The sequence below is a fragment of the Protomyctophum bolini genome (genome assembly GCF_963924005.1).
Source record: "Protomyctophum bolini genome assembly, chromosome: 4".
Taxonomy (NCBI): Eukaryota; Metazoa; Chordata; class Actinopteri; order Myctophiformes; family Myctophidae; genus Protomyctophum; species Protomyctophum bolini.
Window position 1 is genome coordinate 14839975 of NC_137865.1, and position 71609 is coordinate 14911583.

At 43.6% G+C, this 71609-nt stretch overlaps 5 protein-coding genes across 7 annotated transcripts in view; 1 reads left to right on the top strand and 4 right to left on the bottom strand.

The window, feature by feature from the left end:
• Nucleotides 1-230, top strand: part of LOC308314124 (protein FAM3C-like) — a 10314-nt gene extending 10084 nt beyond the window's left edge. The window contains exon 10 of the mRNA XM_080761538.1: nt 1-230. This exon is cut by the window's left edge and continues 318 nt beyond it. The gene's annotated coding sequence lies outside the window, so the exon portion shown is untranslated.
• A 5451-nt stretch (nt 231-5681) lies between these two features.
• LOC308314881 (uncharacterized protein) lies at nt 5682-25874 on the bottom strand. 2 transcript variants are annotated; one of them, XR_013963996.1, is made up of 13 exons: nt 25775-25874; nt 24480-24660; nt 23484-23541; nt 22443-22953; nt 22033-22154; nt 21635-21715; nt 12184-12279; nt 10723-10813; nt 9657-9757; nt 8418-8539; nt 7307-7406; nt 6677-6832; nt 5682-6619 (listed from the first exon to the last, which is right to left on the bottom strand). XR_013963996.1 is itself a non-coding variant. In XM_080762651.1 (12 exons), exons 2-12 carry the CDS (start codon nt 24620-24622, stop codon nt 6764-6766), a joined length of 1494 nt encoding a protein of 497 aa, XP_080618777.1. In that variant the 5' UTR covers nt 24623-24660; nt 25775-25874; the 3' UTR covers nt 5683-6763. The 2 variants fall into 2 exon arrangements, 1 of the variants encoding a protein (XP_080618777.1); XM_080762651.1 differs by having other exon boundaries at nt 5683-6832.
• A 1921-nt stretch (nt 25875-27795) lies between these two features.
• Nucleotides 27796-34090, bottom strand: actr6 (actin related protein 6). The gene is made up of 11 exons (XM_080762635.1): nt 33946-34090; nt 32811-32928; nt 32593-32661; nt 31074-31197; nt 30431-30566; nt 30187-30243; nt 29868-29966; nt 29676-29754; nt 29412-29583; nt 28885-29023; nt 27796-28586 (listed from the first exon to the last, which is right to left on the bottom strand). The coding sequence occupies exons 1-11, from the start codon at nt 34011-34013 to the stop codon at nt 28457-28459; spliced, it is 1191 nt and encodes a 396-aa protein (XP_080618761.1). The 5' UTR covers nt 34014-34090; the 3' UTR covers nt 27796-28456.
• Nucleotides 34091-39901: 5811 nt separating this feature from the next.
• Nucleotides 39902-41137, bottom strand: LOC308314455 (forkhead box protein J1-A-like; the record flags this gene model as incomplete). The annotated part of the gene is made up of 1 exon (XM_080762086.1): nt 39902-41137. The coding sequence occupies one exon, from the start codon at nt 41135-41137 to the stop codon at nt 39902-39904; it is 1236 nt and encodes a 411-aa protein (XP_080618212.1).
• A 3665-nt stretch (nt 41138-44802) lies between these two features.
• The window catches only part of LOC308314394 (integrin alpha-11-like), a 46710-nt gene continuing 19903 nt past the window's right edge, over nt 44803-71609 (bottom strand). The window contains exons 9-31 of one of the 2 annotated variants that reach the window (XM_080762015.1): nt 70019-70184; nt 69395-69465; nt 66348-66492; nt 65085-65233; nt 63096-63239; nt 59752-59955; nt 59362-59492; nt 58202-58365; nt 55097-55130; nt 54838-54946; nt 53981-54091; nt 53677-53762; nt 53161-53368; nt 52871-52969; nt 51303-51379; nt 50961-51044; nt 50734-50821; nt 50209-50322; nt 49847-49927; nt 49306-49416; nt 48931-49026; nt 46218-46331; nt 44803-46134 (exon numbers count right to left, since the gene is read on the bottom strand). In XM_080762015.1, the coding sequence (XP_080618141.1) occupies nt 46033-46134; nt 46218-46331; nt 48931-49026; nt 49306-49416; nt 49847-49927; nt 50209-50322; nt 50734-50821; nt 50961-51044; nt 51303-51379; nt 52871-52969; nt 53161-53368; nt 53677-53762; nt 53981-54091; nt 54838-54946; nt 55097-55130; nt 58202-58365; nt 59362-59492; nt 59752-59955; nt 63096-63239; nt 65085-65233; nt 66348-66492; nt 69395-69465; nt 70019-70184 (2688 nt within the window). In that variant the 3' untranslated portion in view covers nt 44803-46032. Of the gene's footprint in view, nt 46135-46217; nt 46332-48930; nt 49027-49305; nt 49417-49846; nt 49928-50208; nt 50323-50733; nt 50822-50960; nt 51045-51302; nt 51380-52870; nt 52970-53160; nt 53369-53676; nt 53763-53980; nt 54092-54837; nt 54981-55096; nt 55131-58201; nt 58366-59361; nt 59493-59751; nt 59956-63095; nt 63240-65084; nt 65234-66347; nt 66493-69394; nt 69466-70018; nt 70185-71609 lie in introns of both variants that reach the window. The other variant, XM_080762014.1, reaches the window with a different exon arrangement.

The window sequence follows — 71609 nt, forward strand, 5'->3', positions numbered from 1 at the left end:
ATTGTCTACATATAAGTTACTGTAAATTTCCCCTTCATTGTCAATAAAGTTTTTACTGTTTGTGTTGCCACAAATTTACATCATATTTGGTGGACATTTGACCTCATTTCTCCTTTCATCGTCAATGGCAAGTATTGAGACGTGTGGGGACAAAATGTACTTTATAATTGGCGGACATTTGACCTAATTTCTCCTTTCATTATCAATGGCAAATATTGAGACGTGTGGGGACAAAATGTACATTATAATTGGCGGACATTTGACATTTTCACGTGTGGGGACAAAAGCTGTATATAGGAGGGGCTATTTGTGCAATTTCAGACCCTCAATAAAAATACATTGAAAAGAAAAACAATATGTTCAGCAATATGCAGTTTAGAGGTGACTACAGCAGTACAATTTTTTAGCTCGAGACCCAAAAGATAAAGTTGATCCTGGACCCAAACTAGTGAAAATAGCAGATCTACAAGCTCACAGCACATCACAATGTGACACGTTGCAGCGTGTTGTGAGCTTGTAGATTGGCTATTACGGCTTACGGCTTACTCCGAGCAATAGAGGCCATGTACTGTATGCAGGAACAAGGGCTGTTGAATATAGTTTTGTAATATAGCTTAATTGAATTGCACTGTTTATAGCACTTTAAAGAAGACAATAGATAGGATAATGACGTGTCATCCCTAATCAGTGTGATTGGGCCCAAGTGCTTATAGGCAGGAAGTGACACTCTTCGATTTGATTAAGATTTGTATGAACTTGACGCCAACTTGTTCCACCTCCCTTTTCCCCTGTTTTTAGTATTGTTAAACCGTATAGGAAATAACATTAATTTAAATTGCAAGCAAGAAGTTGTCCCTGTCTGATGGTATTCGCACCGCTACAAGGGCCAAGGTGGTGACCCCAGATGGCAACAATGAGGAGTTTGACATCTTGGCTGGGGTACTGCAAGGGGACACCCTAGCCCCCTTCCTCTTCGTCATAAAGCCCTAGACTACGTGTTAAGGAAGGCCATAAATGGATGAGAGCAGGATCTTGGCCTTACACTATAACACCAAAGAGGTGGAGACGACACCTGCTCTCCGACCACGTAGAACAAGCTCAGGAGCTCCTAAACAGAGTGAAGTCTGAGTGTGCCAAGGTTGGCCTCCGGCTGAATGCCAAGAAAAGTTATCACCTACAGTATAACATCCCATCAGAGCATCCACCTCTGACAACAACAGGAAGCACTGCTCTGAAGGAAGTCAAGGAGTTCAACTACCTGGGCTCATAAGTCAACTCAACGGAACAAGATCTTAAAGTGAGGAAGGCACTTGCATGATTGGTGGACCCTGAAGCCAACCCTGCAGAAGTCTATGGGTGCTACACTGCTACACCAGAATGCTGCATGCAGTACTTAACATCAGCAAGAGTACACATGTTACCAATTAGAACCTGTATGATGGAATGCCACAGGTGAGCCAGAAAATAGTAGCCAGGACAAGCAGGACACTGCCAAACACACCAAGAGCTGCCTACCAGCAAAGTATTTTGGGAACAAACACACAGGCGCCAGTCACGAGGACGTCCCACATGTGGATGTGCTCAAGAAAGACGCAGGAGCACCTAGTACCTCCTAGAGGCGACCTAGACCTAGAGAGACGATGTGTTACACCGAAAATATCAACTTCGCTCAAACTTGATGTGTATCACAGAAGAATTAAGGGTGGATTGGCTGGTTGTCCGAAAAATATAATTACATCTGTAAATCCCCATGAATGGTAAATGGTGCATTTATTTAGCGGCGCTTTACATAGATTGTGCATTATTCACCCATTCACACAGACATTCATACACCGATTACAGCAGAAGCCATGCAAGGTACCAACCAGCACATTGGGAGCAATTTGGGGTTCAGTGTCTTGCCCAAGGACACTTCGACATGTAAACAGGAGGAGCCGGGATTCGAACCGCGACCCATGGATCATTGGACGACCTGCTCTACCTCCTGAGCCACAGCCGCCCCATATATGGAGTACCCTGATGTCATCACAATATGACATCAATACTGACGACATACAGTATAATGACCTGGATTTCATATGGACAACATGGCTGAAACGGAACTCTATATATGGGCATAAAAGGGACACTGATAGATGGGTACAACGCGTAATCTGACAATGGGTACAATGACTGAATGAGTATTGCATAACCAGACAGGCATGCCTTCCCAATGGGCATCATTCCCATTTAGGCCTGAGGCCGATTCTAAAAACGTCTCTAAATCCCGACCTAAGGTTTCTGAAAAACTTCAAATATTTATATAGCAGCATCAAAAAAAATATTATTTTGAATACTGTACATACTGTACAGAACCAAAAAATGGGTTCCCGGCCTGAGGGGGTAAAACACCAAAAGGGCATTGGCCCAGTCGAACTAGTATGAATTATATACAATCTCTGTGTGCCTGTTGCGACATTCCAAAGCCTGCTATTCCGACGCACTGCATTACTAACCCTGTCCCAAGTATACTATGGCCATATACAGTATGGGGATCCCGGCTATGTCATCAATATTACATCATGATACTGATGATGAAGACTGGCTTCCAAGTATTCTATGCCCATATACGGAGATCCTTGATGTCATCAATATGACATTACGGTCATCAAACTGGCCTCAAAGCACTCTGAATATGTGCACAGAGGTACGCTGAAAATGGGTAGGCCACAAAGGGTACAATAGTTATTGAAACATGCATCATTGGGCATTGACCTACTGTATATAGGTTGGACAATTCACCGTTTTAATTAACAGTTTAGGTGAGGGATTGATTGTATATGTTTGTTTATGGTGAATCAATTTATGTTTTTTGAGGGGTGCTAGCCCCTCCTATATCCAGCTTTTAATGTGGGGTGCATACTTAGTTTAGACTAGTCATTGCTTTTCGTGTATGGATAAGAAATGTAAAAAAACAATGCACAAAGTATCATCCTTTCTATTCATTTATACACAAGGTAGTGTTGGGTAGGGGCATTCTCTTCTATATGCACAACAACTATAGCAGCAGGTCCCCAAAACAAACGAAAAAAAGTTCAGTAGGAGATAATAGTTGTATAGGCGGGGTAGGGGAAGGAAGAATACACTGGCTCCGCTGAGAAACAAAAAGATTGAAGAATGCAGAGACTGCATTTCCTTCTATACTGTAATCATAGACAGAATGGGGCTATTCGTTGGACAGGATAAATAATAACCCAAGATTCAAAAAAAGAAGAAAAAAATTAACCCCAAAGCAGCAATGGCTCCATAAAATGATGGAGGGGCTGGTTATTTAGAGGGGTAATGAATTTGTTTACATATAGAAGTCAGTCAATTGGGTTCGTGGGGAGGGGGCTTAGGGGGAGGCTATGCCTACACCAGAGTCCCCCCCGTCCCAGCCCAAAGATGTGGTCTCTGACCGCTGGGCCTGGGCACATCATCAGTGAAACGAATATTAAATTCCTTGCAAAAATTCTCCAAGTGATACATCTTCTGCTTCAGTTGTTTATTCTCGGCCTCCAGCGTGTCAATGTTATTCTTGAGCTGGTCCACGTACTCCTTCTTCTTTTGCCGGGATTTCCTGGCAGACTCCCTGTTGCTGTCCAGACGGAGCTTCCTCTTGGAGGACTGACGGAGCTTCCTCTTGGAGGACTCCGTCTTGTCTTCGTCGTCCTCTTGGCATGCCGTGGTGGCGGTGGGGGCCATCACCATGATCCCCTGAGGGTTGGAGCCGGGGTTACACTGCCGTAGAGGGGCAGCCATGCCTGCTCCTAGCGCTCCTTGCTGGCCCATCGTCGTTACTATGTGGTGGTATATGTGGTGCTGCACCCCCCTCCCTCCAGGGGGTACGGTGATGGAAGGATGAAGCCCAGAGTATTGTAGTCCAGGCCCGGGCAGGCGGAGCGGCCTTGAGACAATAGATGACTGATGAAGAGTAGGCTGCGGCTGCGCAGATGACTCAGCTTGACTCAGTTGACTTGTCACTGGCTGCTGCTCGGTATGCAATGTGGCCATTGTTTAGTCAGTCTCGTCTGGATGGCTAAGGAATGATGCTTCGATGATGCTGCTCGAGACGCCAAAGATTAACTACAGATTTACAACCAATCATCTGGATTTATAAACTCTTGCGTGACGTCACGTCACACAGTGACGCAACACAACGTGTTCCGTGACCAAAAATGGCCATGATGACCACACCACAGTCACCACATTGACCAGAGCGCTGGGCTGACGTCACACACGTTAACACAAACATTTGCTTGGCTTCTACCCACACCTGTACCCACACCGGCCGGAGGCGCAGATTTGCACAGTCAACTGAGACGTCCCTTAGTTTGTAGCCAATTAGTTCGCCGTTCTCCATTTCTCCACAGGCGATGCCGTTTTCCAGCTGAAACCGATTAATATGCTATTAAACGGAAAGCCAACAACTGGGCCAGATAAATTATGATCCCTCGTAGCCTACAACGGTGTAGCAGCTTGGATTAAGCTTCGTTTTTTGGTATTTAATCCTTGTGTTCAATTTTTGCCATTTATCATTAATCTCGGTTTTCAACACAAATATAGGCCTAATACGGGCCTATCCATTAATTGACTCCATTCTTTGTCAAAGGAAGCCAGCGACATGACCTTGCAAAGGCGCAACGATGTATGTAGCTGCTCCAAATCAACTCACAACTACAACACGTTTTTGGTTTCCACCCAAAAGAGATACAACTTATTAAAGCATGCCGATGACGACCACACACACACACACACACACACACACCACTGTATAGAAGAGCACAGAGAATCCTTAATACAATAATACCATCCTGCTCAGTGCTCACCTTCTGTTCGGGATTTAAGGCCTATTCATAGTCTGGATTTTCGGTGGTGAGGTGACCACCGCTCCGGTGGTGAGCTGACTACCGGAGCTGAAATAACGTTGAGCGGTGGTGAGTACAAACCAAACAGAGTGAAAGGCTGGAGCGGTGGTCACCTAACCACCGGAAATCCAGACTATGTATGAGCCTTTAGGAGTAAGGAGTCAAGGACACAACCTGAGACACCACATTTTTTTCCTGCCACTGTGTGATTAGTAGCCGAGAACATTTAAGGACAGTATAGTCAATAATTCAATGACAGATTCACGAAAGATGAAGTGAATTCTGAATTGTGATCGATGAATGGCACTATTTTTTGCACAGATTAAATGAATCACAAAAGATGAACTGAATTATGCACCATCTTTTGCAGTTTTTAGGTAGACTATGAAGTACTTATTTATTCTAGGATTGTATGTTTTTCCCGTCTCATCTGCATTTTCTCTTTTTTAATGCTGACCCTGAGAGCTGCACTCCAACATTTCCCATGCACTTAAATGTCAAATAGCCTACTCTATTCTATTGGCACAGGCCTGGAATCGTACCTAGTAGTCGGATAAGCAGAGGCTCTGGCTACCCTTGCAGTCATACTCACTAACCACTCAGCTACGGCTGTCCCCTGTACTGTACTTATTTTTTCTGACAACCAAAAATATTACAGTATGGCTTTGGGTCATACTGTATGTCAAAACATAGTATCAACACAGAACAGAGAATGTACAGATTGGGATACAATATGGGAAATTAACATAGACATGTACACCCACAGACAAAATATTACATTTGCTTTTTATTATGTAAAAACAATATCAATAAAATATAAAACTGTTTTTTTGCCAGCCACTTCTGTGTGTGTGTTGTGGTGCAGCATTGTCCTTTGTCCATTGTCCTGTGACAGAGAATGAGAGTGGAATGTAGCTATAAGGGCACAAAGCAAACCATTAATTAACAATCAATGGCAGCCATTTTGTTAAGCAGAGATAAGGCAAGACAAGCAAACAGGTAAAAAGTTTAAAAAAACAAAAACATAAAAAAGCTTGAGCGTCTCTGAACTCCTGTTAGGACTGGCAGAGAGACTTGGGTAGAGGCTAGGAACAGATGGAAGGAAAAGACATGACTGGTACGTACGATGCTTCGTCTAGTCTCAATTATTAAAATACTGGTCTGTAGTTGCATATATTCCTACATGTTGCACAAGAGCACCTAGGGGGCAGTTCTTGTTACAAAGAGGACTTTAGTTGGAGAACAAACGTGTAAAAACAACTTTGCAGAGTTGTATAAAATAAATTAACAATGCATGCCACTGCCATGACGGTGGCAAATCTCACACCAGATGTTCGATGAAATACATGGCAGTGGATGGAGCCGGCTGGTCATATAATCGATTCAGGAATATAAAATAATACATATAACACATTGTCTGCTGTGTTGCTTTTCAATATGTAATTTTATAGAGGTATCTAAAGAGCACAAAGTACGTTTCTGAACATGCCAAGCATCGCGAGAAACCCAGTTTCCTGTCTGGCAACCAAATCTTGTGAAACAGAAACCTGCCACTGTTTAGATGCCTCAATAAAATGATGTACTGTGCACATTGAAAAGCAAGTGATTAGAAAACAACCTGTGATATAACTTTTTATATTCCTGAACTTTATGACAAAGGTCTCAATCGTTCATAAATGTTTGTTCATGAGCTGGTCCAGCTGGCTCCATTCACTGCCATGTATTTCATCGAACTTCCGGTGCAAGATTTGCCACCGACATGGGGCAGCCCCGGCGTCTAGACACACGACTTTAGTGTCTTCCTTCTTATCTGTTCCTATGGTAGAGGCTGGATGACCAGAATGAAGACAGACAGGTCAGTCAGTCTGAGGTAGGATTTATGCTTGACCACCCAGAGACTCGCCTTCAGCCATGTTGCAGCGGCACACAGGGCAGGTAGCGTTTACCTGTTAAAAAAGAAAGAAACATCACAAACCAATCAGTCCAGCCACTGAAAATCAAGTGAAATGATCTCAAATAGTAGTAATATATTATACTATTTAGCTTTTTTTCCCTCCAAAATGTTGGCTAAAACATACAGTAAGTAATCATTGGTCTAGATTTAGAACAAACTTTTTTTTTCAATGTCTGCCTCTCTCTTGGGTAATATTTGACAAGTTGGTATTAAAAAAAGTCTTAAGTCATAAATTGTAACTTTAGAAATAGGCAGATACGCTGTATAATACTGTATGTTGTTTACTGTTTTTACTTTACAATGTTGCACATTGAGCTAATCATCTGGGGACCCCCACCCCAAAAAAATAAAATAATTTGGGGACCTCCAGTTTGGGAACCACTGGTCTAGGAATACAATTTTGGTCCAAGGTCATCTGAACCAGTGACACAAGTTCTCGACGTAGATTGAATAATTATCACTCTACCTTAAGCCATCGGTCAATACATTCCATGTGGTAGTCATGGAAACAAGATAGCATCCTGAGCTCTTCTCCACAGGTGTAATCACAGAAACAGATCTGACACCTGTCAATCAATCAGTCAATTAGTCAGTTAAATGGTAAAACCACAGTTTTACCATTTACATTCAGGCATACAGTGATACAAATTGACAAACGGTTTAAAAAGCAGGTGGCTTGCGCACATTCAGTTCCTTGCTGGTGCTGGACCAAATGTGGATACATACAGAGAAGAAGTAGTCTGCACACAGTCCTTGCTCAAACAGTGTTCTCATGACACGACGTTTCGGCCGTGAACGGCCTTCATCAGGTGATAGTAATCAGTATATGATAACCTCCCTTATATAGTAGTCGACTCGTTATACAGGGCAGGTAACTTTCAAACCCCACAGAGTGATATAAAATAAATTGAACAACCACCACAACAAGAAGCAAGTTCACAACATTACAACAAAGTTTAAAAGTTAGATAAATAGAGAAGGAACCAGGCACACAAGGTTAAAATTTGTTTTAACCTTGTGTGCCCGGATCCTTCTCTTTTTATCTATGTATTGATCCCGTTTTTTGATCCCCGTGTGGCGTGTGAGCACCTTTCTATCATTATCACATCCTGCTACCGCCATTGAGCACCTGGTTAGTTCCTCTCTTTTTTCAAAGTTTAAAACTTGCTGGTATTTAGCTTGTTACAGAATGTTTAAATATTTTTTTAATGTTTTTAAATATTAAAAAATATATATACATTTAAGATTAGCAATTTTTCATTTTTAAAGATTTTTAGGAATTTAAAAAAAAAAACTTTTGGTACCAGAAGTGCTTTTACAGTTTGGGTAATCTGATCCAAAATAGTGATAATAAGTCAGAACAATACCAAAGGTACATATAAGGACTACCATCAAGGGCAAATGAAGGCCAACAATCAAAATCACTCAGAATGACTCTCTGGACATTGGCCAGTGAAGCGAACCCAGGTAACTGATAAAAGTACAGAGAAATTATAATGAATCTCAAAAATGGACAAACAGATATACAAATAGACAGATGTCAGCAAGACAGGCATACAGACAGACAGGAGACTGACCGTGTGTTTGCAGCAGTCTGAGCAGAGTCATATTTCTTGGTGGGAAACCTGTTGATCTCACTCTTACTTAAAGTCTTCTTTGCTACAACCGTTCCCTGTCTCTCCTCAAATTCCAATAGAGCCTGTAACACAAACACAATATTGCATCAACATAACAATGAACTGTAGACCGTAGAGAAAATGTCTTGTGGTTCTGGTCTTAAAGTGTTTCTAGTCTAGAGAATCAGTTCTATTGATCAGAATGGGACAGAAGACCTTTTAGGCAACCATGTATTTGTAATCCAGAGCAGGCATCGCAGGACTACCGTATTTGGAAAACCTCAGACAATAGCCCATAAACACATTCATACTTTGTTGTTGCGCAATGTAGAGACAGAGCATAAATTCAACACAAGCGTATACATTTAATTTATTCAGTTATAGCGTTCATTAGCAACAGTAACCAAAGATCTTGATGCAACAGGTCTTTAATTAAGGGGTAACATAACATAACAATTATAGAGCCATTACACTGTCCACAAAATTATTCTTGTTTTTAGTTTTATAAATAAAGTTTTATATACTGGCAGATGGTCTGTTTTTAATATTTAATAATAATATTTAAAAATGTTACTTTATCATGTACAATTTTTGGATGCAGGTCTTTTCCACCTACACAAGAAGCATGTTTGACTTCCAACAAATGTGTTCAATCACGCACTTTATGTAAGCCTATGTTGAACTTTATAAATTTGATTGACCTGTGCTTACCTGTTATTAAGTGTTCTTTCCTCTCTATTCCCTATTCAATCTATTTTGTAAACTGCAATGTTGAGAGAATTTTACCCACTCTTTTGCACGTGACAATAAAGTTGATTATGATTAAAGATTATGTGCTAAAACTGAGAGGGTGAACACGATTCCAGGTTCGCCTTTCATGGGGCATAGGAGAACTGATGAAGACAGTTAGATTCACAGTACCGGTATATCATGGCCACGTACAGTAGCTATGCAATGCAATGTTCTCCCAAAGTTCAACATCCCAAGTTCCCAACTAAGCTGGCCTATAACAAGACTTCAAAGTGGCGGTATATTCATTGTCTGCTTGGGTGGTGTATAGTAGATCTCTCCAGCCTTTAGAAAAAGTGTCTCATATGATATCTAAAACGAATGACCAGACGTTTTGCCCACCCAGAGTTAGATCATGCATGGCGAAACGTAAACAACAGATGAATTATCTGATTGGATCAGCATCCTGACCTCGTAGTCGTTTCCAGGTGAACCGTCAAAGCGGTGTGGGAGCCGACGCTGACGGGAGCCTCTACGGGAACCCCTTCCTCTATGCTGTCTAGCAGTCACATCTGTAACACACGCACGCACACACAAAACGTTAGGACATTATCTAATCCTTTGCTGCTGAAAATAACCAATATACAAGCTCACAACCTGTTAACACCATGAACGCCCAGGGGTATTTAGGACCATTAAATCAGAGCGCCCAGCGATTTGCAGCAACGGAGCACATTTAGCGATGCACCCAAGGGGCCAGTGAGGCGCTCCAACGTTGAAGCACTGGGCCCTAGTGGTAAGAGGAAGGACTGCAGGCGGACCCGTGGATTCATGACGAGGAAACCCCGTGCAGCTGGGCTTTAACATTGAGCGCTCGGTTGCACTTCCGCATTTGGGCAACAAAGTTTGGTGCCCAAATCGAAAAAAAGGCGGAAGTAGACGGTCGCCACTGAGCAACTTCCACTGACATGAATAGCGGGGGGGGGGATTAATTCTAAAATGACTAGTGACGGGACCGCGATGGTCCCGTCACTAGTCGTCTAAAACATAATCTTAGAATCGGACGGAATGATTTAGATGAAGAGTTATTCACGTTTTAAGATTTTAAATCTTTAAATTTATCTGATCCGCTAAAATGGAGGGGAATATTTTGGATGATGTCCCAACCGGACACACTCCCAGCCTGTGGAGCAATGCAATCAATTTTGATATCAATACATCGCCGTCCTTTTATTAATCTCCGCCCTGAGTGCTGGGCGTTACCATTTGATAGGACGGAGAACTCCGTTTATTGCTGCTCAGGGTGTTAACTTGTAAATCTGCCATTTTGTGCAAGCGAGTGCAACCAAACATAAAATTACTTATTTTAGTTCTATTGGATCTCTTCTCCACTCGTCCCTAATATTTTAGTCTTAGTTTTCCTGTCGAAATTGCATCATAGTTTAGTTTTTATTTAGTTTCAGTCAGTGAAAAATGGTAGTCGAGCATTTTTCGTCATAGTCCACAAAATGAACACTGATTGACATCAGGGTCTTACCATTTTCTTCATAGAGATAAGGAGCGAGAGCAGCCATCTGGACAGCATCCAACCAAGGTGGAGTCCAAACTGAGCTTGACAGCATACCAAACTACACAGACAAAAAAAAAACACATTTAACACAATCGATGGGATCTCTCAAGGTCATCCTCAGACGAGCCTTCCATCGTCGCTTCCAGTCATCCCGGTTCTCCATACATGCGGACAGCTCGTTGGTGCTTTGCACTCCTGCATCTTTCTGAGTACATCCACATATGCTAGCATGGGACGACCTCGTAACCGGTGCCCATGTGGTAGTTCCAATCCTAAAGACTGCTCAATAGAAGGTAAGAAGCCTTGCCGAGCCATGAGGCCCATAGGGCAGGAGCCTATCTCCTGTTTCTGTAGCGTGAGGCAGCTTGATGTACAAGTACACCCCCTGGACATGACACTAGTATGTCGCAGGGACTTACCCCCAAGCCAACCCTTGATGCTGAGTGTCAAACTGGGTCCCATTTTTAGAGTCTTTGGTATGACCCGGCCGGGGAATGAACCCCGACCTCCCAGTCTCAGCTCAGGGCGGACACTCCATCCACAAGACCATGGCCACTGAGCTGGTTCAATAGAAGGTACATTTCACAAAAACATTATCAGTGTGACATTAGCACATTATGTCATTCTGCATTATTTTTCCTGTAAGCACATCTCAGAAATGTTTTGACAGATGCTGAACAAAGAATATACATGTACACTGTACAGAAAGAAGGTAGGATGTCCCACAGTTCTTCAGCTCCTAATAATTTTATTTAGAGAAGAATCAACGTTTCGACCCTTCTTAGTGCCAGAACACATTTTATAATGAGTTTGTTCATATCATACTGTATAAATGTACTCTTTTTTTTTTAAAGATGGATTTAACATTACATTGAACAAAGTGTCCTTTTAGCAACAATCTGCTAACTCTCATGAAAATGAGATGATAATAATAAATACATTTTGTTTATTAGCTGTTTTATAACCTGTCCTGACCCCTTATCCATGATTGCGAACGCAGTGATTGCGAACGCAGTGAGCACTTACTATGAGACCTAGCAGATCATGTCTGTCTGTCTGTCTGTCTGTCTGTGTGTCTGTCTGTCTGTCCCGCTATCCAAATATGGAGTGTGTTGCATCAGAAATCACTCAGCTCCATATATGGGCACAAAAGGGGCCAGGTCCACATATACAGTAACAGCGGGACAGTAACAGCGGGACAGACAGACAGAAAAACATGATCTGCAGGGTCTCAGCTGCGTTCGCTTCCCGCGTTTGCGCGTCTTACTGGTTTATACATTATGGATAATTAGTACTGTTATTCGTCTCAACTGCTCAATTGTAAACCTCAAAGTGGTAAATGTAATACTGATCACTCAGTAATAAAGATAATATAAGAGTCTTAGTAGTTTTATCTTCATGTGTGATTGGTGAAATGAACAGTCTTACCATGTGACCATGGTGGTTGCCATGGTAGTCATGGTGGTGGAGATGCTGATGGCTCCTAGACGACTCAGCTTCCCGTTGATCCCTTTCAAACTGTTCCTATGGCAAAAGATTGGACATAAATAACATTAACGTCAAAATGATGTATGTATGCATGACCAGCAGCTCTGACTGGTAGAACTGGCTGTTTAGGAACCTGTTCATAATATAGTGTAGGTTATATGGTATGTTTTACCTGTGGATTATACATTTGTTTTTCCTCATGGACCAACCTGTGGATTGTACCAGTAAAGCAACCTTTGAGGACTATGGTTGAATTTGACACTGCGCCTTAATCTTTATGTACATGCATTGATAATCTTCTTGCATTAATGTCTAGGAACAGATACCAGCAGTAGAATTGGCCTCGGGTCTTACTGGGTAGTGGGTTATGTAAGCAAGTACATTTTATTTATATAGCACCGTTCACAGTCTCACAAAGTGCTTTACATGCAATACAAATAAAATTGTTGTACAATTCAGCTGAAACAAAACAACAATACAAGCACCAGAAATCAATCCGAAATCTAGTTCAAGATGAACCATCCACAAATGCTTGTTCAAATGCTTTAGGCAGTTCTTAAAAATGTCCACAGGGGGTGTAAATCTCAGAGATTCCATTTGGCCGCTACAGCCTGAAATGATTTACAAACTTTAGTTAGTTTAGATTGAATGCGTGTCTAAAATTGAGGCATGTGAAATCCTGAGGTCTGGACACACATTGGGTTTGAGCCGGGGCTCAATACAGTCCTCCACCTTAGGCACAATGTTTTCAGGGGCAACAATAAGTACCTCAGTTTTGTCATTGTTTAGCTGGAGGAAGTTATCTGCCATCTAGGCCTTGATGGCTGATATACATTCAAGTAAAACATAAAAATTAAAATCAGCAGGGCAGTTGGTGTTAAAAGAAAAATAAAGCTGGATGTCATCTGCATTAAAATGCTATCAACTATCAATACTAGATTGAGACTAATTCAGTATAATTGGATAATGAGAACTTACATAACGCCGGAGAAAGTAAATAAATTTGATCCAAACATTCCTGATTTATGTTATAAATGTGGGGAAAGGTACACTGTTCCACTGCTTATGGGAATGTGAAGAGATTAAAACATTCTGGAGGTCTGTGGTCCATTATGTCTCTCCAGTTCCTCTTTGTCCTAAATTATGTATACTCAGTACTCAGTAAATAGTAATGAAAAAATGATGACCGACCTTTGCCTGTTACAGGCCAGACGCTCAATTGCGCTATGTTGGAAGAATGTCAATGCCCCTACGATCGGCTTTTGGCTGAAGAACTTAACAACCAGTTTGGCACATGAGAAACTAACATATGTAATTAGGAAGAAACCTGCGGTATTCTATAAGATATGGGAGAAGTTCTTGGACTTCATTAAGCGAGGTGATATTGAAGAGGCTTTGTACAGTATGTGTTGAGAATTTCCAAAGGCAACCTAAATGGCAGCCCCTGGTGGACACTCCCCTTCCACACACACCATCACTGCACCCCCCATCACTCACAGGTGTCTGCCATCTGCCATCTGGGCTGATTGCCACCGTCAGCCCAGGTGTGCTCCACTACAAACACACACTCACTCCACACACAGTCACTCCACTCACACAGCTCTCCACGCCAGACCCATGCGTCCCTGACCAAATGTAAGCTGCTCTTGTCTATATTATTATGTGTTATACTTATTATACTATATACTTTAATGTTTTGAGCTAAATTGATTGCATTTGGTTTTTGAGCTAAAGTGATTGCAAATTGTCTGATCTACACTTTTCTCTGTCTTTCCATGTTGTCAGAACCATGGCTTCTGGACAAGTGGAACAATAAAATGCAACAAAGATTTCAAGTCAATGTCAATGTCTCTTATTTGAACAATTTCGGGTGGTCAGCAAATGTCATGAACAACAAACTCTAAAATATGGTCCTTCTAACCGGATGCTGACTGCCCAAATAAGACATTGACTTGATTGATACTACACTGAAAACATTGAAATTGCATTGAAAATATGCTGCAAGAGGAAAGTGAAGGAACAGTGCCCAAGACCTACCCTGGAAGGGATAGACAGAAACCCCAGAGGTATGGGACGGCACAGCCCCCCCCCGCACAAAAGGCCACACCGACCATTGGGTCCCTGGCCAGCATGGCCGAAGCTCTAAAAAGAGCAGAGATGGAGGGGAAGGAAGAAATGGAGGCCATGAGGAAGAAAATGGAGGAGCTTGGCAGGCAAGGGAGAGAGAGGTCCAACCTGCTAGCTCACATTAGCACCTTGCTAATGAGTGGCAACCAACAAATGGAGGAGACAGATGACCACCATCTTGGAGCGGTGGGGGGAGCACTCCCCACTGGCCCCCTCCTTGGGGCACAGGGAGGTGCACTGGAGCTAGGGGAAGGTGCCCCCCCCCTCAACTCCGAAGCAGAGGACTACCCCGACGAGGTGGTTGTGCATTCAAATGAATACCTTGAATCCCCCACTCAGCACGGCCCAACACGGCCTGAAGGGGGGGCTGAGCCACCAGGAGGAGCCCTGCTACCCCTAGGAGACCAATACAGGCTCACTGGCCGGCAGGGGCCAGAAGCTCCACAGAGCAACAGGCCTCAGCATGTGGGAACATCCACACCGGAGGATAGACGGTTGGTCGTCAGGAAGGAGAAGGCTGTCAGGATTCAACACACCTCAAATACTAATGAGGACAATTCTGCAGAGGAGCACTTCACCAACTACCAACTCTACAACCTCCCTCCAAGTACAGTTAAGAAGAACCGGTCAGCTTCACCTCCCCCCACTCAACCTCCTCCAGCCATACGCCCAGTTCAGCAGATCATCCGCTCCCCAGTCCAAGTGGTCCATTCCCACTCTACCCCCTCTCGACCGCATCCTGCCTATTCCCAGCCACTTCTGTCACCAAACCTTCAAACCTTTCATCACGATCTGGCTCCCTCTGCTGGCCATCTTCAGTCACTGCCTCCTTCTCAGCCAGCCAGACCTGGGAATTCATGTCCCACACCTCCGCCTCTTCACTATGCTGTGGCCCAACTTCGACCACCTCTTCCCGGTCAGGTGCCTTGTGTACAGGTACCATGCCAACCACCAGCTCATCATCCCTATGGGCCAGCCGTATATGGCATCCCAAAGCCTTCAATCCCTGACTTCACTCAAGACAATGAAAGAGACTTTGCCAACCTGAAGCTGGCACTCGACAACCTGCTCGATCCTCATGTTCAATTGAGTGAAAAATATAAATACCATGTCCTTCTTGAGCACCTCAAATTCCCTGAGGCTCAGATGATTGCCCAGTCTTGCCGCCATCATGTGGAGCCCTACACCGCGGCGATGCAGGCCCTGCAGCTGCAGTACGGTCAACCCCACCAGCTGGCTCAGAGTGAGATTGCAGCGATCCTTACAGCCCCGGACGTCAAATCCAATGACCCCCAAGCTGTCCAGCACTTCTCACTCCAGGTTCACTTGCTCGTCAGCATGCTCGAGTCTCTTGAGGGTCCTACCGGCTACGAGCTCAACTGCTGCTCACATGTCGACCGCCTGCTGAGCAAACTGCCAAGATATCTGAGGGAGAGCTTCATCGAGTTCCTACATCTACAAGGCAAACTCACTGTCGCCACACTTAACCCCTACAACCTGAGGGACTTGGCCGGATGGCTGCAATCCAAGGCTCAACAGCAGAGGCTCTCTAACCGTCTCGTTCAGCGGTACCACAGTGGCCATCAGCAGGAGCAACCCAATACCAGGCCACCTAAGACAACCAAGAACAAGAGCCAAGCAGCTGTCTATCATGGCTCGGAACCAGATGTCCCTCAGACCCAGTCTTTTCAGAAATCCAAATCCCCAGGAAAATCCAATAACAAGCCTAACATTCACTGCCTGTTCTGCCGGGCCAACGACCACTACATTACCAGATGTTCCAAGATCGAGTCTCAGACTAAGGAGGAACTGCGATCATGGATACTAAAGGACAAGAGATGCTGGAAGTGTGGCCGTACCTCTCACTTGGCCAGTGATTGTACCTTGAAGAAGCCTTGCCCTGACTGCGGTCAACTTCATCTTCGGGTCTTGCATCCCGTGGCCGACTCAGAGCCAAGGTCGGATCCTTCCCGCCCACAAAGCAAGATCTACTTCTCTCATACCAATCCTTCAGACCGTGTACTTCTTAAAGTTGTCCCAGTACTTCTATGGCACAACAATGTGTCACTCAGTACACATGCCGTTCTGGATGATGGCTCAGTCCGGTCCATGATTCTCCCGGCTGCAGTCAAACATCTCCAGTTGAAGGGGAAGAGGGAGGTATTGGCTCTTCGCACCATCCGATCAGAGCTTACCCACCTTGAAGGGAAAAGTGTGCAGTTTGAGATATCTCCCATACTCACACCATCAGTCAGATACCCTCTCAAGCAAGCATTCACTGCCGAAGGTATTGATCTCATCGACCAAACCTACCCAATCCAGTCCCTCAAGCGGCGCTATCCATATCTGAGGGATATCCCCCTCCGATCCTTCCGAAAGGTCCAGCCCCTGGTCTTGATTGGATCCGACAACTCTCACTTGATCTCACCTATAGAGCCGGTGAGAAGAGGCCCTCAGGGAGGCCCCCTGGCGGTGCACACACAGCTGGGATGGACCCTCCAAGGTCACGAGGGTCTCCCTGAAAGCGGTCCCTCAGCTCATCAATGCCTGTTCACTGCTTCTCTTAACCCAGCTGACTCCTTACTCGGCCATGTCGAAAGGCTATGGAAGCTGGACGTCCTACCCTTCCGCAGTGAGAAACACATCACAAGGTCGCAACAGGACAAGCAGGCAATCGAAATACTGGAGGCCCGAACAGAGAGGGTGAATGTCGACGGCATTGAGCGCTATGCGACCCCACTCCTTCGCATGGCCGATGCTCCTAGACTGAAAGTCCCGATGGAAGCGGTCATGTCCAACTTACGGAGTACAGAACGGAGGCTCCTAAAGGACCAGGATAAGGCCACTGTCTACAGTAAGGAAATATCCAAGCTGGAGGAAGCTGGCTATGTCAAGAAAGTACCTCCCAAGGCTATTAACAGTTCAACAGAATCCTGGTACTTACCTCATCATCTTGTCCATCATAACAACAAGAATCGCCTGGTCTTCAACTGCTCATTCCGATTCCAGGGCATGTGCTTGAATGACCAACTACTCCCTGGTCCAACTCTGAGCCCTTCCCTCATAGGGGTCCTTCTCCGCTTCCGCCAATATCCAGTGGCAGTTAGCGGCGATATCAAGGGCATGTTCCACCAGGTCCGACTGCTACCGGATGACCGGCCCTTGCTCAGATTCCTCTGGCGGAACATGGACCGGGAAGCGACACCTGACGTCTATGAATGGCAAGTCCTGCCTTTTGGCACCACAAGCAGCCCCTGTTGTGCAACCTTTGCCCTTCAGAAACATGTCAAGGATCACTGTGAAGGACACGAGGATATCAAGTCGACTGTGGAAAACAACTTCTACGTCGACAACTGCCTGACCAGCTGTCCTGGCATTCCAGAAGCGAAATGCCTGGTGGATCGTACCTGCGGACTCCTAGCTTCAGGTGGCTTCCAGGTGCGACAGTGGGCCAGCAACCACCAAGGGGTGGTCGAACACTTACCTCCCGAAGCCCGGTCACAGAGCCTAGAGCTCTGGCTCTCGCAGGACCGGGTCGAACCCATTGAATCCACTCTGGGCCTGAAGTGGAAATGCATCCCGGACATCTTGAGCTATCGGCACAAGCCCCTGCAATCATCCCCCTTAACAATGAGGAGGATCTATCAAGTGCTTGCTCAACAGTATGACCCCCTAGGGTTCCTTACACCCTACCTCACCAGAGCCAAAGTCCTTGTCCAGCAGCTATGGTCAAAGCAGAGAGACTGGGATGACCCCGACCTGCCTGAGGACATTCGGGCTGCCTGGGGAGCCTGGGAGGCAGAGCTACCCGATATTGAGTCCATCTCCATTCCTCGATGCTACACCCAAGCCGATAGACCCACTGTCCTTACTCAAGACCTCCACGTCTTCTGTGACGCCTCGGAACGGGCCTACGGAGCAGTTGCATATCTGCTTGATGAGTACAACGGAGAACTTCATACCAGCTTTGTCATGGCCAGATCCAGAGTTGCTCCTAAGAGGCAACAGTCTATGCCACGACTGGAGCTCTGCGGTGCTTTGGCTGGGGCCCAACTAGCTCATCTCCTACAAAGGGAGCTCAGTATCCCTCTTCGCCATACAACTTTGTGGACAGACTCCACCACGGTTCTCGAATGGCTACAATCTGAATCCTGCCGTTTCAAGGTGTTCGTTGGCGTGAGGGTAACTGAAATTCAAGAGCTCACAGATCCCCACTCCTGGCGTTATGTGGATTCCCACAACAATCCTGCTGACGACATTACCAGAGGAAAAACCCTTGCTGACCTATCCCAGCCAAGTCGTTGGAAAACTGGACCGGCTTTCCTTAAGCAACCACACGACCATTGGCCCGTCCGGCCTGCAAGCACAACCCAACCAGATCTTTCGGAAGTCAAAGGTCTCACCTTTTGCAGCCTGACCACCATCCAAACTCCGGGTCAGCTGCCCCCAAACTCCACTCAGTACTCCTCATGGAAGGACTTGGTACAACTCACCTACGATGAGCTCCACAGTCAAACTCCTGGGAGTTCACCAGCCCCAACCTATGCGGATGCCGAGCTCCAACTCCTCAAACAATGCCAAGCTGAGAGCTTCCCCATGGAGCTGAAAGCCCTACATGCCAACAAACTCCTGCCTTGCAACAGCAGGCTCAGAACCCTTGCCCCCGAGCTTGATGGGCAGACCGGCCTCATAAGGGTTGGCGGAAGGCTCCGGAATGTTCAGGGCCCCCTCCAGTCTCCCTTGCACCCTGTTGTGCTGGACCCTCTACACCCCATCACTAAACTGCTCATCAAGGACTTTGATGAGAGACTGCTCCACTCTGGTCCGGAGCGAGCCTTTGCCGAACTCCGTAGGCACTACTGGATCCTCCGAGGGAGGCAGGCAGTGAAACGCCATCAGTCTTCATGCCCAGACTGTCATCGTTGGCGTTCCAAGCCAAAAGTCCCCCTAATGGCCGACCTACCACCTGCTCGCCTCAGGCTATTGAGCCCTCCATTCCATTCTACAGGGGTCGACTGCTTCGGCCCCTTCATGGTCAAAATCGGACGTCGCACGGAGAAGCGATGGGGTGTGATATTCAAATGCATGACAACCAGGGCAGTGCATCTCGAACTCCTCAATTCCCTGGACACCGATGCATTCCTCCTTGCCCTCAGGAGGTTCATCTCTCGCAGAGGCAAACCTATGGAACTACATTCGGACAGGGGCACCAACTTCCGTGGTGCCGAACGAGAGCTCCAGGAAGCCTTTCAGGCCATGGAACCCGAACTACAGAAAAAACTTTGTGCCTACCAACTCACCTTCAAGTTCAATCCTCCAAACTCCCCCCACTTCGGAGGCCTCTGGGAGAGGGAGATTCGTTCAGTCAAAACTGCACTGCAGGTTGCGGTTGGGCACCAATCCGTATCGGAGGACGTACTTAACACAGTACTGACGGAGGTTGAAGGAATCCTTAATTCCAAACCACTGGGATATACATCTTCTGATGTGGCTAACCTGGACCCTGTGACTCCCAACATGCTCCTCATGGGGCGGCGTGACTCCCACCTACCTCAAGTCACGTACGCTGCCGAGTCCATGGGGCGGCGGCGTTGGCGTCAGAGTCAAATCCTGGCGGACCAGTTCTGGTCTCAATTCATACGGGACTACCTCCCAACCCTTCAGTCTCGGAACAAATGGCTAACCGAAACCGATAACCTCAAAGAGGACATAATAGTCCTCGTCATGGACCCCCAAATGCCTAGGGCACACTGGCCAATAGGCAAGGTCACAAAGGTCCATCCCAGTCCGGACGGACGGGTCCGATCAGCAGACGTCGCCATCCGGGATCGGATCTACACCCGACCAGTGGCACGCCTCATTCCATTACCCTCGCTGCCACCTTGATCGCCTCTGGACAATTCCGGCTAGTCACAGCAGCTGGGCTGCCGTGGGGGCGGCTGTTGAGAATTTCCAAAGGCAACCTAAATGGCAGCCCCTGGTGGACACTCCCCTTCCACACACACCATCACTGCACCCCCCATCACTCACAGGTGTCTGCCATCTGCCATCTGGGCTGATTGCCACCGTCAGCCCAGGTGTGCTCCACTACAAACACACACTCACTCCACACACAGTCACTCCACTCACACAGCTCTCCACGCCAGACCCATGCGTCCCTGACCAAATGTAAGCTGCTCTTGTCTATATTATTATGTGTTATACTTATTATACTATATACTTTAATGTTTTGAGCTAAATTGATTGCATTTGGTTTTTGAGCTAAAGTGATTGCAAATTGTCTGATCTACACTTTTCTCTGTCTTTCCATGTTGTCAGAACCATGGCTTCTGGACAAGTGGAACAATAAAATGCAACAAAGATTTCAAGTCAATGTCAATGTCTCTTATTTGAACAATTTCGGGTGGTCAGCAAATGTCATGAACAACAAACTCTAAAATAGTATGTATAGTGGTTAATTGGAGTAGTCAGCTTTGGGGTGGGGGTAGGGAACTGTGACGAACATTGTGCATTTGTTTAACTGTATGCAATATGTTTTATTTTCATTTTGTCATTATTTATTTATTTTTGTTCTGTATTTATTATTGTCAAAACATTTCGTGATAATATTTTGTTTGTATTTGTGCTGCCATGGGGATGTGGGGGGGGGAAAGAATATGTCAATTGTTTTGAAAATACTTCTTTGTACTGTAAAAGAAAATCAATAAACATGTTTGTTTTTTTTTAAAGAAAGAAAAATGTGTTCAATTCATAAACTACACAGTGAAATATATGGTGTTAAAATGATGCTTCTAGTAATAGTTAGGACTTGAGGGTAACGTGGATCCATGTGTGTCGTCGGCCGTCGGGGACTGGACAGATGACTGTGTGTGTGTGTGTGCTCCTATCACGCACTGATTGTTCTTTTGGAGAAATCTTAGCGCTACGTAAAATATCCCTTCTCCTTCTCCAACTTTACTCCTCATTCATCCGCCACATTGTTTGCTTCATTTCCTTTATTTGATGCGATTGCATTCCCACCTGCACCGAATCGAAATCAAGTGCGATTGGAAGCGAAGCGAAACCCCCGTTTTTTTGGCGGAGTAAAATGCGGTTCTTTGATGCAGGATTCAAATGAGCCTTCACACTTTCCGACAATGTGCAGCAGGATTCGTTTTAATCGCAGAAAAGCTGGTGTGAAGGCGACCTAAGAGGTAGGAAGAGAACCAGTCAAGGGCAGTGACCCCCACCCCCATGAGATGTGAACAGGACAGAATAGCCTCACCATGTGGTTGTGGTGGTGGTGATGATGCTGGTGGCTCCTGGATGAAGACAGAGGTTCTGCTTGCTCCCTGTCAAACTGTTCCTAATGGCAACAGACGTGACATAATACAATAAAAGTTTAAGAAACACACCTAGCAGCTCTGCCCAGCTGGAAACCTGTTAAAGTGATAGTATTTAGCTGCGTTTCTCATTCCACGATGCTTACAAGTTATACCTTGTTGTAAAGGTGACTAATCAACGATATGAAATACAATACCAATTGGAATTACTGAAAAGGGGAGAAATAATCAAACAAATGTAAGTTTCCAAACGTTTTGGGACAGGCAAAATCTGCTTTGTTTGCATTCACTCATGTTCTAAAGTGTGATTTGTAGAGAAGAGTTGCCAGTGTCATTCTACCTGCATTCGTCGGGCCATAACCTCGTCTTCCTCCGACTGAGCAATGCGAACCATGGCTTCATCTTCATCATCACTGGTGATGAGGATTTCCTCTGGAGGGGGAGGAGCTGATTGCTCTACAGCTAGACAGACAGAGGTACAAATCAGTGGATCTAATATTGCAGTTCTCCTTGCTGGTGAGAACATGTACCACCGGCTGACCACATTATCGCCAGATAATTTCAAAGGGTGCTGAAATCTTTGAACTTCACACTCTTAGTTGGCACCTCCTTTTTCCCCCCCTCTACACCAAATCACACTGAGCTTATGTATCTGCTGTTTTTGCCTAAATGTTCACCTATTATGACATGCCCAGAATAGGGTCGCCAGGGTACACTACATGTGACCAAAACGGCGGTGCCTTTGTGTACCTGTGGTTTCAGCTCCGAGCCAGGCTCTCTCCTCGGTTGTGAGGAACGACAGGGAACCTACATCAATCGGGCTCCTCCTGTCCCGATAGGACTGGCCAGCGGCAGCGCCTGCCGGGCCACAGGGGTCAATCTCAACCTCTTTGTTGTCCACAGATACATCCTCTCCCTCCGAGGCGGAGGCTACTGAGCCATGAGTGGAGAACAGGGAATATGAGATGGAGCATGAAGATGAGGATGAAGAAGATGTAGACGGCTGGCAAGGATCCAGCCAAACATTCAGAAAACTGTTGTCGTCTAGAGAAGAAGCAGGAACGAAGCCTGCAGTCTGTGCGGGGGCGCTGTTCTCCTGCTTCTGCCTCAGAGAAGGATTTACTTTCCTTCGCTTGGACCTGCGGGGAGACAGGTGTGGGCTTGGAGGTTGAACCGCAGCCTCAAGACACACGCTTCGCTTGGACTTCTCTCGTCTCCCGTCTCCACGAGGCGGGACTGGGGTTGGGAGTCGAACAGCAGCCTAAAGACAAACACACACCTTCACTTGAGACACTGGGCTGGTCAGCTCAGAGTCAGACGAATGTTGACGTCAGGTATACGAATGTTCAAGTGTAAATATGGTTAATACTGGTTATCTTGCCGGCTTTGGGGAGAGAGGTATACAGACACTAAGAAAATATATGAGAGGGCATTCTTTTTGGAGAGCTTGGAGGTGACACCACGGTTGAGAGGAGCACAGGGACTGTCAGGGAGTTAGCTCAGGGTGAAGCCCCCCTTGGTCTGGACAGGACATTCCAGGCCGTTGGATTCGACAAACAAAGATATTTCTCATCAGCTTCACCTCTAGTGGATAAATATATTTTTTCCGATAACAGGGTGACAAAATAACACATTCTCTTTCTCTCTCTCCTCAATGCTCCAGCAGACAAACATGATGAATGAAAATAACCATAAATGGTCATTAAAGAACTTTTCTTCAAAATGTGAATGTTGGCTTGTGTTAAATGTATATTTTGCTTTGAAAACCATGTGAATAGAGCCACTCCTTACAGCTGGAACATCCTCATCAGCACGACTATGATGCCTCCTCCTTCTCCTCACCTGAGGACTATAAACACACACACACACAAAAAAGAAAAGGAAAAAAATAGATCAAAATGCTACATTAGGGATGACCAATATGAACATTGCACAAAATAGAATATTTTTGACCCAATACCTAGATGTCGATGGGGATTTGTGGGGAGGACAATTGGTGCATGGTGCTTTCACAAAATACTGATACAATGAGATTTTTGATAAATAATCATCAGTAATTAGCTGACTTAGCTCCATTATAACTAAGTGGGTAAAGGTCAAAACATTTAACAGCTAGAACAGTCGCTAACAACCCTATGTTTACTGCTTTGGAAATCATGTCATAGGTACAATTATGAAGTACCACCCTAAAGATTTTTTTTTTGGGATTGGTTCTGCGATAGTTTCCCGTTTCCAATGTTGGTAAACTGTCTTCAGTCTCTTGTCGAACAAAGCTGTGAGACTTATTTGTGAGAATCAATGACTTAACTTTAGGATCTTCAACTCGTTAATACCGGGAAAGCATCAGTGTCATTTGAGATTTTAGCTAAATATAGAAAATACGGATGGGTGCCTGCTGGCCTTGTGGTCCAGGTGCATGCCATATATAGGCTCTGGCCTGACAGCGCGTCGCATGTTCAAGTCCCGTTCATGACAACCTTTGCTGCATGTCTCTCCACCCCACTTTTCTGTCTATCTTCACTAAAAGGCAAAAAGTCAAAAGCATTTTGATCTGTCGGATATTGGGTTTAGAACAGTGGTTCACAAAAGTAGCAGATCTACAAGCTCACACAGGCGTGTACATCTATTTTGGAAACTTTTTGAAGAATCTTGAGATGGGGGTCCGTGGCCAAATGCATAGTAATTTGGGGGTCCGTTCGTCTGAAAACATGTACTGAATTTGTAGAATCAGCCAGGTCTTAATGAGTTAAACAAGGAAGACAGGCGACTCGAGGCGAGTAGGTTTACCTGGGTGTCTCCGCGACCGTGTCTGCTGTGACGATGGTACTGACACTGTGTTCAAACAAATAAACACTGTCACTGAGACTGAATGCTTGGTCCAGACATCCAAGACTGTCCAGATCTGAGAAGCTGTCTGAAGTGTCTTCCATGGCTGAGGATCATCAGGCCATATCCACACTAACAGAATCTGAGAGACAAGATTATAACTACAGATTACATTCAATTGTTATGATTACATTCATATACACAACATTGAAATCTCAACCGGACTAAAACTAAACGGAGTTCTCATCTGAAACCAAGTGAAGTGGTCCTTTAAGCACTGGTTATGTAGCAAAAGCGGTTATGCGACCACTGTCCTCCAGGCTGAGGGTTTTCGAAAATAGCCACTCGCGTTTCACGTTAGCCGCAATTTGCAACGCTAGATTTTTTTAATAATGGGATGAATCTAGAGTTGCAATACCCTCCATTGACTCCCCACTCATCTTTTTTGGTTTGCGATCTGCTTGTCTTAAACGACGTTAAACTCACCAACATTGAAGCTGTAGTACAAGCTTGAATTATCCTCTTTCAAACTGCCGAGCTTGTTTTTCATAAAAATCCACCGTAGAGATGTTATGAGCTACTTTCTGTCAAGACATCCTCTGCAAGTGATTTTTTCTAAGTGTTGCAGTTGCAATGTTGGTGAGTTTAACGTCGTTTAAAACAAGCAGATCGCAAACCAAAAAAGATGATTGGGGAGTCAATGGAGGGTATTGCAACTCTATTCATCCCATTATTAAAAGAAATCTGGAGTTGCAAATTGCGGCTAGTTTCACGTTAGATTTGTTTTTTGAAAAATCCAGGTCACATCTTTTCAATATGTAATTGTAAATGTAATTATGGTTAGGGAGAGATGTGAAGTAGGCCTACTTCTTCACATGAAAATGTTTGAGAACCAGAACGACCCAGCAGGGAGTCCAGCGCGGAAAAGGAGACGGATCTCCATTCTACCGTTGGCTTTATTTCATTTCATTTCATTTGAACAGTCAAACGGTAATCGCGAGAACATAAGAAAGACAATGAATGCCCACAACCCGGCCACTGCTTGCTTGTAACAAGTCAATCGAAAGCGAAAACGGCATGCAAAAAAAAGCAAAGAGACTAACCGTAAAAACATAACATAACAGAGCTGTGAACTAACGCCATTTGTATGTAAACAGCTGAGGTAGTTTACCTGACAAACAAGACAACGAATCGACAGAAACGTTCTATAAGTAATAGTTAATAATAATAATAATAAAGATATTCTTTCGGTTTACCTTGTAACGATTCCGTAAACATTTAAAATGGTTACAATGTTTTTAAATCATTCAAATTTCATTGACTACCAGCAACACCAGGAGGCACGCATGCGCATTGCACACCATCTGAGTGACTTCCGCTTACATCAATCATACATATCCGGTCAGAAGTGTTATAAAAAAATAATTTATATAAAAATAAAACATTAACATGTTTAACCCCCCCCCCCCCCAATCCTTGCAATTTCAGTACATACACAATATTATACGTATGGTCACTCATTGGTGTGGTGTAGGTCAGAGTTGAAACACTTAATTACAGCCTCATATATCCACTGTCTACACTTAATTTTAATGATATATAGCCACTCGCGTTTCACGTTAGCCGCAATTTGCAACGCTAGATTTTTTTAATAATGGGATGAATCTAGAGTTGCAATACCCTCCATTGACTCCCCACTCATCTTTTTTGGTTTGCGATCTGCTTGTCTTAAACGACGTTAAACTCACCAACATTGAAGCTGTAGTACAAGCTTGAATTATCCTCTTTCAAACTGCCGAGCTTGTTTTTCATAAAAATCCACCGTAGAGATGTTATGAGCTACTTTCTGTCAAGACATCCTCTGCAAGTGATTTTTTCTAAGTGTTGCAGTTGCAATGTTGGTGAGTTTAACGTCGTTTAAAACAAGCAGATCGCAAACCAAAAAAGATGATTGGGGAGTCAATGGAGGGTATTGCAACTCTATTCATCCCATTATTAAAAGAAATCTGGAGTTGCAAATTGCGGCTAGTTTCACGTTAGATTTGTTTTTTGAAAAATCCAGGTCACATCTTTTCAATATGTAATTGTAAATGTAATTATGGTTAGGGAGAGATGTGAAGTAGGCCTACTTCTTCACATGAAAATGTTTGAGAACCAGAACGACCCAGCAGGGAGTCCAGCGCGGAAAAGGAGACGGATCTCCATTCTACCGTTGGCTTTATTTCATTTCATTTCATTTGAACAGTCAAACGGTAATCGCGAGAACATAAGAAAGACAATGAATGCCCACAACCCGGCCACTGCTTGCTTGTAACAAGTCAATCGAAAGCGAAAACGGCATGCAAAAAAAAGCAAAGAGACTAACCGTAAAAACATAACATAACAGAGCTGTGAACTAACGCCATTTGTATGTAAACAGCTGAGGTAGTTTACCTGACAAACAAGACAACGAATCGACAGAAACGTTCTATAAGTAATAGTTAATAATAATAATAATAAAGATATTCTTTCGGTTTACCTTGTAACGATTCCGTAAACATTTAAAATGGTTACAATGTTTTTAAATCATTCAAATTTCATTGACTACCAGCAACACCAGGAGGCACGCATGCGCATTGCACACCATCTGAGTGACTTCCGCTTACATCAATCATACATATCCGGTCAGAAGTGTTATAAAAAAATAATTTATATAAAAATAAAACATTAACATGTTTAACCCCCCCCCCCCCCAATCCTTGCAATTTCAGTACATACACAATATTATACGTATGGTCACTCATTGGTGTGGTGTAGGTCAGAGTTGAAACACTTAATTACAGCCTCATATATCCACTGTCTACACTTAATTTTAATGATATATAGTTATGTTCATATTTAGGCTACAGGTACCAGGTGGTACATGTATTGATGGAATATACATTTCGTTAATCTCGAGTGCACTGCAGATGGCTAGAATACCATTTGACGGCGGTGTTGACAATAACTGACATCTAGTGGTTGAATTACAGAATGTCAGGGATTTTAGACAAAAAGTATTTAGTATTTTAACTGTCCTTAAATACTGCACAGAATATCAAATATATATACAGAATATCAAAAATATATATGTTGGGCATTATTCATGATACAGTGAAAGTAAATTATACTATTTTCCTATCATAAAAAACATAGCAGCTTATCTTCAAATAGAACAAATGTGAGTTTTTAAATACACTTCTTAATAACAGACACTTTAATGTGGAAAACTTTATTACATACCGGTATTATAAATAGATAGATAGATAGATAGATATTATAAAAAGTATCAAACCAGAGGTAAAAAAAATACAAAACAAAAAACAACAGCAAAGAGAGCAAGGATCAGAGACATAATTGGACATTGTCACATTATGTACATTCCTATGATTCTAGAAACATCGAGTATGTGACAGAATGAGAATAGACAAAACACTGAAGAATTAAGGGTTCAGATAGGGTTTGGATTCCTGCCCACCACTATCACAGAGACTAGGGGTTTTAATCCTCTGTGCGGTGCACCGGTTTAAGCCCCTTCCAAACCATCCTATTCGACATTTCTCCTCTTGTGTTTTTGGTCCCATGATATACACACACACCACCTCAACATTTTGTTCCGGTAGAGAAAGCTTGCCAGCTTAACAACAGTTGCTAGCATAGGATTGGAAAAGGATGGTTTGTGGAGGGGCATAGTGAAGAGTCCATTGGCTGTGTTCAAGGCAGGGAAGTCGAGCGGGGAGGGTGATCTCTGTTGCTAACTTGCTGCACTAGTGACTCTTGCAGGCTGATCAGGATGGACATTGTTGGGAATTAGCATAATATCTACACTGGGAGAAAATGTAAGAAGAAGCAGACAACAAAATGATCGCAGATACAGCGTTGAACACGGTGTAAAGTCAGTTACATTGCTTGATGAACTGTCAGATATCAAACTTCTCTTCACAAATGAAATGTCCGTTCTCTTCATAGTCGTCACGGGTCACGATCATCTCATCGTAGTCTGGGTTGTCTGCCAGTTGCTTCCCCCCCTCCCAGGAGAATGTGATGGGACTGGAACACAACGACACACAGCAGAGTAGAGTTGTAAAAGACAGAACAGAAGTGCAGTGAAAGGTTTTGGTGAACACTGAACTGTATTTTACCCATTTAGGTCACTGTACAGAGTAAGAAACAACTCATGTTAACTTATATAGGAGAGTAAAACAGAACAACAGAACTGTAAGCTCGCAAACTCGTAAGTGTGTTATGTTCTGGCTGATAGCTCTTAGTATAAGTACTTTAATATAAAGCTTTTAAGACACATCACCTGTTACTGACAGAGACAGACATGACAGACAGACAGACTTACTTTTCAGGCAGTAGTACATTTACTTTGTACTCAGTAGGAGCAAGAGCTCTGACGTCGTTATAAACTCTGTCTCGGAAACCAGGAAACAACGTGTTTCCTCCCGTTAACACTATGTTCTGGTAGAAGTGAGGCTGCATCTCTAAAACACACAAAACACAAATATCAAGTTTATAACCGACCTCAACACCAACAGTTTGTCTGTGTTTCAGTGAAATGATTTAACCACTTAAACCCAATATGGTTGAGCCAAGTCCTTCAGGACTCTAGTGTATTCTGTGTTATTATGCGGAAGGCTTTCTCTGAAAATACTATAGCACCACAATTCCCCACATTACGGATGCAGGCGTTAAGTGGTTTAACACTCACTTCAGACAATCTTTTTGTTGATAAAGGAATTATAACGATAAATAAACATGGATGGAAAAGTCTTTGTAGTATTTTAATCATAGACAAGGTTATTATTATTATTAGTAGTAGCAGCAGCAGCAGCATTAGTAACAGGATTACAGTTAAGTAATAGTATTAACCTTCAGGCATCATGTGGATGGAGTGTACTATAGCCTCAGGTATTCCCATCTCCTGCAGACCGATGTCTGAGGGCTGAAACAACATCTCAGGAACCGCAAACCTCTCGTTGGCCAGGCGCAGAATCTGTTCTCCTGTCTTATACTTCCCTGTGTACACCATTTCCTCCCGTGGCTGAAACACAACACCGTTATGTTCAGTCTTAAATATGCATTTAGGGGTATAGTACATGCCACATTAGTAAATCAACAGATCCAGACTCCTACCTTACAGAAACCTTTCTTGATGGAGCTGAAGTCTGGTAGAACATAATCTCTCATTACATTATTCTCCTCTCCTTTTAACCTTTAACACAAAATACAACCATTCACTACATAGCATACAGTAGATAATGACACACCACTGCACTGTGCAACACTCACAACACAGCTCATGGTAGAGAGAGAAGCATGTCTTACTGAGCGGTCTCCATGTCTTTGAAGAACTGCTGCGAAACATAACAAACATCCTCCTTCACCTGATTGATTACATGAGTCTCGTCCATTACATGGAGCTGCCTAAAGGAGAGCAGAGAGAAGGGGAGACAGAGAGGGAAAGAATAGAAGAAACCTTAACAGAAGGAGAAGTGTTTCTCAAACTTAAAGAACCAAACTTGCTTTCTTTGACCTCCCAAGACAAGACAACATAACAAATCATGATAGTCGACAAGTTTATCAGCCAATCATCTTGTACAACTAAGACAGGACAGCGGAATCTGACCAACAGACAGTCGTTTACCGATATGAGATGATTTCCTTCAAATGATTGGTTAGCAGCTTCCCCCCCACGTTTATCCTGGAACATACACACAAAAACACACACTAATAAACACTATTTTCTACAATTATGGATCCAATTATCATTATTAATACTAGTAGTATACTATCAATGTTATTAATAGCAGACACTAGTAGTATTACTACTTGGTTTTAATAGTAATAAAATTATTGTTACTATTATTGTTGGTCATTGTTATTTTTACCTGATTACTCCTTCCTTCATCATCTTGCCGCGGCAGTAGGGGGCGATGTGGGTAAAGGAAAAGCCAGAGTCAACAACAAGAGAGCAGACTTCTGATGGATGTGACAGGAAGTAGTGATTGGCGCTAAGAGAACCAGCTGGAAGACAAACAGTTGTTACACCCCCATTAATGATTACTGTACACACAGAGTAGACGCTCAGCCTGAGACGCAATGGTGGATTCGAACCCCTAGGCTCCATGGTGGTGGGCAGGTACTACCCCTGTGCCACACATGCTTTCTGGCTGGTATTAGTTATTCGATTGGCACTACACTACCTACCATGAGCACGCCAATACCCATCTTAGTTAAAATTAAGAAGGTATCAAATGGATTAGTATTACTTACTGATATTTACTGTAATATTTGTATATGTACCCGTTGTTTGAGTGTTAGGTGTAAAATGCTTTACAAGGTTCATCTGGTTTGGCCCACCATGTGTATTTGACATTTTCATCATAACTGTTCAGGTGGATGGAAACAACTTAACAATAAATAGCTGACATGCCATTACATGGCCTGCATTTTTAATGTAATAAACAAGAACAATGTGCTGTTTTCACTATGAAATAACTGCATTTGATAAAAGTTGACAGTTAAACAGACCATTGATTCTGAGAGCCGACTGGAACTGATATTCCTCAAACAGAATCTCATTCATGGATTCCTGGATGGACGAGAAGTTAAAATACGGCTCCGTGATCACAATACTGCTCTCTGCAAAGTCCACCTGGATAAGATAAGAAAGCAGCAATATAGTTTGTGTAGTGTTTTATAGATATTGTCCCCACAGCATACAATGAGCCCATGAGGACGACACCATGTAAGAGGAGTGGAGCAGGCAGATTTTGTAAGAGGAGTGGAGCAGGCAGATTTTGAATGGAGCAGGTTTTCGAAAAAGTAGAAGAGCAAGTATTTTATCCCGCTCCATTGGCACTCCAGTGCCATTGATACCATGAGTTTGAAACATGTGTGGTCTACAATACATCTATGTAAGAGCTAAGATAGAGGAGGAATCCTAACAGCCCCTCATTGAGCCAGACTCATGGTCAGATATAAGCTACTCATTTCGGCCTGAGCCTTCATACAGCATAATTAGAAGAATGTGAAGGGCGCCTATGATGGCCTAAAAAAGCCTAGCGAGGCCTCAGTTCAACTCCTGGGCTGGGCAGTGGGCAGATCACTCACAGACTCTCTACTATCCCGGTCCACTGTTACTATCAATAAAGGCTCAGAAAATGCATGACAAATTTACATCAAAATAAAATGTGCATCCGAGTCAAGCCTTGCATTACATATTTTGGAGTGCTGCTGTTTCTATTCATGTTTTTTTTAAACATTCGTGGCCGAGCACCTACAGCCACAGAGGCAACCAGAGGAAGTTTACATTTACTTTATTTGTTTATTTGGACGCAACAGTATATTAATACGCGAGTATATTCATTAAAATGTAGCGTAAATACACTGGATTTAGCAGAGATACAAATTTCTATTCGTAGTCCCCGGACATTGAACACTAAAACAAACTGACATAAGACATGAGAGGACAGCATACAAAAACATAATGCGAAACATAACATAACATAATGCGGGATATTTTGTTTTCTGGGGATCACATAACTTGGCTTTATTCTCTAGTCTACTGCATGCCACGGCATGGCATCTGGAATGGATGGTACCCTATTAATATGAGACCGTTTTTGGCAGTGGCACTCGTAAGCTTACCTCTAGTAGAGTGTGTAATGTGTGTGTTCTAATCTATCTCTGTTTGCATGTACTGTATCAGAGAGCACCAATGAGCAGTGAGCATGCATCACAGAGTTGTGTCCTGCGGCTACGCCCATCAGAGAAAGCGGCCATCAGTGAGAGATCAAATTAGTTTGGTGTCGGGACTCCGTTAGGGCTTGAGTTTTGGATGTGTGCAGCCAGGGCTCTAGTGTAGACTATAGGGAATATACAGGAATGCACACCAAAGGGCAGGTCAAAATCTCAAGGCACAGCTGTATTGATGTCCGTGAAAATAAATAGCTTCTAAAACACTCTCATCAGCCGATCTACAGGCTCTTAGCATCTCATGTTACTGTAGCTTTACTACAGCAGAAAGAGTACAAATGAATAGAACTACCTTAAACATCTCCTTTCCAAACAGATGGTCCCACACTTTCCTCTGCACGTCCCAGTTCACCAGATAGCCCTGTAAATAAATAATAGCAACACACAACACCAAAATAAGAAACACACAACAGCATAGTGCCACAATAAAGACACAAATACGTGAATAAAGTCCTCTTTGTCAGGATGCTGAACTAAATGAATAGGAGCCAGTGAGCACTGAGCAGTGACCTTTTGGTAAGGCAAGATGTAGAATAAGCCAGATGGGTCTTTGATCTCGTCTAGTTGGTTGGCTGTGAATGTCTTCATTCTGTTTGTCTTGGAGCGAAACTGACAGTTTGGAACCACACTGTGACAGAGCGAAAGAGAGAACCGTTATTTACTGTCCATTAGTGCATTATTAATAGATTATCAGTAGCTGCAGTAGTACAGGTGAGGTACGGCCCAGGTACATTATTAGTAGTTAGAACAGTCCTGCTAATGGGATCACTGGGATCATAAAGACCTCCAAATCCAATGTACTATCTAGAGCCAAACAGTTGTCAGATGTTTGGGTCAAATAATGGCTCTACTGTCACTCGCTTACAACTGCAGTAGAAGGCTATGGACCAAGAGCTAACTCTAGCACCTCTGCAAGAAACTGCAGTCAATGTTAATAGATGTTTGTAGTAGAAACAGTAGCACAATTTGAAATTTGCACCCCATGGCCAGAACAATAATGAAGTCTTAGCCCCTCTCGGAACCCGCTGGGTCAGCCCAATACGAACCGAACCGGGCTACTGTACTGACTCTCAAAAATGTCAGAAACTTCAGTACCATTGGGTTCTGACTTGTGGGGCTAATGAAGTCTGTGTGTTTGACTGGATTGCTGAATTCCTACAATGGTAAATGGTGCATTTATATAGCTCTTTCTAACGCTATGGACCAGAGCTGAGCGTAGGGGCTGAGGTAGCCCCTCTCGGAGTCGGAACCCCCTGGGTCAGCTCAATCTATCGTGGTATGGAGTCTAAAAAACTTCACTACCATTGGGTTCTGACTTGTGGGGCTAGGGCTGAGGTAGCCCCTCTCGGAACCCTCCATAAAGCTTTTATGAAATTTGGACTTTAAGCTTATACAGTCTTAAATGTCAGATACTTTACTACCATGGGTTCTGCTTGTGGGGCTATAGGGCTGCGGGAACGTATCGGGGCTACGGTAATACCACGAAACTTGGCTAACCTGCTACCAGCCAGCCTACCAATACTGAACACATGCCATGCCAATACTCATAATCATTTGCATTATTTTATATTATTGTACTGCTTGTGTGTTTCATGGTTATGTGAAAGGTGCGATTCAAAATACCGCTGACATTTAACATTGTTACCTGACTTTCTGGTGACTGTATCCTATCTTGGCTGTATAAGCGCCGTTGTCCAAAACTAGTGTGGTCATTTTTTATATTCTTTTTTGTATCAAGCAAACACATAAAACGTGTAGCTCAAACAATGTAAACACATTAGCAGTGTGTGTCCAACTCTTTACTTCCGCTCATTTGGTTGCTCGTTTTCGACCAATCAGTGTCGAGATTCTTCTTCTTCTTTTAGCTTTCCGGCAGACTGGACGCCCATCGGCGTATTGCTGCCTCCCGGCGTATTGCTGTTCCACAACACTATGCTATCCTTTAACTAATACATTTCATGTCATAAGAACTCTCAGATTAACGTCTATACTCACTGAGAAACTTGAAGAAAATGAAATGTCTCCCTTCTCCTCCAGGCTAGCGTGTTGGTTCATGGTTGACTAGCCACAGCCCACATATGTAGTTATGTATGTCAGTTTATTTATCTGGACTTCATTTTGTTAATGAATTCAATACATAAAACACGACACAATGTAAAGAGGACTTTTTGTGTAATGCTTTTAGTTTTAGCCTAGACTGTGCCTTAATTGTGCCGTTTTTCAATTTGTCTAATAAAAGTATTCAATCAAACTGGATTCAAATATTCACAGAAATGACATTAGAGTATAGTAATTGATTTTAAGATGTAAGTTAACAATATGCTATAGAATTGATACACTAGTTAAATTGCAGGTGTATAGTTCCAATTTGCTCATTTATAGTGTATAGTTCCAATTTGCTCATTTATTTTTCCATCACTTCCAATTTCACTAGTTTATCCCTGTATCATTGTATGAGTTCCTTCTTCTGATTAGATTAAATTGATATCCAGAACTGAAAATGTATGTTCCGTTTTAGTGTTTACTTACTGGAGAAACAAGGATAACACATTACTTATAAAATAAAACCGCTATAGCAATGATTATTATTATAGAGAAATGTAACACTTGTTTTAACCTGTAATATACAAACATATAATAATAAAAAAACAAAGTCTGGACAGCAGGAATATTGTCAGACTCAGGTGTACCCATGTATTGTACAGTACTTGACTCATAAAACAAAGTGGGGAAAAAGCAGCACTCCAAAATAAAACATGCAAGACTGGCTCAGAAACAATTTCTCATTTTATTGATAACGCTAAGAAATGTATGACAATACATAGGAAGCCTTCTTTCCATTTGTTAAATGAATACACCCCTCTAGATTAAACATTAAATTCATTACAACAATAATAGACAGCAGGTTTTTTTTAAAGTCTGGCAACACCACATGGATTATTTAGCATCTATACCTACACAGGTTAGTAGTAAACGTCATTACTTTACAGAAGTTGAACGGATATGCATTGAGTCCATCACTCCTCCTTTAGACGTATTATTTTTATATTTGTTATTCACGTTTCCAATTGAGTCTTTTCCCCAACCTCAGCAAACTGCTCAGTACTTGCATGCGTTTTTGTCTATTGGGCAGCTCAAAGGGGGAAAAGATTCAAACGAAAGTTCACTGGACATTTAATATTTAACAATTGAGATGTTAGAATGTTTCCACTGTGAATAAATACATTATGAAACAAAAACAATATCCTGGCAAATTATCTCCCAAGAGTACTTGGGAAACAGGGGATCAAATCTACGGTAATGTTTCTCAGTTTCTCATATATTATTTCAGAGCGAACATTTTTAACTCAAATATTTGCTTCTGAGGGGTCCCTGGAACAACATATTTTCAAATGGGGGACGGCAGCCAAGTACATATAATTTTGGGGGTCCTTGACGTGAAAATGTTTGAGAACTTACTGACAAACAAGTTTTCAGAAAACTGTCAGGATTTAGAAGACATTTGTAGAATCTTCCCCTAAATGGGTTAATATTAAGACTGAAGAGCCACACAGAAAGTTTATGTAAGATGAATGAATGCAGGACGACATGTCAGGGATGCAAAAAACACCCGAACTCATTTAGTCTTTTACATAATAAACATTTGTACCCTGGGTTTAACACGCAATACAAATTAGGACTCACAAATGCAAATCACACATTTTCCTGACTGACACCATAGAACGACGATCATGAAAACGGCCATAAATCACAGCACATTGAATGAGACGAAGCCTAATTTTGCAGTTGGCTGAGCAACATGTGTGATGATGACCTCCGTCTACTAGTAGGACTCTACAGAAGATACCCAGTGTGTAGTTACCAAGTCAGTGTGTGATGATGACGACCTGTCTGGTAGGTGTGGGATCTCTCCGTCCAGATGAGCTCTTCAGCCATCAACCTTGAGAGAACTGAGGAGCCTGGAAGTTGGAGCACAACAGACAGGAAGAAAAAGAAAAGTATGGTTAAGTGCAGTGTTGATTTCATCGACTAAAACCAAGACGAAAAATGTTCGTCGACTAGCTTTTTTCACTGACGAAAACTAAACGGAAACTAGATAAAAACTAAGCTATGATGACTAAGACTGTCAATTTCGTCAACAAAAAATAACTAGACAATTAGTTGCATGCTGAAAATAGGAGCAGCAAGTGTAAAGATGGCATCAAGGCACACCAAAATACCCTTATCCCTAAACTACTTTGCCATTTTGAAAAACATACCATTAAATAGTTAGCCAATAGTATATTATATATTTTGAATGACATTAGTTTAAATAATCGTCTTTACATTCAACACTCCGTCTTTGATGGTTTCTTTTGGGTCCAGGAGGTTCCATTTCATGCTCAAGGCTTCCTAGGTGGAGATACTAGCATGGTTGTGTTGTTGTGGCTGGCATTTCCTTGGATGTCTGGACTTGAATGCTTTGATTTTGTGATGATTTCTGCAACCTGCTCGTTTTTAAAAAGGGACAGTTGTTAATGTCTTTCCCAACCCTCAATAAGGAGGGCTATGAATTGTTGGATTGTCCTTAGTCTGTATCCCTACCCTTGTGAGCCGTCTGGCATGGTTGGCATGCCAGTTTAGCCCTCTGGGTCACAGGAATAACACAAGCTCCTCCACCGCGGCAAGGTGACAATCCATGAGAGGAGAACCCAATTTAGTCGTTGCAAATTCCCAATTGTCCCCAAGTATCCTAGAGTCCCTGTTGCTGCCACCTCCACTCACATGGAGGTATAAACTACTACATGCATCAAGGTTATTATAGGTAAATGAAATGAGCAAAATAACAAATCATCTCTCAGCCCTGACAAATACGATCCCAGGATTTTTGGGGTCGTAGGTGTGTATGTTATCGGCCTATATATACAGTCTTACCCATAGGCCTCAGTAAGGACTAGCAAAGGCAGCTACCGGTAGTCAGTCAAAACTAGCAAGCAAACATTAAAAACGAATTAAAACTAAACGGAGTCATCAACAAGGCAGCGCTATCCAGTCAGCATAAAAATATTTAAAACTAGCAAGCCAACTTTAAAAACGAATTAAAACTAAACTGAGTCATCAACAAGGCAGCGTCATCCAGTCAGCATAAAAATATTTAAAACTAGCAAGCCAACTTTAAAAACGAATTAAAACTAAACTGAGTCATCAACAAGGCAGCGCTATCAGCATAAAAATATTTAAAACTAGCAAGCAAACTTTAAAAACGAATTCAAACTAAACCGAGTCATCAAACAATGCAGCGTTATCCAGTCAGCATAAAAATATTTAAAACTAGCAAGCCCACTTTAAAAACGAATTAAAACTAAACTGAGTCATCAACAAGGCAGCGTTATCCAGTCAGCATAAAAAAAAAGATCTAGAAAACCCACTTTAAAAAAACGAATTACAACTAAACTGAAAAGAAGTCAAAAGTAAATACAAACCAATTAAGTATTCAGAACTATAATAACCTTGATATGCATCTGCAGTGCAGCAAAAAGGACATGATCACTTGATCCTCACCAGCATTCCCACCCGCAAACACGGCCAATTGTGTTTGTTGGAGCGCCCAGCAAAGCTGAATGCACCGCTGCTGCTACTGGGTATTGAACCCAGGCCTCTGCGGTGGTGGGGAAGCGTTTTGCCTCACCACACCCAGACGCCCCATAATCTCTATACTGTATACACACAAACACACACAATATAGGACATAAGGAAATTGATTAATGTATATACATTTCTTTTTTTTACATTGTACCAATGTACCATAATCTTTTACTACCATGCTAATGACAATTTGATGTTAAACTCTATAAAGTAACAGAAGAAAGTAATGTGCTTTACTGCTTACCTCAGGTTATTTAAAACAAACACAGTAGGCCTGTAGGCCTATGCCTACAGTAGTCGTCCCCATTTCTGGAAGCGCGTCCACGCGCACCTGCAGCAGTCAGGAGTGAGGCTCGACTGACACACATCGACTGGGGGGACCTCCACCTCCAGCTCGGGGAAACTCCTGTGTGGTACAGATGGCCAGTATATCTTTTCGTTGTTGTTTGCATTAGTCACCCCCCTTTCTGGAAGCACATCCACACGCACCAGGAGTGGTCAGGAGTGAGGCTCGACTGACAAACATCGACTGGGGGGACCTCCACCTCGGGGAAACTGTGGTACAGACAGACAGAATATTGTTTTTGTTGTGGTTTGCATTAGTCGCCCCCCTTTCTGGAAGCACATCCACGTGCACCAGGAGCGAGGCTCGACTGACACACATCGACTGGGGGGACCTCCACCTCCAGTTCAGGGAAACTCCTGTGTGGTACAGACTAGAGTAAGACAGAATATTCCTTTCGTTGTAGTTTGCATTAGTCACCCCCCTTTCTGGAAGCACATCCACACGCACCAGGAGCGATCAGGAGCAAGGCTCGCCTGACAAACATCGACTGGGGGGACCTCCACCTCCAGTTTGGGAAACTCCTGTGTGGTACAGACAGACAGAATATTTTTTCCTTGTTTGCATTAGTCGCTCCCCTTTCTGGAAGTGCGTCCACGGCACGTGCAACAGGAGCGATCAGGAGCAAGGCTCGACTGACCAACATCAACTGGGGGGACCTCCACCTCCAGTTCAGGGAAACGCCTGTGTGGTACAGACAGACAGTATATATTTTTTCGTTGTCGTTTGCATTAGTCACCCCCTTTCTGGAAGCACATCCACGCACACCAGGAGCAAGGCTCGACTGACCAACATCGACTGAGGCTTCCGCCTCCAGTGCCGGGAAACTCCTGTGGTACACAACAGCCAGACATGTTAACACGTTTAAACCATATAAAGTAACAAACTAAAGTAAATGTTCTTACCTCAGGATATTTCAAACAAACCTTTCTGGAAGCGCGTCCACGCGCACCAGGAGCAATCAGGAGTGAGGCTCGACTGACCGACTTCGACTGGGGGGACCTCCGCCTCCAGTCGGGGGAAACACCTCCGTGGTCCACGATAGACAGACGTACAATTGTCTGTATGTAGGTTCTTAGTTCTTACTTACCCGTTTAAGCAATTTAAGCCTGACGTCTTCAAAATCCTGACAGTTCACTGAAAAACCATATGTTTCTGTATCAGTGGTGCTCAATATTTCATGTCAAGGACCCCAGAAATTATATGTAATATGCCTCTGCCCCCATCTGAAAATATGTTGTTCCAGGGACCCCCCCCAGAAGCAAAGAGTTGAGCTAAAATGTTCACTATGTAATAATATATATATATATTCAAAGATTTGAGGCACATTTTCACGATTTTAGCTATGAGCTTGTAGATCTGCTATTTTTGAATAGCTAAAGTATAACATAATGCTTTAAAACACCAAAAGGGGTTCCCGCCCAAAATGTGTTAAGATAACTTAAACCAACTTAAATTTAGCAGCATTGGGCCCCAGAGGCGAGGTGCGCAGGCCCACCGGTGTGTGGACAAGCCCTGGTGGACGCCAACCCAATCCTATCATGACACGCTAACCTCAGACCCTACATGCCCGCAGGACATCAATGAGGAAAACTCCAGCAAGCCTCAACTCAACTAGCCAGCCAGGGTACTCCTAGAAGATGGGACTCAGCAGCTCCCCACTGTCCAGAATCAGCTCCCCGGGGAAGAGAGAATTGAGGCAGAACATCGAGTTGAAGTTCACCATCGCAACCTCCTCTGTGGGGTCGGAGCTAAGTGGCTCCCCGCTGTCCTGGCTCCACTCCACACTCAAGACTGAATCGAGGGCGGCGTCCCAGTCAAAGTCAGGCACAAGGTCATCCAGTGTGGGGATGGTGCACTGACTCTGTGGGAGCCAATCCAAGTCACAGCTAGGAGGGGAAGGAGGCACAGGCACAGCAGAGCTATCCACATTGCAGAGCTCCATAAGCTGGTACTGGACAGGAGGGTGTGTGGGGCTCAGTCCAGACAGTGGCTCCCCGCTGTCTGCACTGGGCTCCTTCGAGGCCCACTTCACGAAGGCGCCCAAGTCAAAGTGCTCCTTGACCGACTCCAGCTCTTTCTGTTCGTCTCCACGAAGCAGCTGGGAGCTAGAGAGAGTCGAGCGACGAGTGACCTTGGCCAGGCTAGTTGGAGAGGCTTGTGGCCGCTTCCTCTTGCGCCCACTGACCGCCTGGCTTGGCAGATTCCGTTCCGCGCAAGTGACTTCATCAGAGTGCCCGGGGAGCTGCTGCGAGCCGGACCGGAGGTCGATCTGGACTTTGTCGACATCGCAGCGGAAGCGGCCGACATGCTGCGGGTCAACCGTCCAGAAGCGCCCCTTTCCCGACTCGCCTTTCTCCTTCGGGAGCTTGATGAAGCCCTTGTTCACGGACAGATTGTGCCGGATGGTGTCATTCCAGGTTGTGCTAGCGGTGCAGCGGTAGTAGGAGAAATTCACTCTGAACCACTCGTAAATAGCGGACAGTGTGAGCTTTCCACTCTCGCTGCCCTGTATGGCCATGAAGAGCAGCGTGGAACAGGTCTGGGTCGGCTTCTCACCGGCATCCACCCCACCGGGGCAGTGGCCGTGCATCACCACGACTGGTGTGGGCAGGACCGGGGTCGGGGGAATGCCCACGGACGCCATGTCCCCGGACAGAGGGGACAAAGCCACCGGGACGGAGAGGGGAGGTGGTGGTTGGTGACGGTGGCCGGACAGCAGAGGTTCCCGGCCAGGACCTCCGCCTGGCTGGGGGCCTCCGCTGTTGGCACCGACAACAAAGTCCTGGAGCCACTGCAGGCTCGTCAGACTGTCGTCCACCTCGGACAGGTGCCACAGGGTGGCAGTGGCACACTGCAGAGGTAGCATGGCTGTCCTCTGAAACACCAAGTGTGTGTGTGTGTGTGTGTGTGTGTGTGTGTGTGTGTGTGTGTGTGTTGGCCTACTGGTGTCTGCTAGGTCCTCCTTATTCCTTTACCTTAAAGAAAGGTCAGTAAAAAGTAAACTTTTCAAATGTAGCCAAAACACTAAAATATATATATTAAAAAAGTACTAATACTAGTATATAATACTAATACTTTACAAGTAAAACGCCTGTATTCCAAATGTTACTTGAGGAAAAGTACAAGCAACAAAATATACTTATATTACCAAAGTACACTACTTTAAAAAACTATTTTTAATAACCAAAATATGAAGTACCGGTAGCTACGTACTTCTTCCACCACTGAAGAAGATTTATTGTGTAAATGTGGTGGACTAAACAACACGAGTCACACGACCAGGTTTGACTCCGTTAATAAACCTCACAGCCCCCTTAAACCTCCGGCCCGCAGTACCACCGTGGCGCTTGGCATAAAGGAAAATATCTACAAACTAACAAGTGACAGTTTGTTAGCTTGATTTCGTACGACAATATGCGGCAAACGTTCTATTTAAAGCTTAACTACCGTCTGCACCCTCCTGGCAGTGGTTAACGTTGGATACAGAATGCGATGACCGCCCGTTAACGTGTTTTAAAATAAACAAAACTCACCCCAAAATCAAAGTAAAAACTGTTCTACAAAGCTTATCTTGGTCTTTTTGACGAGCGACAGGACACAGGATAACTTATGGTTATGGGATTTCAACGATAACGACAAGTTAAGGCTTTCAGTCACATGAAAACAACTAGCTATATATAGTAGCTACACAACGATTGAAATTTAAAAGAAAAATAAAACACTTACCTCTGTTAGTTATCCTGGAGAGTCAAGACGATGGAATTCAAAAAAAGATGTTTACTATAAAACACTGTTTAGTAAATGTACAAATTAGCAGAAATGACAAGTTGAAACAATAAGTTGTGAACCAATAACAACAGTGGATGACAAACTACGATGAAAGCAGGCAGTAAATCGTAAACGGTTTCTCTGGCGGAGCTCTGAAAATGCACGACTGATTCCAACAAGAGTCTGAAGCGCACTGAAGCAACAAGCAAGTAAAGTAAGTTAGTTTAAACACCTGCTCGAGTCGCCGGACCGTTCCCTATTGGTCCGCTGCTAGCCTGCTAGCTGCCTTCCTATTGGCCCGCTGCTAGCCAGGCGCCGTTCCTATTGGTCCGCTCCGCTAGACAAAATCGCGGCCCCGTTCGAAATGTTGTCTCAGCCAATCACAATTCGAGGCCGGTAGCTGATGATCTCGCGTGGACTGTCACTGTGGACAAGCCCACATCTCGTTGTACTGAGCATCATCCGCGTTTATATTGGGTACAATACTAATATAAATGATGCTATTACTGTATTCTGCTGGGCATTTGTGAAATGTATTCTCTAGGATATAGTGAAGCTTATTAAATCTACCTAAATCCATGCGGACGAGGCGAACCGAACCATGGGTTGAACACGTTAGCAAACGTTAGCTTAGCCATGGTTCACAACATCATGTCACGTCATCTCTCAGGGCTAACGTTACGTTAGCTACATAACACTAGTGCAATAAGTTAATGTGAAATCAAGCAGGCAACAGACAGTTTTGCCATACTTTGTCCACGACGAGGAATAGCAGATCTGCAAGATGAGAGAGCGTCGCTGTCCATGGTTCTTACCGTTGGTTCATGGGTGTATCATGCAGGTAGCTCTGATCCATAGCTCTAATACCCTTTGCTGCCGGCTATGGATCAGGGCTCTTCCTAGGGCTGAATAGTTCTCAGATAGTCAGATTTGAGCACAGCTTCACTCCAATCCGACTAGGTTTTCCTCCTCCTAGCCTAGGCAAGTTCTATGAACTGTCTACTTCACTCTTTAACTCTGAGTTCACTACTCAACTCGGTTTATTCACTGCTGACACCATGCATAGGCAATAAAACCTTACAACCATACATGTGATACTAAAATGACATTGTGAGTATATCTGTGATACAGTTACGTGACGAGGTATCATTTATGCAACAACAAAAAAAGTCTGGATGAATGATTGAGGGGAGAGCAATTGCTTAATTGTTGACAATAATGTTGACGACAATGTTTTGAAACATATTCATGTTAAATGCCTAGAGTAATCTTCCATATTTTTCTTTAATGTCTTTCTGTAAACCTCAGTGTGTCTGGAATCCCTGGATGCCCTCCAAGTGAACAGCTGTGTGAACTGAACATGCAGATTAGCAGTCTGGTACCTTCAGGATGACAAAACATCCAGTGTGGACAGGCTTTCCATCACGGACGCTTTATCTTGGGTCTGAGGAGAGCTGTTGATGATTCAAAAACATGTCTCATAATATGAGACATGTTTTTTAATCATCAACAGCTCTCCTCAGGAAACTGCTACCAAAGAGAGACAGAAAGTGTCTGTCTCTCTTTGGTAGCAGTTTCCTTCTCCAGGGGAATATTCCTGACTAGTGCTGTACTGCCCCCAAGTGACACAATAGTAGAAGGCATTGTGACTAGCTTGGAGTAGGAGGATAGTATGGTTGTGAGTTGTGACTGGACTCAGAGTAAGGCTTAGTTGGAAACCTTGGACTGTACTCTCTCAAAACGTTATGTTTTTGTGGTAGCTGAAGCTAATTTGCCTGAAGAGGTTCCGAGTAGTGGCAATTACATGATGTACCTCTCCAGGAAAGAAGAACACAGATGGATGGGTTTCAGTTTAGTCAAAACAGAATTTGTACAAGAATATACAAGACAATTATGTTGGTGACATCATGATGCTACTCTGCTATTCATTGAAGCCTACTGTAAAGGCGTTGATGTGCAATAATTGTGCATAGTTGGTTCAGCCATTCATCTTATATATCACAGCCACAACAAAGAACTGTGCTCCTATAACCGCCGACCAGAAGGATTTCGCTGGACCTGAACGTCTCCTTGTCGTGTCCCCTCCTCACGTACCATTTTTAACTTTTAGTTTAGTTAATTATCTAGAAGTGTCACATCATTTTATTTGTTTTATTGGTATTATTGTGATTGTTTTATGGCATTTTAAAGACCACTGTACCATGGCTTTTATTTATTAAAGAAACATCTGACTTTATCCTGTTTTCAGTGATTTTATCGTTGCTCTCTTGCAAAGTTTTAACAAAACCCCCGAACAGGCCACAAAATAAATTGCTGTGTCCATCTCTGAAAAGTTGTCAGCCCTGTTTAACCCATTCTGGACGGGAACCCCTTCTTGTTTTGAGCATTATGTTATACTTTAGCTGTTGAAAAATAGCAGATCTACAAGCTCATAGTGCAGCACAGAGTGCCATGCTACGAGCTTGTAGATCTGATATTTATTTTTAATCGTGAAAATGTGGCGCAAATCTTTGAATATATAATCTTTCAGAGCGAACATTGCAATCTTTGCTTCTGGGAGGTCCCTGGAACAACATATTTTCAAATTGGGGTCGGCGGCCAAATACACATCATTCTGGTGGTCCTTGACATGAAATATTGAGCACCACTGACATAGGTATTTCAGAAAACTGTCAGGATTTTTTGACATTTTTTTCCGATGTCAGGCCTAAATGTAAAAAACAGAAATCCTAAATATCAAAGTAAAACTTCTGTACACAGATGCTAATTTATATCAAATAACTTTATATGAGAGACAAATCCAGAGGTTGGACACCACAGAGCTGTCGTGTTGGTAGCCGATAACTTTGATACAACACAGTCACCACAGTTACCTGGTTTATTCTATCAATAATGCCACTATCCGTAATAATTCTCTGACAACTTTTAGTGGTGGCGGTACAGTCGCATATTTACAAAACAAACTTCAAGTTCAGCTTTATACAAACCAAAGTGCATCAGATATAAAACCATTAATATACAATGAGTCATAAAGATACATTTACATTTTGGGAGTGTTTCATACTAAAAACCAGACATTTTTAGGTAGTGTCGTATTCTGAACCAGTTATCAGAATAAAGTTCTCTTATTTACATATAAAAACATCTGTACCAGGTCAGTCTGGCTGTTATGATCCTTACATTACCTTTCTTTCTACATACTTTTATAATATAATTACTTATGTTATAACACCTTTGTTGAATACTCGGTTCTCATTGGTCCATCAAGGCAATCCGTATGCAGCTGCTCTGCCTCTGATTACGTTGCTATTCAGTGGAAGCTTGTAAGCTAATAACATCATCTTTAAATTCATATTTCATGTCAAAATATTGACTTTGTTAATGTGTGTAATAAGCAGGAAAATGTGCATACAATGCCCTCTCACTGTGCATTATCCTCTACATAATGAGATGTGCTTTGAGTTGAAAGTGTGGGTTTTGCTGAAAGATGAGATGCTAAAGCCTTAGTTCTACATACAGTAGAGCGCTTGTGGGTGTCGTAGCAGATCTACAGGCTTACAACGCAGGGCTGCTATTTTCGGTGAGTGACACCACTGTTCAATTAACAATAAATCTGACTTAACATCAACTAGGGAAGTTCAAAATGTCTTCCAGTAACAGTGGAAGTTGATTTGTGAGTTAGTATATGATGTTTGGTGCCACTGCCAGCTAGAGGCTGTGCAAACATTTAGTAAAATGACCCAGTGAGTGTTCACTAGGTAGTGTCAGTCCAGTCTCTCTCTGTCTACATTTCATCTCTTTACATCCACACATCCCTCGCTGTCCTGACAAACCAGAACTCTTCTTCTATATCTTCCTCCTCTGCTCTCACTAGTAATGCAAAGTAAAATGCTAAACATTTCCTGGTGGGCAGTGACAGTCTGGCTGTCTGGGGCTGTAGGGTCCCTGAGTGAAGTGGGCAGTCTATCAGAGTCACACAGCCAATTGGTGCCTTCATAGCTCAACTGCTGGCTTCCCATTGGCTGCTCCTGTTCCTGCTCCTGGCTCCTGTTCCTCCTCTTCCTCCTCTCTCCTCCGACGGTTGAAGAAGCCCAGCTGACAGATTAAAAATATAATTAAAATATGCATGGAAAGAAAAGTCAGATTCTAAACTCTATGTGAATGTGTGTGAGATGTACCTTCCAGAGAGCTAGGACCAGTAAGGCCAATAGCAGTAGGCCTCCCAATGAGCTGCCCAGTATGACCCAGAAAGGAATAGTCACTTCGTCCTCTCTACGCATCTCCAACACAATCTATAACACACACACACACACACACACACACACACACACACACACACACACACACACACACACACACACACACACACACACACACACACACACACACACACACACACACACACACACACACACACACACACACACACACACACACACACACACACACACACAGAGAATATACAGTACAAAAATATTTTCCACTATTCAATTCAAATGTATATTCCATTATATTATAAAGGAATATACATAGATAAACATGTAGTATTTAAGACTTGTAAGGAGTAGTTGAGATTGTTGTAATACACATTTTAGACTGCAGATAGCAGCATAATATCACTGATAGTACCTCTTCACTGTCAGTCACTGTGCTACAGAAATACAACAGACAATAGGCTATTAAGGGAGAGTTATTGCATTCTTTGTTAAAGGAGAATTCCATGCTAGAAGGCTTTCTTACCTTTATTTGTAGTTGTTACGTCCCCAACAAAGAGGTCCAGGTGTTATTTTGTGCAAAAGTGCATTATTGGCTATTTCCCCTTATGCCTCATGGGGGTTGGGTTTTTGTGCTAATTTGCTTATTTTAATCGAAATAAGTATAGTACAGTGTGCCGCTTGGGATACTATTTACATTATGAAGAGAGGATATATACAAAGAAAAAGAGCGATGGAAATAAGCGAATTAACACCCCATAGCCCAATTCAATTCAATGCAATTCATTGAGGGCTTATGGTAGGGGAAATGGCCAATAATGCGCTTTTGCACAAAATAACACCTGGACCTCTTTGGTGAGGACGTAACAACTACAAATAAAGGTAAGAAAGCCTTCTAGTGTGGAAAGCATTTTCTTTCTTTAATAGTAGACCGTAGTAAAGCTGATAGGGGGACTGTCTAGGACAGTAGGAAATCTGAGAGTGAGAGTGTAAGAGAGAGCCAGAAGAAAGGCTAAGAGGGAGCCAGTGTAGCAGGGACAGACAGTAAGGTTCAAGGTTCAAGGTTCAAGTTTATTTAGTGTCCCCGAAGGGCAAATTGGGTTGCAGCATAGACAGTACATTAAACAATGAATCAAACAGTACAAACAAACAAACAGTTCACATAGCAGATACCAGAGTACAGAGGTGCACACAACCATTAAAGTGCAGGCGTTTAAAGTGCTATGCGATGGGTCATAAAAGTCATAAAAGTGCGTGTGCATAGGCACGAGATAATACAGTAAAAAGTGAAAGTGCTCATCATAAGGTTATATCCTCGATCTACCCACAGCAGCATTCAGTGTATGAATAGAGACCGGGACAAAGGAATGTTTGTGCCTGTTTTTTGTGGCACATGGGGCTCGCAAGCGAAGGCCGGATGGGAGAAGGATGTACTCTCCGTATAGTGGGTGAGCAGCATCAGATCGGATACACAGAGCTTTGTTAATTACCTGTTTCTTAAAGATCTGGTCTAGGCCGTTCATTTGTGAGCCAATGATTTTTGAGGCCACTTTTACAATTCTCCCTAGGGAATTTTTGTCTCTGATGCAGAGATTACCATACCAACAGATAATGGAGAAATAAATGACAGACTCGATGTAGGCACTGTAAAACAGTTTCATCAGAGTCTTGTCGACATTGAACTTAGCCAATTTCCTTAGGCAGTACAGGCGTTGTTGACCTTTTTTATGCATCACGTCAGTATTTAGGTCGAATTTCAGTTTGTCATCAATAACTGTGCCTAGATACTTGTAGCTGGGTACAATATCTACAGTCTGTCCGTTGACAACACTCTTCTGGGGGGATTGAGGGGAACGTCTAAAATCTATGCATAGCTCTTTTGTTTTAGAAACATTAAGCTGCAAGAAGGCGTTGTCACACCAGGATAGAAAGTCGTCTACCACTTGCCCGTGACAGTTCTCATCATTATCAAGCAGGCTGACGATGACCGAGTAAGAACTCTAAGGGGGAGCCAGTGTAACAGGGACAGACAGTAAGAACTCTAAGGGGGAGCCAGTGTAACAGGGACAGACAGTAAGAACTCTAAGGGGGAGCCAGTGTAGCAGGGACAGACAGTAAGAACTCTAAGGGGGAGCCAGTGTAACAGGGACAGACAGTAAGAACTCTAAGGGGGAGCCAGTGTAGCAGGGACAGACAGTAAGAACTCTAAGGGGGAGCCAGTGTAACAGGGACAGACAGTAAGAACTCTAAGGGGGAGCCAGTGTAGCAGGGACAGACAGTAAGAACTCTAAGGGGGAGCCAGTGTAACAGGGACGGACAGTAAGAACTCTAAGGGGGAGCCAGTGTAACAGGGACAGACAGTAAGAACTCTAAGGGGGAGCCAGTGTAGCAGGGACAGACAGTAAGAACTCTAAGGGGGAGCCAGTGTAACAGGGACAGACAGTAAGAACTCTAAGGGGGAGCCAGTGTAGCAGGGACAGACAGTAAGAACTCTAAGAGGGAGCCAGTGTAGCAGGGACAGACAGTAAGAACTCTAAGCCAGTGTAGGAGACAGAAGCAAAGGTGAAAGTGAGACCGTTGTGTTTTTCCACTGGATCAGCGATACATCATCTTGTGTTGTACTGTATTGTAGTTGTATGTAAATCAAATGTATTTTGTTAGTGTGTTATTGTGATACCTGTCTAAGCGGCCGCTCCTCCTGTAGGAACATGGGACTGGAGGGACTCAGCTGGATAGAAGCAGAGACCAGCATGCCTAGAGATCTGAACCTCACCTGGTACAGTACACACACAGTACACACACAGTACACACACACACACACACACACACACACACACAAACAAGATAACATCAGTACCATAATATAAATTGAATATACCCATAAACAGGCTAATGTTTGTTCACCCCAGAATAGAGACAATAAGGCTCATGTGGTTAAACCTGGTTTATGGACGAACATATGGATACGATACAGACAAACATAACCTTGTATAACAATAATATACAGAGACAGACAATTACAACTTCACCTGGTACACACACACCAACTTACAGACAGTAGAGTGTGGAGTTGTAGTTGTCCTCTGACCATCACTTTGACTTCTCTGTAGGCGGGAACACTGAGACTGCACTCAACACCTATACTCACACTGTTACTCTGGTTCTACAACACACACACACACACACACACACACACACACACACACACACACACACACACACACACACACACACACACACACACACACACACACACACACACACACACACACACACACACACACACACACACACACACACACACACACACACACACACACACACACACACACACACACACACACACACACACACACACACACACACACACACACACACACACACACACACACACACACACACACACACACACACACGGTGACTAAAATATTATGGTGTGTGTGTAGTGTACAGTACTGTATGATGAGAGAAATGAACACGGTAGAGAGACAGGTGGACAGACAGACATGGAGACATGCATTGAGACAGGTAGAGGAGGTAATAGACAGACAGACATGTAACACAGAATAGTAAAGAGTGGGATTCAGTAGTACCAGCTGTGAAAGGTGAGACAGGTCTTCTGGGGTGTGAATGGAACTCTGCTGGTCGGGCACAACACAGTGAGAGGCTGTAGGCTGAGAGGAGAGGTCATGTAAGGGTCATGTCGGTTCAATTGACACATCACTGCTGTCAGGCAGAAACCTTGTATATTTCCTCTTTCTGTTCCTTATGTTTGTCTGGGGTTTTTATAAAGTATTTAACCAATGAAGTATTAACAAGAGCTTATGACCAAATAACTAAATTTCATCCAGTGTAACACAGGTTCTATTTGCCATTTTCCTGAAATGTAACGCTTTTGAACACAAATAGACGTGTTTAATTCAGTAACGTCAAACTGAAGCAAGTCTGATCTCACCGGCTCGATGCTGTAGTCTGTGATGTTCACCAGCTGGTTCCCAGAAGAGGTCACGGCCCAGACATCAACCCAGAACATGACCTCTGACACAGAGAAGAAGCCCAGGTTTTGGACCTGCAGCAGGGAGAGCAGGGACCAGCATCAACAAACATAATGGTTCTTTTCAACTACAAAGGAACCTTCCAGAACCCGTTTTAATGTTTCCATTATAACTAGAACAACGCCTGAAGGAGGATAAAAAAAAAGATCGGCAAACTTGTAGATGTGCTATATTCGCTATTTTAGGAGAAGAAACAAAACTTGGGATGTGCACCTCCTGAGCAGGTCCCAAATTAGGTTCTGAGAAACGTATCTGAAACTGCACCGTAGCGTATGGAAACAAATCCAGAACCTGTGAAAGACTGCACTGCATGGTTCACTTGCACAACAACCGTTGCGTAAGTCACCACACAGGGCTGCCCATGCCTCTAAATGTGCCTGCGGCCTTAATTGGTGGTTGTAGGTGTGGGAAGTGTTGTCACTGACCTGGTAGGTGAGGTTGAAGTCTGTCTGGCTCCAGGAGGCTGAGGAGGAACCTGCTCTGATGTCAAAATGAGGAGGAAGGCTGGCATCTCTGATCGAGAGAGATTTCATTGTTAAAGTCCTATCTTATATATTTAACTCATTAGATCATTGCACTTCCTGTTTTGCCCAGTGTCTGGTGTCGAATCAGTCAGATACTGTAGGAGGTGAGTGTAGTTGTTGAGATTCACCTGGTGAACAGCAGGTCAGCCTGGTATCTCAGAGGGAGGTACAGGTCACTGATGTTGTCTTCTGGGTAACCCTCCTCCCCCTCACTGGTTCGCACGCACACACACACACACGCACGCACGCACGCACACGCACACGCGCACACACACACACACACACACACACACACACACACACACACACACACACACACACAGGTCTCAATTCGTTGGTAAACACAGAGTGGGGAGTCTACAGTACTGTACATCCTCATTTTAAGACTAGAGTGAACGGCCCTGGATGAAACGATCTCCCCGCACAGGCGCATGCACAAACACACACGCATCATGCACGCACATACACACCTGCCACTCTCCATGACGATCCGTATGTGGTCCAGGACGACAGAGCGACTGAACTCAAACTCCAGACGGAAGGACACCTGCCAACACAACAGTCACAGTGTTTTACTGTCGCCGTGGAAAAATTCACATACTGTTGTTGTTGTGGGAACAGCTACTGTACATAATTTATTATTAGACCCCTTGCGCTAATCAACACACCTCCAACCAGAGAGGAGGAACTGAAATTGAATGTAAGTTGTACAGCTCAGATGTTCCCCCAGCACAGCAGCTGACCGGCTGTTCCAGGCAGCACTCTGCCCGTCTGCCCCTGGCTAACGTCCCACAGCATCCAGCACGCAGCCAACGCCTTGTAAAGGAACAGCCAGTAATAACCTGCTGCTGCCCGCCTGGACCCAGATAATAAAACTGAGCCTTTTCAGACAGGCAGCTCTGAAGTCGGCCCTCAGGGGCCTTAGAGAGAGAGAGGGGTGGGGCTGTGATCAGGTTTATAGGAATGGTCGTTAGGCTAATGAGCCACCAAGTCAATGGCTGCTGTTCAAAGCATATTCCTTTTCCTGTTTAATAACTATTATTAGTCATATTGTGTAACAACTCTAGGAATTGATGTAGTGATTGTATTATGTCCTGCTATAATCGCCAAATACCTAATCTGTAAAAAGTTACAGCAACACTGTTAATGACATACTACAGTACCCCCATTTAGTGGAAATCAGTGCTGAATTGCTGATGTTTTTTGAGTGGAACAACCACTCCTACAACCAGCAATGTCCGTGTATGTACCTGTGTACCTGTGTAAATGAGCACGAGTATGTGACGTATTTATACCAGTAGGGGGCGCCAGAAACAGAGACAGGGGTAGTGCTGTGTCTCTAATGAGAGAGAGAGAGGGGGGGGGGGATTGCACCACTCAGTTCACAACATAACACATTATATATCAGCAATTTTTGTGTGAGATTTTGTGTAGACAGAATACAGACTAGAGCCAACTCAGGTCCAGTTTATTAAGTCTAGAGGGGTTTAGGGATAAACTGATGTTCCATGTAATAATGCTAATATATGTTTGACCTAGCCCTGGTCCTGTGTGTCAGCGAATCTCTCACTGACGCCCTGTGGGGACTGCCTCCGCTGCTCTATAGCAACATTTTCCACTGTCGTGGAGGGTTTAGAATTTCCTGAAAATTAACAAAACCAGGTACTGTAGCTACTCACTGAAACAAAGCTTGCTAGACCTAGGAAAAAGTCTATTCTCCAGGCTCGGGTCCCCAGCAAAAACTTTTTTCGTTTCACACTAAACCCAAGCGTTTAGGTTCTATACACTTATTTGTAACACTTTTTAAACGTGTCACAGTGTTTAGATTATAAACAGAAGAGCATGTTTAAATGCCATGATTGCACTGAGTCATCTGGTAGGCTACTCCTTTAACCAGGCTAGTCGCTAACGGGTGCGGCGCGATCTGGCGCGGTACAAATGGGACGAACCGAGGCGAATATATATATTCAGGTCTAATTCCTCATGGGGGCTGGAGCCCCGCCTCCCCCACAGAGTCTACGTCACTGCTGGTACTTACCTGGGCCAAGGACTTCAAGAAGGGAGTGCTGATATTACACATCTTCTGATTGGACCGTCTCACCACAGAGTGACACTCCATCTGAATATCGGATTGGTCCTGCAGTGTGGAGAGGAGCTGCATTTCATATACTGTATGCTATACAAATACAATTGTATTATTATTATTATTATTATTATTATTATTATTATTATCATTATTACCTACAAATATATACAGTACAGTACATGCCTAAAGTACCACTACCCCTTGACTCCACCCCTGCACGACTGAATCCTGCTCCTGTGTACCTTGACGATGAGCGAAGAGAAGAGCAGGTTGGTGGAGTGGCTGATGTTCAGTGTGGTTCTGTAGGCGTTCTCTCCCTGGTTCTCCAAGCGAGCGTACACCACCACCCTCCTCCGCCCGGCCTCCACCACGTACCCGGGGTCCAGGGCCGCCCCCTGGTGGCCACACAGAGCCCAGCCAGCTCTCTCCTCCTTCAGGCTACAGAACTGTCTGGGAGCATAGAGCAGAGGGGAGGATTGGAACCATTATAACACGACTAAGATAATTAATTACACAATGGATGAAACATTTCTGTATCGTTGCTGTCGAGCAGAAACCTTGTAGTTTATGTTTCAACTTTCTTTGTTTCTTCGTAAATTAACCCATGAAGACCTGAGGCAGATTCTACAAATTACTTCTAAACAAGTTAGTTCTCAAACTTTCAAGATTTATTTTTAAAATAGCCGGTGTAAACTTGCAGTGTGTGTGTGTGTGTGTGTGTGTGTGTGTGTGTGTGTGTGTGTGTGTGTGTGTCAGACCTGACATCCAGCAGATCAGTGCGTGTTTGTAGGATAAGATCAGGCACACATCTCTCTTCCTGTTCACAGCCGTTCCAGAAGGGAAGCTACGGGGAGAGATGAGGATCAAAACACCTCCATATGAATAAATATTACATGAAGGATTCAATTAAATCTTGACACGTTTCGATGGTATCTTGTGTGACAGTTGACACTTTTAACGTTTAACATAAGTTTGTCTCACACTCATGTCCCAAAAGGCAGGAGAAAAGATAGAAGCATTTTGTATTATGTTTGAACTAGAATCAGTGCCACCGGGCCAGACCTGGGTGCTGAGGCTTGTGGGCCAGTCTGGGTCCAACACCGGACCGTCGTCTGGGGTCTGTAGGCCTGTCTCCATGAAAACCATGATGGGGCGACCATAATCTGTTGTCTCCTGTTGGGAGGAGTAAGAGGGAGGGAGAGAGAGAGAGAGAGAGAGAGAGAGAGAGAGAGAGAGAGAGAGAGAGAGAGAGAGAGAGAGAGAGAGAGAGACAGACAGAGACAGAGACAGAGACAGAGAGAGATTAAGCTAAAACGTATTTTATTGTACCATATGCTGTCTGTCTGTCTGTCTGTGTCCCTTATTGCCCACGGAACTCCTGAGTTCATCCAAGCTGGCGCCACCTCATGCAGCCAGTTACAAGTGGTTCTCACCCTGTGTACATGATTTGGGTCCCAGATGACAGCAGCGTGACAATTTAAGGACTTTTAAGACCCTTTTAATTAAAAAAAGAAGTGGTGCAGTGTGTGTGTGTGTGTGTGTGTGTGTGTGTGTGTGTGTGTGTGTGTGTGTGTGTGTGTGTGTAAAAGAACATTACTGCATCAAAAGTAGACAACAAACTACACTATAAAAACTGGTCAAACATTGGCCAAATTGTTAAATAATATTATAATATATTTTCACAATGTTTATCTGTGGAACCAAGTCAAACTAAATGTAATGCCTCAACTTCTACAAGTGCTTGTCGGGGTGGGGTCCTCAGTACAGATATGAGAACAAGATTGGTCTGATAATGAGCACTGCTCGAGTAAAAGATAACAAAATAAATGACATAACGTGTAAATCTAATCACGTCTGATTAAAAACCATAGTATTGTCCGATGAGTGAATGTGTCTCATCTGGTCTTGTCCCATTCTACCTGGACGTAGAAAGACAGGCGGTCACAGCTCTGCTGTCCGGTCTGCAGGGTGAGTCTCCTGGGCTGCTGCTGTCTCTCTGACTCGTCCAGGACAGCTCTGGCAGGGAACCTCTTCTCATCCAACACCACGCTGTACCATACCTCTGTGGAGAGGACATTCACCCATTTAGACCTGTCAGGGAACCTCTTCTCATCCAACACCACGCTGTACCATACCTCTGTGGAGAGGACATTCACCCATTTAGACCTGTCAGGGAACCTCTTCTCATCCAACACCACACTGTACCATACCTCTGAGGAGAGGACATTCACCCATTTAGACACAGGGAACCTCTTCTCATCCAACACCACATTGTACCATACCTCTGAGGAGAGGACATTCACCCATTAAGACAAATGTCTTCTAAAATCCTGACAGTTTTCTGGAAAAAACTTTGATTCTATGTCAGTAGAAAAAAAGTTTTTTAAAATAGTAAAAAATGGCAAATTAGTTTAGGGATAAGGGTTAAGGGGTGGCACAAGATATAGCCCTTTGACTCCAAGCAAGGCTTTTTAGAGTAGGCATACAAAGTGTGGAACTATGGAAAATATGCTGATGCGATGCATTTCTCAGCTGTCTCTCTGTTAGACCTCAACCTGTCTTCTGCGTCCAACAAGCAGTCTGTCTCTCTGGCACTGTCTGGCAGTAACGCTGACCTCACAACTGTTCTTAAGTGAGCTGGTTGAGTGTGTGCTTTATAACAGCTTTGGGAGGCTGAGGTAAGACTCATTAAATTGGCCCAGAGTCATTCATTTTTATTTTTATAAATGACATGCTGGCATAATGTGGAGTACAAGTGTAACTCTATATACTCTATGAGCTCATCACTGTTGGTTGCAGCTTGAGCTAGAGGCCGGGTTTTACGATATACCAAAATACTAGGGATGCCAGGTTTAAAGTGGTTAATAAAATATATGTTTTTCAAATTGATTAGAACATTTTGCAATCCAACCATACTCACAAATACAAACAAATACAAAGCAACACTACACAGAAGTCCAATCCTGTGCGGCGCACATGGAATGTCCAGACCCAGATTTTGCACTTTTTGACAAAATAACCTTCTAAACATTTATAGACTAGGGGCTGTTTTTTGCGTGTCTTAAGTACCAGGTCTTATTACTTAACTTAAGACCTGGAGGCTTGATCAATGCTCTTTGGCCACTCAGAATAGCCAAATGGCATTGATCACGCCTCCAGGTCTTAAGTTAAGTAATAAGACCTGGTACTTAAGAGTTAAGACACGCAAAATACAGCCCTAGGACTCTTCATTGGTTGGGCTTTAGTTAGAGGCAGCAAGTACTGTCTAAAAGCCCTGGCCAAGGAGACAGGAAGACATGGAAAGACAGACAGACAGGGACAAAGAGTACTTGCACTTGAATTTCATAATTGCGTTCTCTGAATCTATGCGGTGTGTATTACATGCATGCATGTGTATGAGTGTGTGTGTGTGTGTGTGTGTGTGTGTGTGTGTGTGTGTGTGTGTGTGTGTGTGTGTGTGTGTGTGTGTGTGTGTGTGTGTGTGTGTGTGTGTGCAACATGCGTGCGTGCGACCTTGTGTGCGTGTGTGCGTGTACTGTCTAATGGCATCCATATGAGGGGTCTGATGGATGGATAGGAGACAGAAGGGATGGAAGGATGAAGGGAGGAGGCGGGAGAGGTTAGATTGACAGGGCTGTCTGTGTGTGTGTGTGTGTGTGTGTGTGTGTGTGTGTGTGTGTGTGTGTGTGTTGTAATTGTAAGGAGTCTCCTGAGCCTGCAGGCTTAGCACATTAGCGAGGTTTCCACTGGCCTCAGCCTACACATCTGAACCCAATTACCACACACACACACACACACACACACACACACACACACACACACACCACAACAACAGCTACTACAAAAGTACACATTGACTCACACAAGGTACTGTTGAACGGACTCTGCGGCGCGGAACGGAACAGACTCTGTTCTAATAAAGCGAGCAGCCGTTACTCTTGGAGCTGAAACTGACTTCAAAGTTTATCTCCTGACCCAATAAAAGCATTGATGGTGCAGGCGTGGATGCATGGTGGATAGTTTAGCGGGGATAGTTGTGTTGAACACGAAAACAAAGTCCTTTCCCTAAATGCCTTAAACATAATAAAAATAGCTGGAGCTGGTTTTCCTTTGTAGGAAAGAATGACACAGTAACTAATAACCTGCTATAAAAGCATTATAGTAATACATCACACGTTAGTCTGATTCAGTGGATGTCGGCCTCTGGTACAGACCTCTGATAAATCCTCCCCTTCTTCTGGCCGGCTGTGTCCCCCCTTGTTTAAATCACCCTGTGACAAGTGTGACAATGATTTAACCATTGCAGTCTAGCCAACACTCACTTGGTTTTAATTCTGTGCTATGCCAGGTATTTGTCTCCTGTACATATGGCTTCCACAATACCCCCCCCAAAAAAAATCAATAATAAAAATAGGCAGGCTTAAATGTACCTATACCTACATACAGACTATATATGTGTGTAGTTACACCTAACCTTTCAATGTGACCTGGTGCATTTGATCTCACCAGGCTACATTAACTGCGAGGTATGCATGCTCTCAAGTCAGATATGGGCTGCAAGGAGATCTGACGCGAGCTATAGACCACCTGCTGAGGTGGCCTGGCTCACATTGAGTTTGTTTGTATCTCAGTGGGGTGTGTGGACACCTGCATTTATATATGTCAGTGGTTCTCAACCTGTAGGTCGGGGTCAGGGTCAGGGTAGATTAGCCTTACCCATTTAGGCCTGACGTCGAAATTTAGAAAATGTCTAAATCATGTCTAAATCACGACAGTTTTTTGAAAAACCTCATGTTTCTATGTCAGTGGTTCTCAATATGTCATGTCAAAGGACCTCCAAAATCATATGTAATTGGCCGCCAACCCCCATCTGAAAATATGTTGTTCCAGGGACCGTGTGTCCTATGTCTGTCCACCTACCTACAGATGTGTGTCCTATGTCTGTCTACCTACCTACAGATGTGTGTCCTATGTCTGTCCACCTACCTACAGATGTGTGTCCTATGTCTGTCCACCTGCCTACAGATGTGTGTCCTATGTCTGTCCACCTGCCTACAGATGTGTGTCCTATGTCTGTCCACCTACCTACAGATGTGTGTCCTATGTCTGTCCACCTACCTACAGATGTGTGTCCTATGTCTGTCCACCTACCTACAGATGTGTGTCCTATGTCTGTCCACCTACCTACAGATGTGTGTCCTATGTCTGTCCACCTACCTACAGATGTGTGTCCTATGTCTGTCCACCTACCTACAGATGTGTGTCCTATGTCTGTCCACCTACCTACAGATGTGTGTCCTATGCCTGTCTTGGGTTCCAGACTCAGACAGGCGATGGCAGACATACAGGTCACTTCTTTCCCTCCATATCGACAGTCTCGGTTGAAGATGTTGACCTTCTCAGGTTCAAAGGTGAGTCTGGTCTGGATCCGCACCATGCCACGAGACCTGTACATACACAACACGCATGCATGCACGCACGCATGCACACGCACGCACGCATGCGCACGCACGCACGCACGCACGCACACACACACACACACACACACACACACACACACACACACACACACACACACACACACACACACACACACACACACACACACACACACACACACACACACACACACACACACACACACACACACACACACACACAAGCATGAACTATGTACGTGTGTATGTGCGTGTGTGTGTGTGTGTGTGTGTGTGTATGTGTGTGTGTGTGTGTGTGTGTGTGTGTGTGTGTGTGTGTGTGTGTGTGTGTGTGTGTGTGTGTGTGCGTGCGCGTGTGTATGTGCGTGTGTATGTGTGTGTGTGTGTGTGTGTGTGTGTGTGTGTGTGTGTGTGTGTGTTAGTGTTGTAACTTTTAACTGGCGGCGGGGCGGGCTAAGGCGTGTTAGATAATGTATACTGGGATTTTACAAATTATTGTCCTGGAAGGAAATTTGCACTGCTGGTTGATATCCTCCGCTCACCAATAAATCCCAAAACAGCTGTTGACTACTTCCACGGCGCGTGCAAGTGTCTGCATGTGTGTGTGTGTGTGTGTGTGTGTGTGTGGCCGCTCAAATTATAAGTGAGGAGGACAACATTAACACCAAATGTTTTCAAAGACTTTTTCTCAGGTCTTTAGTGGTGCTTTCTTTCAGCGTCTGTGCCTGCAGTCCTGTTGTTGCATAACTCTACTGTATGTCCGTGACGCAGAGGTGAGTCTCTCTTTTCTCCCCTCAACCTCTCTGAATCTCTGCCACGTGTGTGACAAATGAATGGCATCGCATCGGTGGTTGGAACACCCGGGACCTGCGGGTCATAAACAACCCTTTTTTCACCCGTGTTTGTGTGTGTGTGTGTGTGTGTGTGTGTGTGTGTGTGTGTGTGTGTGTGTGTGTGTGTGTGTGTGCGTGTGTGCGTGTGTGCGTGCGTGCATGCGTGTCTAACCAGATGATGACTGCAGCTCCCAGCGCTCCCACTGCCAGGTCAACCAGCCCGTCTCTGTTGATGTCCAACACTCCATGGACACTGCGACCGAAGTACTGCAGACCCAACGACATCTCTGACGCCGATATTCTCTGGACAGTCAGTCAGAGAGAAAAGAAATCACACCCGTGTGAAGTGAGGGGCGCTCTTATCATTGTACATCATCAGACAGACAGACAGACAGACAGACAGACATTAATAACCCCAATTCGGATATTCTGTCTCCCACTAAAAGACTCAAAGAGGTTTCATTTATCACTCCCTCACACAACAATGTGCAGTGAAATCTTGACATGACATGATCCACAGACTCACAATACACAACACGATTTATATGGTACAGCTTCTCACCTGCATGTAGTGGCGCTGGATGGTGCGGTTTTTTCCATAGAAGACGTAGATGGCCCCCTGGTGGTCATCCTCCAGCGGTGCTCCAACCACCACCTCCTTCAACCCGTCTCCATTCATGTCAGGGAGCTGGGTGAGAGCCGAACCCAGCCGGGAGTTCTGAGAGCGCTCTGTCACCTCCAGGAAGCCCTCAGCAACCAGTGGTCTCTGCAAACACAGGCAGAGAAGGCAAGGCAAAGCCAGGCCAGTTCATTTCAACCAACAATGTTAAGTGAGAATTTCTTACCTTTATTTGTAGTTGTTACGTCCCCACCAAAGAGGTCCAGGTGTTATTTTGTGCAAAAGTGCATTATTGGCTATTTCCCCTAATATAAGCCCTCAATGGGGGTTGGGTTTTTGTGCTAATTCGCTTATTTTCATCAAAATAAGTAGTGTGCCGCTTGGGATACTATTTACATTATGAAGAGAGGATATATAAAAAAGAAAAAAGAAAATGAGCGATGGAAATAAGCGAATTAGCACAACACCTCAATGCCCCATTCAATTCAATGCAATTCAATTCAATTCATTGAGGGCTTATGGTAGGGGAAATAGCCAATAATGCGCTTTTGCACAAAATAACACCTGGACCTCTTTGGTGGGGACGTAACAACTACAAATAAAGGTAAGAAAGCTTTCTAGCATGGAATTCTCCTTTAAGATAAAACAGTATTAAGATACGTCACGCAAAAGGCAACACACTATGAAAGGACATTTGAATACAATAAGGAGTTAAGCAGATAATTACAGTTTGTTCCAGATATGTTGTGCAATGTGCTCTTCAAGGGTAATTAACCAAAGACTTCTGGGGTCATTTTAACATACACTCTGGCTTTTGTGTGCACCCTACAAAGTTTTTAAGTTGCTTTCATTGATTCAATATTTAAATTGGATGTTTGATATTTGTTTTATCAGACATACAGTATCCCCCTCCTATAAACTCGCTGAACTTCAAACCCCACTTTAACCATTGACGCAGTGAAAACACACGTCCCTATAGTTCGCTGACTGATATTTGTCCTTCAAAATAAAAAAATAAAGGAAAAAGGATTGGAAAAACACGGCCCCCTCATGCGAAGGACAATATCAGTCACCAGAAAAAGGGACGTCTGTTTTCAATGAGTCTAATGTTCTATGGGTTTATATAGGATTCAATTCAATTCAAAGGGACTTGCTTGGCATGAGAAAACATACGTTTACATCGCCAAAGCATGAAGTGGAAAAACACAATCAAAACAAGAATGTGTGTATGTATTGTAAATACAAGAGAGATAACAAAAAAAACCTGGGACGTATCCTCAGTGATGTATCCTGAGATCATCGGGTTTTCGGGTCTCTCGAACATCATACCCCTCACTCAGGCGACCCAGGCGGGGTGATCAAGTCCAGACTTACGTCCCAGTAGTAGCTACCCTCAATCAGTCCCATTAGGGAAAAACCAGGGACACACAATACGTTGGAGAACTACTCCAGAACTACTCTGCCAGGGCTGGGAGGTACGCTTCTGGCGCATGGAAGGACTAGGCTCTGTGGGTTGACTCCTGTCCGGGCCCCTCCTACGTCTCACCAGGTCCACTCCTGCTCTCACCAGGCCCAGGACCTGTGAGTTGCACCAGAGTCCCAGCACCAGACACTTCATTCAGAAGTGGTGGGAAATGGTTCCGCAGACTCCACCCGAGCGAGAAGGTGGTGCTGCCCGCAGCTTGAATGGCCCTCCTAAATGAATTGCATTTTTATAGCGCTTTTCCAAATGCTCAAAGCGCTTTACAATGGTTCATTCATTCATACATTGGGAGGTGAAGCGTCGAACAGTCGACGCCAGCGTCCTCACTTCCCACATTCACACACCAATGGTGGCGAGCTCACACCGACCAACTCATTGGAGGCAATGTAGGTTTCAGTGTCTTGCCCAAGGACACTTCGACATGTGGACAGGAGGAGCCGGGATTCGAACCGCCGACCCAAGGATCATTGGATGACCTGCTCTACCTCCTGAGCCACAGCCTCACCGAGGGTCTGTTGGGCTTCCTCCTCACGGAGGACACAGGCTGGGGCGCTAATGAATACTGCTCACCCTGGTGCGTCAGAAATAGTTATACATCCACATAGGAAAAGGTTAGCTTGGGATAAATAAATAAAGTCAATTTTGAATCAGGCAACTTAAAAACTGCCTGGGGTGCACACAAAAGCTGGAGTAAAATGAACCCAGAAAGATTGTAAAGTGAAATACCCCTTTAACGTTGCTTCTATACACATTTAGTTCTGACTCTGGGTTCAGTAAGCATACCCAGTCCAGTGGTTCTCAATCTTTTCAGGTCGTGACTCGTGCCCCTCCAAGAATAATCATATTTAAACTGGGGACTCCCCACCCTGGCAAGCACATGGACTTGTAGCAGTTGAGACATTACATGTTGTTTGACTCGGTTCCACAGATAAATATTGTGAAAATAGCAGCAAGCTCTTGCCTCTTTCTTAGATTATTTGATAATCTGACCAATTTTTATAGTATAGTTTGTTGATTACTTTTGATGCAGTAATGATATTATTTCTTTCTTTCTTTTTTGTTAGGTATTATTATTTTTCTTCCTTAAATTATCACTTCACTGTCATCTGGGGACCCTCGTCCCCCCCGGGGTGGTCCTGACCCACAGGATGAGAACCACTGACCTAGACAACCTGTGAGTTCTGGATGGTTCATGCTGGGTTTGTGTATCACAAAGTTATACATGCATTTTGGCCCTCAACGATTCTATGCTTTATAAACCAAAAATAGTATTTTGAAATACATTCCTTAAAGACCTATGAACTGGGCTGATACGACTTTCTTGGAATTAGCATTCTGAATGAACTGCAGCATGTAAGCTGAATTTGTAATGTGGCTATTGAAATTCAGGTCAGAGTCCATGATTTCCCCAAGATTTGTGGCAGCTGGGGTTGAGTTTTTTTTATATAATTCTTTCTTGGCTACAACATTTAAATTGTTGATTTGTTCAATGCATTGTACTGATTGTACTGGACCATAGTCCCCTGGTGATAAGGTTATATACAATGGCTTGTTGTCTGCAACAAATGGAGCCTTGAAGAGAGAGAGAGAGAGAGAGAGAGAGAGAGAGAGAGAGACAGAGAGAGAGAGAGAGAGAGAGAGAGAGAGAGAGAGAATGAAAGGATTGAAACAGAAGGAGGAAACAAGAAGGGTCATGTGTTGTGTGTGTGTGTGTGTGTGTGTGTGTGTGTGTGTGTGTGTGTGTGTGTGTGTGTGTGTGTGTGTGTGTGTGTGTGTGTGTGTGTGTGTGTGTGTGTGTGTGTACCTGTGGTTTGACAGTGTAAATATAGACCCTCCCTCTCTCCCATCCCCCGCTGAGGTACATGGGAGCCGAGACCAGCAACACATCTGTCTGTCCATCAGCGTCAATGTCCACAGATAGCAACTCACTGCCAAAATATGAACCAATCTGAGGAGAGGAGAGGAGAGGAGAGGAGAGGAGAGGAGAGGAGAGGAGAGGAGAGGAGAGGAGAGGAGAGGAGAGGAGAGTTTCATTGATCTTAGAAACCCTGTTAAAAATCACAAACGCACTCTTCAAAATGACGTCCGCGAAACAGTACAGTAAGTGTTCTCTGTGAATGCTTTGATTCCGTCTCTCCCAGGACAGAAACCCCATGTCCTTCTCTCTCTGCCATTTCTCCATCCAAGTTACTTTAGATGAACTGAGAAAAACTGGAAAAGCTTTTATGATCACTTGAATTTGGAAAATAATGAATGTGATAAACAGCAATGGTTGCACACTGAAATAATGATATAGATTTTGTGGCTTTTGAAAAGAATACTTGAAAATAATGCTTCTGTTTGTGTTACAATTGGATGGAATTATTCTCACTCTTTCCCGCTCCCTCTCTTTCTCCAGCGGTTGGCAGTTGTGTACTGTCGGCTGTTGCCGATGGCAACAGAAAATCAGTAATTGATTGGACAGCTGAGGAGCACATGGTCAGCCAACTAGTAGATTGTCACATAAATGACCATGTGGCGCGCACGTGCGCACGCACGTGACAGATTGATAGCTATGGTATGATAAGATGACTAGGACGTTCATAAATCTGTCTCAGTTCTATGAGAAGACCCACCTCTACACCTTGGCTTTTAACCCCGGTTGAGTTTATATGGTCCATGTTTTCTATCCGTTTTGTATTTTTCGTGTGTTTGCTGTTATTCTCTGTGTTTAGCTGCAGTGTATTTAGTTTTATTCTTCTGTACAGCACTTTGTAAACTCTGAGTTGTAAAATGTGCTTTATAAATGAAGTGGATTGGATTGGATATCACTGCAGCAGCTAAGAAACCCCATTAGAGTACTGTCACACTCGCGCAAGTTTATATTCGCTTCCCGTTTACTTCCTTTAGGTGGTGGAGGCGGTGGTGAAGCAAATTTGCATTACATGCCTCAGCAGGTGGTGTTCAAATTTGAACCTTTTTTTAAATTTAGCCTTGGAAGGTGTTGGCCATTCCTCTGCAACCGCTTATGTTACGTGTGACCACACTACACTCTGCTAACTGTAGGTCAAGGTGTTATCCACAGCTGAATTGAGGCTGAAGCTTGAGGGGGGAAAAGATAAAACTGTTATGGGCCGACAAATGATTTAACGGTTAAAGCATTTTGTCAAATGCTAATTTGAATTCAAATGTAACCTATTCAATAAGGGAAAGCATCCGTTTCATTTTAGATTTCAGCAATTCAGTATATGGCAACATACGTTTTTCAGAAAACGGTTTAGAAGGATTTTTTTTTAATCTACCTCAGGTATAATAAAAGGTGTAGTTTTACATTTTCAAACAGTATAAAAGGTGGGATTTAAGGGATGCATCCACAGATTAGAAACACCAACGGACCGACATGCTGAAATAACGGTCGGACATGAGGTCGGACATGCGCTGCTCCATGCTTGCGGTCAGGGTTAGGTTAGGGTTTGAGGTAGGTTGTCGGTCTAATGACAGTCGGACCAATAGTATGTCTAAACTAAAGCCTGGTGGGATTTAATCATATTTGCGTTTCTATGCCATTATGAGGAAACAACAAAGTAAGACAGGCATAATTGTAAACATTGCATAGCAACCAATTCTTATGTGCAGGCATTTGGGGACTACTTTTCTAATAATGCTTGTAATAAGATTTGTATCTATAGTTTTCATGTTGCCATATTTGGTAAACATTTTCTAAAAACAGTAACTCACAGACAGCATATTACCCTTATATCACACCCAAGGGGCATTGCTCCATCCATAAGTGTGTGTCTATGTGTGCTCTGACCTGCTCCCCCAGCAATGCTTGAAGGATGGTGAGGTTGCCTTGGTTACTGAGGGTGAAGATGATGACTTTCCCCGTGTGGTTGAAACGAGGAGCCCCACCCACATACAGCTGGCCCCGCCCACGTGTCATCAAACTGCTGATGGAGTAACCTACAGACAGACAGACAGACAGACAGACAACAGTAAGACAAGAGTTGTTACATTAGATGCTCAGCCTGAACAACAATGCTGTTGGTGTAGTATACAATATACTATAATGTAAGATTATATGCACATGTTATATTTCTTCCTCTTGATCTTTTTAGTTTTATCATTATTATTGTTGCTGTTGTTATCTTGCTGCTGCATTGTCTGAAGAAAGCCAAACCAAAATAAGTTTGACTCTTATGTACCTGTACACAAGATGTAACAATAAAGTTTGACTCTTATGTATCTGTACACAAGATGTAACAATAAAGTTTGACTCTTATGTATCTGTACACAAGATGTAACAATAAAGTTTGACTCTTATGTACCTGTTCGTACACAAGATGTAACAATACAGTTTGACTCTTATGTATCTGTTCGTACGCAAGATGTAACAATAAAGTTTGACTCTTATGTATCTGTACACAAGATGTAACAATAAAGTTTGACTCTTATGTACCTGTTCGTACGCAAGATGTAACAATAAAGTTTGACTCTTATGTATCTGTACACAAGATGTAACAATACAGTTTGACTCTTATGTATCTGTTCGTACGCAAGATGTAACAATAAAGTTTGACTCTTATGTATCTGTTCGTACACAAGATGTAACAATAAAGTTTGACTCATATGTACCTGTTCGTACACAAGATGTAACAATAAAGTTTGACTCATATGTACCTGTTCGTACACAAGATGTAACAATAAAGTTTGACTCTTATGTATCTGTACACAAGATGTAACAATACATTTTGACTCTTATGTACCTGTTCGTACACAAGATGTAACAATACATTTTGACTCTTATGTACCTGTTCGTACACAAGATGTAACAATACATTTTGACTCATATGTACCTGTTCGTACACAAGATGTAACAATACAATTTGACTCTTATGTACCTGTTCGTACACAAGATGTAACAATACAATTTGACTCTTATGTACCTGTTCGTACACAAGATGTAACAATACAGTTTGACTCTTATGTACCTGTTCGTACACAAGATGTAACAATAAAGTTTGACTCATATGTACCTGTACACAAGATGTAACAAAAAGTACAACCTTGAACTCACCAAGATAAGCTCCGTGGTTCTTCAGTTCCTCTGGGAATTCTTCCAGATATGAGGACCTAGGTGGGACCACCTTCCCCAGTTTGGTGTCCTTCAAAACGGCTCCAGTCCAATCGTACGCACCGACTGCTCCAACCAGGACCCCGTCCTAAACAACATTAGCAATAAAAGAAATACTTAATATTTTTTATAGCAAACTTATAAAGGTGATGGACCTGGTGAGACGTATGAGGGGCCCGGACAGGAGTCAACCCACAGAGCCTAGTCCTTCCACTCGCCAGATTGATCCCGCAAAGGTATCCTCCCGCATACCCCGTCCCGGCAGAGTATAGTTCAGGAGAAACGGATTGTGTGGCCCTGGTTTTTCCCTAATGGGGCTGATCGAGGGTAGCTACTGGGACATAAGTCGGGACTTGATCACCCCGGCTGGGTCGCCTGAGTGAGGGGTATGATGTTGCGAGACCCGAAACCCAGATGACCTTGGGATACATCACTGAGGATACGTCCCAGGTGCATCCATGCAGTGTTTTTTTGTTTTTTTTAATGCATACAATGCAACTCCTGCACCAAAACAGAAACTAGCAGAGGCTTTTATTTGTGAAGATTTGTTTTCTTTATCACACAGGACAGAAGACAGAGAGATTCATTCACATTTGCATAATTTGTCAATGTCCACGGTTGCGTACTTAAGACCTCCATCTATCTCAAGACCAGCTGGTATAGGATTAGAATCCACCAGAACCTCCTCTCCTGTGTCTCGCTCTCTACTTTCCCACTGTCTGTCTCCCTGTCAGCTTTCCCTACAGTATGTCTGTCTCTCCTACATTGTCTAATGTCTACCAATCAGCCTCCCTCCTGTCTGTCTCTCCTGCACTGTCTCCCTGTCAACTTTCCCTCTGTCTGTCTCTCCTACACTGTCTCCCAGTCAGCCTCCCTTCTGTCTGTCTCTCCTACACTGTCTCCCAGTCAGCCTCCCTTCTGTCTGTCTCTCCTGCACTGTCTCCCTGTCAGCTTTCCCTCTGTCTGTCTCTCCTGCACTGTCTCCCTGTCAGCTTTCCTTCTGTCTGTCTCTCCTGCACTGTCTCCCTGTCAGCTTTCCTTCTGTCTGTCTCTCCTGCACTGTCACCCTGTCATCCTCCGTTCTCTCGGTCTCTCCTGCACTGTCTCCCTGTCAGCTTTATACACTCAGACTCTGCTATACACACCAGACCAGCTGAGGCTGACGTAGCCACATCAACTTTATCATCTAAAGATGGAGGTGATTAAAGCCGGCATATGTAGTTCCAGCAGTCTGCGTGGAGCTGCAACGTTTCTCTGGCCCCAGCCAAGCTCTGCGGCTGGCTGGGGGACACATGGACGGCTGTCCCGTCCAGCACATGCAGCACACTGCCCGGGAATTAAATCAAGCAATAAAAATCTAGCATTTGCGGTTGGAGTTTGGACTGATGTGTCCAGGACACTGGGCAACAGTGGGAAAGTGCAACCTATTTTACAACTTTCTTTTCACAACACATTTGCTTCGGAATCTTTTTTTAATGCGAAGCCACCCAGAGCATGGTGCCGTCACTGCCATGGGCTTATAGGGGATCAGAAAATCCTGAGTGTTTTATTTAACTCCAGGCGGAAATAAATAAATAATTTACCGGTAACATATTAATGATTGATAATTAAGAGTCAATAGTTTAGGTGTTGAGCTTTCATAATCTTTTATTCCAACAAAGAGGCATAGTAAGAGAAGAAGCCAACAGCTAGTAAAAACAATACATCACCTTCTGGGCCGTTAAACAGTGAATATTACTAAAGTTATTCTCTTAATGTCTTTCTCCCATGAAAAGAAATACACTCTGTATTTGACATATAAGTCCTTAGTTACATAATAGTTCTGAGGAAGGATTTATGTGTACTTCTGAGGTACTGAGTAATAAATATGTGTAGTCTCAGTCTGTTTTTGTAATAGTGAGGCTGTGAGACAGAGGTGAGGTATGCAGAGAGAGAGAGACATTTAGTCACATAAGCCAACAGACAACAGGAGCTGCTAATACTGTATACCTGGAATAATAGTCTATACTACTGTGTGTGTGTGTGTGTGTGTGTGTGTGTGTGTGTGTGTGTGTGTGTGTGTGTGTGTGTGTGTGTGTGTGTGTGTGTGTGTGTGTGTGTGTGTGTGTGTGTGTACTCAAGTGCTGTATTTAAGTACAATTTTGAGGTATTTTCTTTACTTTCTTTTATAAATTTCAATACTTTTACCCCACTACATCTCAGAGGATTATTATTACAAGAACACTAACCACTTCAGAGTTCAGACGTATATACATTTTGGCTTTTCTTTATACATTTTGAACTTGATATTCTGCGCAATGAGCACTTTTGTTACTTAGAAGTATATGATGCCAATACTTTTGTAATTTACTCAAGTATATTTAGAATAATAGGTGACTTCTACAGTGAGTACATCTACATTGCAGTATAGATACTTTTACTTTAAGTAAAACATGTGAGTACTTCTTCCATCACTGGTGAGTTCAATTGGCAGTGATTTTCTATGCTGAACCATCTGCTCTCTGTTAGAAAAAATACTTTCCACAACGCCATCTTCTCTCCTTCTCCAGTTACTCTCCCAACATGCAAGCGCGCGTGTGCGCACACACACACACACACACACACACACACACACACACACACACAACCTCGCTCACTCTAACATTCCTGGAACACTGTGATCATGTCAGGTATGAATTTGTTTTTTCCTAATGAACAGAAGAAATAATATTTCAAGAATCTGTTCCACTCCAGCCTCTGTCCTCCAACAGCGAGAGGCAGTATCCATACATTCACACTCCATTCATGATATTGCTTAGAATCGGTCACCTCTCATTTGGGGAGAGCTGGCTCACACGTGTGTCCCTGACATGCTTTTGTATATTCCCAGCAGTATTGCTGAATGGTGAATACCAACAATGGCCCTGCTTATTCACATTGTAGCGAGATGGTTATTCCATTCAAATCTATCACTTTTATAAGCAAATATAAAGATGTATTAATGGTCTCACCTGGACGATATGAGAGGAGAAACCAGCCTGAGCCATCTGGAGGTTAAACCCTTGACCTGCACTCTTTGTTCCTAATGAACAAATAAACACCATTGTCAGTCACATATAGGATTACTGTAGCGTGTTTACACATTTGTATAGCATAGTATGCATAATAATTCGTTGCTGTCAGGAGGAAACCTCATAACTCAATTTTTGAGGGGGTTTTTTTCCGTCTGTGTGTTGTTTCGAAAATATTGAACCAATGGAAAAAGTGCTTTGGACAAAACCTCTTAACTCCATTGGACCCTCAAAATGTCTGCTAAAGCAACTAACTCCACCACCACTCCCCATCTCATGGAAGTAATTGACACCAACTTTGATGAGGCTCTATTGCTTTGTTTTCAAAAATATAAGGTTTTCTTTATTTCCTGAAAAAATTATATTATTAATTCCCTGAAAAATGAACATTTTGGAGTTATGAGGTTTCCTCCCGACAGCAGAGATTATTATTCAAGGAGAAGGATTACTGTAGTGTGTATACTGTATGTGTTTGTATATAGATTTATTATTTGTATTTTATGAAGCACAGTGAGTTCATTACGCAAACCCTAACCACTAAGAGGTCAAAGGTTATGTTAGAACCTTCCAGACTGAAGATCCTCTCTCCCAAAGCGTCTACGATATCTTTCAGGGCTGACTCATCCGTCACGTTGAAGAAGTGGTCCTCGTCAGGATCGCTAGCGATGAATTTGATCTCCTTCAGGAAGGACTCTGGGTTGATCCCACGCCGATTATAGTAACCCAACACCTACAGTAGTGACAACACAGCAACACAAGTCAACAACAGCCTAAAGACAAACTGCAAGTCAACAAAACCACACCAGAGAAAAAAGAGGAACTAACCAGGTGCTCAAGCAGGATGTGATAATGATAAAAAGGTGCTCACACGGATCAAAAAACGGGATCAATACATGATAAAAAGACAAGGATCCGGGCACACAAGGTTAAAAAATGAGGAACGCCTTTATTGAATTAAAAGGTAAATGCCAACATGTTCAACATTCTTGCCCTGATGAAGACCTGTTAGGTCAAAACATGTTGGCAGTTGCCTTTTAATTCAATAAAGGCGTTCCTCATTTTTTTACTTTGTGTGCCCGGATCCTTCTCTTTTTATCAAACAACCCAACACCACTTGGAGACAACACAACTCAACATGATGGTGTACAATTCTGATCTGTAACTAGTACTACCGTACTAGATTTGGTGATTAGACTGGTTTTCAATATCGAATTTTGGGTGGAAACTGAACACTGTATGTCCAAAACTGTTACTTTTCAGGATTCAAATTCTAAAGTGGCAAAAGTACCAGATCAACAAGCTCAACACGCATATCTTCGTGCCGTGTCTAGAGCTTGCAGATCTGCTACTTTTGTGTGACGCTGTAGTACGATCAAGTAGAAGTAGAGCATTAATTAACAAATAAAGTAAAACAAAAAAAGGGTAGTATGGGAATATGGAAACGTTTCTGCACGACAACAACATTATGGTTGTTGTTTGTGGGTCAGAACCAGAATCAGTTTTTCTGAGAGTCTGGATGTGTGGTTGTTTTCTGAGAGTCTGGATGTGTGGTTGTTTTCTGAGAGTCTGGATGTGTGGTTGTTTTCTGAGAGTCTGGATGTGTGATTGTTTTCTGAGAGTCTGGATGTGTGGTTGTTTTCTGAGAGTCTGGATGTGTGGTTGTTTTCTGAGAGTCTGGATGTGTGGTTGTTTTCTGAGAGTCTGGATGTGTGGTTGTTTTCTGAGAGTCTGGATGTGTGGTTGTTTTCTGAGAGTCTGGATGTGTGGTTGTTTTCTGAGAGTCTGGATGTGTGGTTGTTTTCTGAGAGTCTGGATGTGTGGTTGTTTTCTGAGAGTCTGGATGTGTGGTTGTTTTCTGAGAGTCTGGATGTGTGGTTGTTTTCTGAGAGTCTGGATGTGTGGTTGTTTTCTGAGAGTCTGGATGTGTGGTTGTTTTCTGAGAGTCTGGATGTGTGGTTGTTTTCTGAGAGTCTGGATGTGTGGTTGTTTTCTGAGAGTCTGGATGTGTGGTTGTTTTCTGAGAGTCTGGATGTGTGGTTGTTTTCTGAGAGTCTGGATGTGTGATTGTTTTCTGAGAGTCTGGATGTGTGGTTGTTTTCTGAGAGTCTGGATGTGTGGTTGTTTTCTGAGAGTCTGGATGTGTGGTTGTTTTCTG

Excerpts from the sequence above, each read along its gene's own strand:
- LOC308314881 (XM_080762651.1), bottom strand. The coding sequence starts at position 24,622 with ATGGAAGACACTTCAGACAGCTTCTCAGATCTGGACAGTCTTGGATGT. Across the intron at positions 22,155-22,442 it reads GCTCGGAGCTGAAACCACAG|CTGTAGAGCAATCAGCTCCT; the intron begins GTACACAAAGGC and ends CTGTCTGTCTAG. Across the intron at positions 8,540-9,656 it reads CACCTGGAAACGACTACGAG|GCTCTATTGGAATTTGAGGA; the intron begins GTCAGGATGCTG and ends TTTGTGTTACAG.
- actr6 (XM_080762635.1), bottom strand. The coding sequence starts at position 34,013 with ATGACCACACTAGTTTTGGACAACGGCGCTTATACAGCCAAGATAGGA. Across the intron at positions 29,024-29,411 it reads CATCCACATGATGCCTGAAG|AGATGCAGCCTCACTTCTAC; the intron begins GTTAATACTATT and ends TGTGTGTTTTAG. Across the intron at positions 28,587-28,884 it reads AATGTACTACTGCCTGAAAA|TCCCATCACATTCTCCTGGG; the intron begins GTAAGTCTGTCT and ends GTTGTGTTCCAG.